General features: G+C 33.2%; 17 protein-coding genes and 2 long non-coding RNA genes across 30 annotated transcripts in view; 6 read left to right on the forward strand and 13 right to left on the reverse strand.

Annotated features, from left to right (window-relative positions):
• Window positions 1–3,314: 3,314 nt before the first annotated feature.
• AT5G06145 lies at window positions 3,315–3,852 on the reverse strand. The gene has a single exon (NR_142894.1). It is a non-coding gene; the product is annotated as an other RNA (long non-coding RNA).
• Window positions 3,817–8,014, forward strand: GL3 (basic helix-loop-helix (bHLH) DNA-binding superfamily protein). 3 transcript variants are annotated; one of them, NM_001344396.1, is made up of 8 exons: window positions 3,817–4,026; window positions 4,171–4,305; window positions 4,647–4,928; window positions 5,508–5,604; window positions 5,702–5,773; window positions 6,094–6,927; window positions 7,012–7,446; window positions 7,522–8,014. In NM_001344396.1, coding segments are annotated over exons 1-8 (1,929 nt in total). In that variant the 5' UTR covers window positions 3,817–4,024; the 3' UTR covers window positions 7,594–8,014. The 3 variants fall into 3 exon arrangements, with proteins under 3 accessions (NP_001332705.1, NP_001332706.1, NP_680372.1); NM_001344395.1 differs by having other exon boundaries at window positions 3,817–4,305; NM_148067.4 differs by lacking the exon at window positions 3,817–4,026 and having other exon boundaries at window positions 4,182–4,305; window positions 7,522–7,814.
• Window positions 8,015–8,657: 643 nt separating this feature from the next.
• AT5G41320 (stress response NST1-like protein) lies at window positions 8,658–10,716 on the forward strand (the record flags this gene model as incomplete). Of its 2 annotated transcripts, NM_001344397.1 has the most annotated exons (2): window positions 8,658–8,702; window positions 9,098–10,716. In NM_001344397.1, the coding sequence occupies one exon, from the start codon at window positions 9,169–9,171 to the stop codon at window positions 10,714–10,716; it is 1,548 nt and encodes a 515-aa protein (NP_001318722.1). The 2 variants fall into 2 exon arrangements, with proteins under 2 accessions (NP_001318722.1, NP_198948.1); NM_123497.1 differs by lacking the exon at window positions 8,658–8,702 and having other exon boundaries at window positions 9,169–10,716.
• Window positions 8,958–10,008, reverse strand: AT5G06155. 3 transcript variants are annotated; one of them, NR_142897.1, is made up of 3 exons: window positions 9,776–10,007; window positions 9,347–9,646; window positions 9,114–9,274 (listed from the first exon to the last, which is right to left on the reverse strand). It is a non-coding gene; the product is annotated as an other RNA (long non-coding RNA). The 3 variants fall into 3 exon arrangements; NR_142895.1 differs by having other exon boundaries at window positions 8,958–9,646; window positions 9,776–10,006; NR_142896.1 differs by having other exon boundaries at window positions 9,052–10,008.
• On the reverse strand, window positions 10,066–12,743 carry AT5G41330 (BTB/POZ domain with WD40/YVTN repeat-like protein; the record flags this gene model as incomplete). 2 transcript variants are annotated; one of them, NM_123498.2, is made up of 2 exons in its annotated part: window positions 10,866–12,630; window positions 10,066–10,720 (listed from the first exon to the last, which is right to left on the reverse strand). In NM_123498.2, exon 1 carries the CDS (start codon window positions 12,553–12,555, stop codon window positions 11,179–11,181), a length of 1,377 nt encoding a protein of 458 aa, NP_198949.1. In that variant the 5' UTR covers window positions 12,556–12,630. The 2 variants fall into 2 exon arrangements, with proteins under 2 accessions (NP_198949.1, NP_001332628.1); NM_001344398.1 differs by lacking the exon at window positions 10,066–10,720 and having other exon boundaries at window positions 11,179–12,630.
• A 46-nt stretch (window positions 12,744–12,789) lies between these two features.
• Window positions 12,790–14,916, reverse strand: UBC4 (ubiquitin conjugating enzyme 4). Of its 2 annotated transcripts, NM_123499.5 has the most exons (6): window positions 14,640–14,916; window positions 14,461–14,540; window positions 13,963–14,077; window positions 13,824–13,876; window positions 13,598–13,726; window positions 12,790–13,165 (listed from the first exon to the last, which is right to left on the reverse strand). In NM_123499.5, the coding sequence occupies exons 1-6, from the start codon at window positions 14,681–14,683 to the stop codon at window positions 13,023–13,025; spliced, it is 564 nt and encodes a 187-aa protein (NP_568589.1). In that variant the 5' UTR covers window positions 14,684–14,916; the 3' UTR covers window positions 12,790–13,022. The 2 variants fall into 2 exon arrangements, with proteins under 2 accessions (NP_568589.1, NP_001331159.1); NM_001344399.1 differs by having other exon boundaries at window positions 13,963–14,540.
• A 1,272-nt stretch (window positions 14,917–16,188) lies between these two features.
• AT5G41350 (RING/U-box superfamily protein) lies at window positions 16,189–18,712 on the reverse strand. 3 transcript variants are annotated; one of them, NM_123500.6, is made up of 5 exons: window positions 18,584–18,712; window positions 17,751–17,891; window positions 17,151–17,580; window positions 16,932–17,041; window positions 16,189–16,782 (listed from the first exon to the last, which is right to left on the reverse strand). In NM_123500.6, exons 2-5 carry the CDS (start codon window positions 17,817–17,819, stop codon window positions 16,753–16,755), a joined length of 639 nt encoding a protein of 212 aa, NP_568590.1. In that variant the 5' UTR covers window positions 17,820–17,891; window positions 18,584–18,712; the 3' UTR covers window positions 16,189–16,752. The 3 variants fall into 3 exon arrangements, with proteins under 3 accessions (NP_568590.1, NP_001332530.1, NP_001332529.1); NM_001344400.1 differs by having other exon boundaries at window positions 18,113–18,699; NM_001344401.1 differs by lacking the exon at window positions 18,584–18,712 and having other exon boundaries at window positions 17,751–17,938.
• A 347-nt stretch (window positions 18,713–19,059) lies between these two features.
• XPB2 (homolog of Xeroderma pigmentosum complementation group B 2) lies at window positions 19,060–24,054 on the forward strand. Of its 2 annotated transcripts, NM_001344402.1 has the most exons (18): window positions 19,060–19,310; window positions 19,410–19,453; window positions 19,541–19,613; window positions 19,694–19,862; window positions 19,945–20,167; window positions 20,270–20,326; window positions 20,634–20,777; window positions 20,886–20,966; window positions 21,063–21,150; window positions 21,362–21,699; window positions 21,885–21,960; window positions 22,048–22,241; window positions 22,537–22,700; window positions 22,788–22,860; window positions 22,963–23,076; window positions 23,179–23,259; window positions 23,477–23,780; window positions 23,912–24,019. In NM_001344402.1, exons 1-18 carry the CDS (start codon window positions 19,301–19,303, stop codon window positions 23,962–23,964), a joined length of 2,286 nt encoding a protein of 761 aa, NP_001331083.1. In that variant the 5' UTR covers window positions 19,060–19,300; the 3' UTR covers window positions 23,965–24,019. The 2 variants fall into 2 exon arrangements, with proteins under 2 accessions (NP_001331083.1, NP_568591.1); NM_123501.3 differs by having other exon boundaries at window positions 19,067–19,310; window positions 23,477–24,054.
• A 1,791-nt stretch (window positions 24,055–25,845) lies between these two features.
• Window positions 25,846–30,765, forward strand: XPB1 (DNA repair helicase XPB1-like protein). Its single transcript, NM_123502.3, has 17 exons — window positions 25,846–26,073; window positions 26,161–26,204; window positions 26,301–26,373; window positions 26,456–26,624; window positions 26,707–26,929; window positions 27,034–27,090; window positions 27,422–27,565; window positions 27,675–27,755; window positions 27,852–27,939; window positions 28,113–28,450; window positions 28,608–28,683; window positions 28,770–28,963; window positions 29,237–29,400; window positions 29,487–29,559; window positions 29,655–29,768; window positions 29,864–29,944; window positions 30,145–30,765. The coding sequence occupies exons 1-17, from the start codon at window positions 26,064–26,066 to the stop codon at window positions 30,517–30,519; spliced, it is 2,304 nt and encodes a 767-aa protein (NP_568592.1). The 5' UTR covers window positions 25,846–26,063; the 3' UTR covers window positions 30,520–30,765.
• Window positions 30,766–36,004: 5,239 nt separating this feature from the next.
• AT5G41380 (CCT motif family protein) lies at window positions 36,005–38,459 on the reverse strand. Its single transcript, NM_123503.2, has 4 exons — window positions 37,732–38,459; window positions 37,493–37,651; window positions 37,280–37,393; window positions 36,005–36,957 (listed from the first exon to the last, which is right to left on the reverse strand). Exons 1-4 carry the CDS (start codon window positions 38,278–38,280, stop codon window positions 36,856–36,858), a joined length of 924 nt encoding a protein of 307 aa, NP_198954.2. The 5' UTR covers window positions 38,281–38,459; the 3' UTR covers window positions 36,005–36,855.
• A 1,570-nt stretch (window positions 38,460–40,029) lies between these two features.
• Window positions 40,030–42,210, forward strand: AT5G41390 (PLAC8 family protein). 2 transcript variants are annotated; one of them, NM_123504.2, is made up of 7 exons: window positions 40,030–40,405; window positions 40,515–40,536; window positions 40,857–40,913; window positions 41,004–41,085; window positions 41,228–41,323; window positions 41,423–41,547; window positions 41,671–42,210. In NM_123504.2, the coding sequence occupies exons 1-7, from the start codon at window positions 40,303–40,305 to the stop codon at window positions 41,978–41,980; spliced, it is 795 nt and encodes a 264-aa protein (NP_198955.2). In that variant the 5' UTR covers window positions 40,030–40,302; the 3' UTR covers window positions 41,981–42,210. The 2 variants fall into 2 exon arrangements, with proteins under 2 accessions (NP_198955.2, NP_001119349.1); NM_001125877.1 differs by lacking the exons at window positions 40,030–40,405; window positions 40,515–40,536 and having other exon boundaries at window positions 40,825–40,913.
• A 1,891-nt stretch (window positions 42,211–44,101) lies between these two features.
• On the reverse strand, window positions 44,102–45,002 carry AT5G41400 (RING/U-box superfamily protein). The gene has a single exon (NM_123505.4). It carries the CDS (start codon window positions 44,839–44,841, stop codon window positions 44,311–44,313), a length of 531 nt encoding a protein of 176 aa, NP_198956.1. The 5' UTR covers window positions 44,842–45,002; the 3' UTR covers window positions 44,102–44,310.
• A 1,749-nt stretch (window positions 45,003–46,751) lies between these two features.
• AT5G41401 (uncharacterized protein) lies at window positions 46,752–46,916 on the reverse strand (the record flags this gene model as incomplete). The annotated part of the gene is made up of 1 exon (NM_001125878.1): window positions 46,752–46,916. The coding sequence occupies one exon, from the start codon at window positions 46,914–46,916 to the stop codon at window positions 46,752–46,754; it is 165 nt and encodes a 54-aa protein (NP_001119350.1).
• A 7,746-nt stretch (window positions 46,917–54,662) lies between these two features.
• BEL1 (POX (plant homeobox) family protein) lies at window positions 54,663–58,804 on the forward strand. Its single transcript, NM_123506.3, has 4 exons — window positions 54,663–56,008; window positions 56,611–57,002; window positions 57,828–57,888; window positions 57,973–58,804. The coding sequence occupies exons 1-4, from the start codon at window positions 55,151–55,153 to the stop codon at window positions 58,495–58,497; spliced, it is 1,836 nt and encodes a 611-aa protein (NP_198957.1). The 5' UTR covers window positions 54,663–55,150; the 3' UTR covers window positions 58,498–58,804.
• A 1,041-nt stretch (window positions 58,805–59,845) lies between these two features.
• On the reverse strand, window positions 59,846–60,090 carry AT5G41420 (uncharacterized protein; the record flags this gene model as incomplete). Its single annotated transcript, NM_001125879.2, has 1 exon — window positions 59,846–60,090. The coding sequence occupies exon 1, from the start codon at window positions 60,041–60,043 to the stop codon at window positions 59,846–59,848; it is 198 nt and encodes a 65-aa protein (NP_001119351.1). The 5' UTR covers window positions 60,044–60,090.
• Window positions 60,091–60,845: 755 nt separating this feature from the next.
• On the reverse strand, window positions 60,846–61,331 carry AT5G41430 (RING/U-box superfamily protein; the record flags this gene model as incomplete). Its single annotated transcript, NM_123507.1, has 1 exon — window positions 60,846–61,331. One exon carries the CDS (start codon window positions 61,329–61,331, stop codon window positions 60,846–60,848), a length of 486 nt encoding a protein of 161 aa, NP_198958.1.
• A 630-nt stretch (window positions 61,332–61,961) lies between these two features.
• On the reverse strand, window positions 61,962–62,336 carry AT5G41440 (RING/U-box superfamily protein; the record flags this gene model as incomplete). Its single annotated transcript, NM_123508.1, has 1 exon — window positions 61,962–62,336. The coding sequence occupies one exon, from the start codon at window positions 62,334–62,336 to the stop codon at window positions 61,962–61,964; it is 375 nt and encodes a 124-aa protein (NP_198959.1).
• Window positions 62,337–63,326: 990 nt separating this feature from the next.
• On the reverse strand, window positions 63,327–63,821 carry AT5G41450 (RING/U-box superfamily protein; the record flags this gene model as incomplete). The annotated part of the gene is made up of 1 exon (NM_123509.1): window positions 63,327–63,821. The coding sequence occupies one exon, from the start codon at window positions 63,819–63,821 to the stop codon at window positions 63,327–63,329; it is 495 nt and encodes a 164-aa protein (NP_198960.1).
• Window positions 63,822–64,116: 295 nt separating this feature from the next.
• AT5G41460 (transferring glycosyl group transferase (DUF604)) overlaps window positions 64,117–65,729 on the reverse strand; it is a 2,992-nt gene continuing 1,379 nt past the window's right edge. Inside the window, exons 2-4 of the mRNA NM_123510.4 lie at window positions 64,987–65,285; window positions 64,646–64,889; window positions 64,117–64,552 (exon numbers count right to left, since the gene is read on the reverse strand). Of these exons, the coding sequence (NP_198961.1) occupies window positions 64,451–64,552; window positions 64,646–64,889; window positions 64,987–65,285 (645 nt within the window). The 3' untranslated portion in view covers window positions 64,117–64,450. The remainder of the gene's footprint in view (window positions 64,553–64,645; window positions 64,890–64,986; window positions 65,286–65,729) is intronic.

A 65,729-nucleotide genomic window follows, 5' to 3' on the forward strand; every position in this document is an offset into this window, starting at 1 on the left:
AGTTTTAATATGTTCAGCTCTCGATTCCTTGATATTACTCCTTTTTATGCTTCTCTAGACACTAGACTATCATATCAATATGAGTTATTTGGTTTGATAGCAATAGTAAACATGAATTTTGGACAAATGCATGTCATTGGGTTTTAAAAAGTTGAGGAATAAAGTTTTTTATTGGGTCCAACTTACCCTTCTCATAGAAAAATGACAAATGGTTATTTGTTAGCTTGAGATTGTTTATACCTATATTTTCTTTGTATAAAAAGAAACATGTTTCTGATTTTCCACACAAATGAAGAATTAGTTAAATGATTTATTTTTTAAAAATAAAAGATGATTTATTATTTACCTAGACAAAGCAGAATACAACGGGTGTAATTAATACATTTAATTTGTATATCATTAATTATAAAAATATGATTAGCATATAGTTTATTTTACATGTTTAAGTTATTACACCATACAAAGAAAATAGATTTTTGTATTAATTTATAGAGTTAAAAAGTGATTTTTTCTTAGCAATCATTCAATTAATAAGAACGTTTAAATTCTTCAATTAACAGCTACTTTGTTTGCTTTTTGAAATATTGAATTGTTTTGTTCGCAATCAAAATCACTTTTAACCATTATTCACAAGGTTTTATCTGCAATAATATAATTAATAAAAAAATAATATTACAGTTGCAAATTGTTATTTTCTTAAAATGGAGCTGATCATTTTTTCCTAGTTGTTATATGCTACAAATTGTTATTGTATAGTAAAATATCTATAAATTAATATTAGAACTAAAAAGTTTCTATTTAAAAATTAGATTTTTTAGTTAGTAACATTCTTCTAGAACTAATTACAAATAAGAAGACAATACCAAAACTTTTCGATGCAGTAAAAATATTAGGAACAAACTCTAACAAAAATCAATGCAGATTCAAAAAATGAAATAAATATATATATATATATATATATATATATCATATTCCACTAAATTTTCTTGTATGTAATATATATATATATATATATATGATAAATTTATATAAGTATTAATTTATCAAAATAATGGAATTATATGTCTATATATAACTAAACTAAAATAATATATTAATGTTTTATCGAATTAATTGCATCAATTTTGTACACTAATCTAATTTAAGACTATAAATATTTATAGTAATTATTAATTTATCGAATATTAATTTATAAAATATTTTGTTTTTAAAAATATTATTTTATTGATTGCTAAGAGAAAAGAAAAATATAGAGATTGAGGAAACTTAAACGAAGATTGTACAAATTTATAGTGTAGTATTTAAATAACTTCACAATGGTAGATACAAATAGGTAGCTAAATTTTACTTTAATATTAGTAGAGTCTAAGTAAAATAATGCTATAAAAAGCAGGATAAAACAAAAGAGGATACGGGCTTAATGATATAATTAAATAAACGAGGTCTAATGTTCATTATGATTCTCATGGAGACGCAACAAGTAATAACGACAATTTTGGGAAATGACAAAATTATATAGTTGATGGCTTAATTAACGTCGCCAGTGACAATATTGACTCTTGGTCTCTTCTTTATTAATTGTTTCATTAAGCCAAATTAAGTATAATTTTTTGAATTCCCATCCAAATTCATGTGATTCTCTACCTCCTAAGATCCACCATGATCTTTGAATCAAATCATAAACAAGAAGCAAATCAAAAGCCCATTATTTACATAGTTTGACTTCCATTGACTTAGATGAACTATCTTACCTTTTTCTGAACCTTGAGAATTGAGATACATATAAGATGATGATAATATGCCTTATGAGGTGGAAAGTGGAACCACTTATGTTTCATTGTTAAACCAATATAGTATATCCAAATTAAAATATTATTTTCTCAGCTATATCCATATGTCATTTAGTATATGGGAAAACATACAGTTTTTTAACATAGAAGAGAGGATACAAACCAGTTAATAGCAAAATAGTGTCATGCTTCCATTGTCCTATACATAGCATTGAATCTCTCACATCTTCTCGTACATGCCCAAAAGTTTATGATTTTAATGGCCGTGTTTACAACATTATTTCTTCTGTGCCGTCTATGTCAAGAAAATAACAACATAGTATATACCCTATATATATATATATATTACTTCTTTTTTTAATTAGTTCCGTTTATATATATGAAAGAGGTCTTACAGAGGAGCCTTAATGCTCAGATACAATCAAATAAGATAAACATATAGAGACGAGTGTTCTAGTAAGATCAGTAAAGATGTGGTCTAATTTTGTTGGAAATTAGCAAACCATAGCGAAAGATAGGAGTCAGGAGATGGAGTTGTTGAAGTGAAGATGACGTCTTGATCCAAACCAGCAAGGCTTCATCGGATTAGGAGTTGAATTCCCCATTTAACTTGAGTTAGTATTCTGATTGAAAATAACAATATATATTAGTGTTACATAAGTTTGGATCAGACAAATTTTATATTGTTGTATCGAAAGCTATACCAAATTTCCTAAATATTACCCTCAAACATCAACACATCCGATTAATTTACCGAAACCTCCGATCAACAGCACTACGAATGTTTAGACTTTGATCTTGTAGGGGACCGAACGTGTATATATATTTTAATGTTTTCTGACGTCAACGTCTCTCTCTTTTCTAGATGTCAGAAAAGGAAAATAATAAGTACTAATGGTCCATTTAGCAGGGTTTTATTTAAAGTTATATTTTAAATAGTTGCATAAATACTTCGAAAATATAGGTTTAATAGTATAAGAGAATTTTGAAATATAATAATATTGTAAGTATATGACTATAGGGAGAATCAACGTCGAAAATGTCCATAACATTTTTATTCATTTTAAAGATGTGATTGCAAAAATTAAGATTGTGTCTGTACGTATTGGGGGAACTCCTCGAGGCCAAACATTAATTTCGTGTCTTTCTTTGTGTTTCCCAATTTTAGTAAAGACTGTTCTTATATTATCTCTTTCCTCCTCAATTTATCTATTATTGTGTTTGTGACTATAATTTAGATTCATAGCGATTAGCTTCGTTTTGACACCAAGTAAAAAGCTGATGATTTTACTATTATTATATATGTTAATCATATACTCTGATTTGAGACATTATACTTTTGGTCGTTTTGTGTACTTTTGGAAAATTCATAAAACGATGTTACTCACCGACAATAATATATTTCGATCACTCAAATAGTAATAAGACTGATTAGATTATACAAAATGAAAGAAATCATACGATGCTGGTTAGATTGGACTTGGATCACATGCTAATGGTATTCTAGTCAACATTGCTTCAAAGATCTAATAGTCAAGGAAACAAATTTTTTTTTTTTGGTATCAGTGGGGATATTAAGTGAGGGAAACATTTTTTTTCAAGAATAGATGGGTGAAAAGTTCAGCCTTGACGTGATAACATTTTAACTTTAAAATCAGTGTTGGAAGAGACACACAATGATTCAATATTCCCAAAAAAAAGAGATCTCTAGAACCACAAAGAGACTGAATAGAGAATTTATTGAAGACAAGACCACAACAATGGACATTGTAGTTCATTGTCTTAAAAAAAGGTTGTTCTTCCCAAATGAGGAACTAATCAATCAACTTCAAGATAAAAAGAGGAACAATCAATCAACATCAGCGTTTTGCTTTTTTCCTCTACTTTTGTATCCTTTTTTTTTCTCATAAATCATTAAAAAATTATAAGTACTTTTTATTTTCGTCATAAATGTCTTGTGTTTTGTTCTGTACACAACAAAGATGATATCGTCATATTCAAAGAAAAAAAGGATTCGTAGACAGTTCTTCTAGTCTTTCGAGTTCAAGCTCAAACAACAACAAAATTAATATTCAAAACAACATTAATAAAAAAAAAGTATGGAGTGACCAAAGAAAAAAAAAACTCTCAAACATTTCTCTGTTTGTTCCGGCGAAAACGGCAACTGTTTCATCAAATGACAAACACAAAAACCTTAACATCTAGTTTGTATCCTCTCTGATACTTCAAAAAAAATGTAAAGAGTTACAAGTTTCCCTTTTTCTTTCTTTTTTAGGCTATAAATTTAACATAGTATCTTATTTCTTTCTAAATCAGGACAAAAAGTTTGATTTTTTTCTTTTCTTTTCTTTTTCCCTGTGTGTGGTTTCATGGGATATAGGGATGAAGAAACAATGGCTACCGGACAAAACAGAACAACTGTGCCAGAGAATCTGAAGAAACACCTCGCAGTTTCAGTTCGAAACATTCAATGGAGTTATGGTATCTTTTGGTCTGTCTCTGCTTCTCAGTCTGGGTAAGTTTCTTAAATCATATTCATTGAACACTAGATATTGGAGATTTTGAAAGATATTGATGAAGTAAATTTCTTGATTTTAATTGGAAAATTAGATAAAACTTATGTGTTCACTTCAAATCAAAACTAGTGTTTAGTTCTACAACTCAAGACAAGGTTCTCTAGGTTTTTCTTGATTCCATTGATTTTTTCTTATAAACTCATATAAGGTTTCTTGATCTTCTTTAAAAGTTCAATTTTTTTTCTCTTCTTCTTGAAGTTCTTGATTAGTTCAAGAAAATGTTTTGTTTGTTTTCTTTATTCGATTTGATATTTGTTTTTGTTTTTCTATATATAAAAAGAGTTTTAGAATGGGGAGATGGATACTATAATGGAGATATCAAAACGAGGAAGACGATTCAAGCTTCGGAGATCAAAGCTGATCAGCTTGGTCTACGGAGGAGCGAGCAGCTTAGCGAGCTTTACGAGTCTCTCTCCGTCGCTGAATCTTCTTCTTCAGGCGTTGCTGCCGGATCTCAAGTCACCAGACGAGCTTCCGCCGCCGCACTTTCACCGGAAGATCTCGCCGACACCGAGTGGTACTATTTGGTTTGTATGTCTTTCGTCTTCAACATTGGTGAAGGGTAATTCCGTCTTTTCCTCTATCAGCATTGACATTTATTATGTGTCATGATCGTGTTGATCTTTGCCAGTTTTAAACAACGTGCCAAAATATACTTTTAATACTAGTAGGTCCAAGGATTTCGACTTTTATGGTTCAGTTTAGGTTTGTTAGATTTCAGGGTTCTGCAGGAAAAAAGTATGAGCTAGAACCAATTTTTTAGTTTCAGTTTGGTTTCAAAATTTAATGTCCGGATTTGGTCGGTTTCAGATTACAAAAGAAAAAGTTAAAACATAATTAATTTTAAATAATAATGTGTATATATATGCATTAGTATGTTTAACTCTATTCTACATCTAATAAATTTTATTAATTCGGTTTGGTTGCAGTATATTTGTGTTCGATTCGAGTTTAGTTCGGTTTATTTATCATCACAAAAGTTTGTTTCTGTCCGGATTAATTAAAAAATTCGTTTCATTTTGGTCTTTATGAACACGGCTAATTAACTTTCAATAATTATGAATATGTTAGGAAGAAAAAATGTGGAAAAATTAAGCTTAGAATGCATTGCTGCTTTCTAAATGAACCTGTCTTTTTGCAGAATGCCTGGACGGACGTTTGCAAACGGTGAACCGATATGGTTGTGCAACGCTCATACGGCGGATAGTAAAGTGTTTAGCCGTTCTCTTCTAGCAAAAGTAAGTTGTAGTATTGATGTAGTTGCTATGTAACACTTTTTTGCGATTTGAAAACACTAAAATCGTTCGTTTTTGTTTGCGTTTTGTGGTGGTTTAGAGTGCTGCGGTTAAGACAGTGGTTTGCTTCCCGTTCCTTGGAGGAGTCGTTGAGATTGGTACCACAGAACATGTAAGCCAATATTTGTGTTTTCTGCTTCCAATGTTTTAGAATAATTATTATGAAAATCCTTTATTAAGAAAAAAAGAATAATTATAAAATTACCACAATGTATTCTAACATTTCAATTTGACCCTTCAATCTGTCGAATAACGGTATAGACACCAAGAACACACAAACTAATATTTTAGTAGTCTCGATTTTTAAAGATTTCCACGGTTTGGTTATGACAAAACGCGAAAATACGGCTTTTGTACTTTTTACTAGCTCGTTGGTATAGTTATAATTGAAAACTTTTTCAAGGCTTTTTCTTGGTGTGTTTCGTCTCGTAGATTACGGAAGACATGAATGTAATACAATGCGTGAAGACATCATTCCTCGAAGCCCCTGATCCGTACGCTACAATATTACCAGCAAGATCCGATTATCACATCGACAACGTTCTTGATCCGCAACAGATTCTAGGCGACGAGATTTACGCGCCTATGTTCAGTACGGAGCCTTTTCCAACAGCTTCTCCGAGCAGAACTACCAACGGTTTCGATCAAGAACATGAACAAGTAGCAGATGATCATGATTCTTTCATGACCGAAAGAATCACTGGAGGAGCTTCTCAGGTGCAAAGCTGGCAGCTCATGGACGACGAGCTTAGTAACTGCGTTCACCAGTCGCTAAATTCCAGCGATTGCGTCTCTCAAACGTTTGTTGAAGGGGCGGCTGGACGGGTTGCTTACGGTGCAAGAAAGAGTAGAGTTCAAAGACTAGGGCAAATTCAAGAGCAACAGAGAAATGTGAAGACATTGTCATTTGATCCAAGAAACGACGACGTTCATTACCAAAGTGTGATCTCAACGATTTTTAAGACCAACCATCAGTTAATTCTCGGACCGCAGTTTCGAAACTGCGATAAACAGTCAAGCTTCACTAGGTGGAAGAAATCATCGTCATCATCATCAGGAACCGCCACGGTCACGGCACCATCACAAGGAATGTTAAAGAAAATTATTTTCGATGTTCCGCGAGTGCACCAGAAAGAGAAGTTAATGTTGGACTCACCAGAAGCCAGAGATGAAACTGGGAACCATGCGGTTTTAGAGAAGAAGCGCCGCGAGAAATTGAACGAACGGTTCATGACCTTGAGAAAAATCATTCCGTCAATCAACAAGGTATATTTATATAATCGATTCTTCAAAATTTCAAATCCATATATATCGCGAGGTAACTAATCTTATGTTTAACATTTTCGATAGATCGATAAAGTATCGATTCTTGACGATACGATAGAGTATCTTCAAGAACTCGAGAGACGGGTTCAAGAACTAGAATCTTGCAGAGAATCAACCGATACAGAGACTCGTGGGACGATGACGATGAAGAGGAAGAAACCATGCGACGCAGGAGAAAGAACATCAGCTAATTGCGCAAATAATGAAACAGGAAATGGGAAGAAGGTGTCGGTTAACAATGTTGGTGAAGCCGAGCCAGCAGATACCGGTTTTACTGGTTTAACCGATAATTTAAGGATCGGTTCGTTTGGTAATGAGGTGGTTATTGAGCTTAGATGTGCTTGGAGAGAAGGAGTATTGCTTGAGATAATGGATGTGATTAGTGATCTCCATTTGGATTCTCATTCGGTTCAATCCTCGACCGGAGACGGTTTGCTCTGCTTAACCGTCAATTGCAAGGTATACTCTCTAACCTACTTTTGGCTTAACCAGGATTTGGTTAACCTAGATTGACATGAAATGTGTTGGTTTCAGCACAAGGGGTCAAAAATAGCGACACCAGGAATGATCAAAGAAGCACTTCAAAGGGTTGCATGGATCTGTTGAAGACTACTTAGTTAAAATTGACAGCAAAGAAAAAACATTCCCGGTTTGGTTTCTATTCTTTGGTTTTCTTCTAACCGGGTTTTAGGAATTAATGTTATGTTTATCATTTGTTTTTTGTTTTTTTTTTGTGTCTTTTTTTCCGTTGCTTAACGTAGGTGAAGAGGAACATACACTATGCGTATTTTGTTTGAGGTAGATTATTTTAAGGGTATTAGTAATAGTAATAGCCAGTTTAGATGATTTTGTGTTCTTTTGTTGTTTAAGCACAAGGTTGATGTGAAATTACGGGGAAAAAAACATTAATGTGTAAATGAAAATTAGTGGTCAAAAAGCTTCACACGAAACGGGAGAAGATTCTGCATTTTGGCATTTTCATGGATAACAAAGAGGTAAAGTTTATGATAAGAAATCCAGATTAATTTCCTTAACTGGGTCATAAATGATTTCATTGAAATAACATAGTGAAAATCAACAAAAATAAATGCTGTAATATCTTATTTTTACAAATTTAGAGGTGTTGACCAAATTACTTTCTAATTTGCTTTATGTAATTTTACCTATCTAGTCATGTCTTATTATGTTTTACTTACCAACTCATGTTATTCTTTTCGTTTAATATCAAGGATATTTCAAACCCAAACTGAAAATAATCTTCATATATTAATGGAAAACCAGAGTACTCTTATCTTATCATTTAAAATCTTTGTGTTGACAAAAAAATCTTAAACAATAGTATAAAAACATGAATCTTATTCCTTTAAATTCTAAGGTGAATTCTAATTTACTTTCTAATTTGTGTAAAAATATAAAATATAGAAAAATGGGTAAACTTGATTATCAAGAAAAAGATCCAAATTGGAAAGCTAAAATATTGTTATTTAGAAGGTAGAACCAAAATTAATGACTAAAAATATTTTTCTTTGAATAAAATATACCTCATATGGAAAATATTTTTTCAGACAAAAACATAACTCCTTTCCTTTTTAACAGCAAAACCGAAAACATAAATTCAAAGATACATGTCGATTTTACACACAAAGTGTGCGATCAGACAAGACTCAAGGGAGAGATCGAGAATGGTGAAGATGGCCTGAAAATTCTTCTCTCCGGTAAGAACTTGCATTTACATGTTTTTATATATATCTCGGATATTTTTCTTAACTATGTGTGTACTTCTTAGTTCTCGAAAATGTAGTTTACAATAGTTTCTCTTTTGAATTAAGTCGAGATAATCGCAATACTACTCGGGTTTTACTAGATGCATTCTCTATTTACCTGTGTTACAGAGATGAATCCTTAATCTTGTATTTATGGATATGCTTTAAACAGTTTTCCAATTAATATTGGTTTATATTTGTTATCTCCTCGCCTAATATTCCATTGTTTAGAAGAACACTCCCATCTTTTTACAAAGTTGATGATGTGCTGATCCGTAATCCATTTCGATCTACAACAGACTTGTGTTGTTTATAGTTATCCATGTTGTGTTTTTTTATTCTTGCAGCTGTATGAAAAATCTTTGAAAGAAAGGTGCAATCTGTAAGAACAGAGTGAAATTAGACTGAATCTTTAAGAATGGGAGATGAGCCAAGATTCAGTGAGAAATGGGATTTCAGAAGGAAAGAGAACGACTTTGAAGATTCTTCAAGCGATGATCCAGATTCAAACTCGACCCAGCATCCTATCATTCATAACCCAAATCTTGAGTCGAATCAGATTGATAATGGAACAAAAACTGTGACTAGAGAACAACCTGTGAAAACCCGGAAGAGGAGGAGCAAGAAAGATGAGACTAAGCCTGAGAAAGTTAAGCAAGTAAGGAAAAGGAAACCGAAAACTGTTTGTGTGGAGGACAATAAGAAGAAAGATGAAACAGTTATGGGGACGGACGGTGTTGGAACGTTTATGGAGACGTTGCTTGATGAGCTTACGGCTTCTAGAGAGCGTTTAATGGATTGGGTGAAGACTGAATTGTGTGGAGCACCCAATGAAAATGTAGCTTCCCGTCCGCCTCCTAATAAGAGAGGAGTTGCTGCGGTAGCAGCAAAGAGACCTGTGAAGAAGAGGATGACAAAGAAGAAGAAGGAAGAGGAGGAGAAGATGAAGAAGAAGGAAGAAGAGGAGACGAAGGAGAGTGAAAAACAGAGCAAACCGGGTGAGAGTGGTCTAGAGATGTATATACCTGAAGAGAAAAGTTCAGAGATTGCTCACAACGGTCGAGATCGTGAATGTAATGCTGGGTCGTTGGATAGGTTAATAGCGAGCGGTCAAGAGATGAACACACCTAAAGAGAAAAGTCCAGAGATTGCACAAAACGGTGGAAGTTTTGATTGTAATGGTGGACCGTTGGATAGGTTTCTTCATAGCGGTCAAAGTGGTTTAGGCAGAAACTACTTTCAGCAACAACAAGAGAGTCAAGAAGCGCTTGTTGCGCAAACTGAGATGGATAATTCGAAGAACGAGACCGTGAAGGGTCAGAAAAGTATTGTTTTGGCCATTCAAGCTCCAAATCTGAGTAAGAAACTAAAGAAGACAAGCGAAGCTAATACCAACAAGAACAGATCATCAATAGTGGAGATAACAGGACCTGAAATGCAGAAAGATCATAACTTTGGGACACCTTTTGCGTCACAACTGTCATCATCATCGTTGCAGAGTTTTCCGGTACATTCTTCGTTGTTTCCAAAACTGTCTTCATCATCACTATTGCAGAGTTTTCCAGTACCTTCTTCGTTGTTTCCTTCTTCAAGCCAAGGGATTACTCCTTCAGCAAGTAACACCAACTTTCAAATGAGACAACCAGTAGCTCAGACTCCTGATCTTTCTGAATTTCAGACAGGAGTCACAGGAGGACAAGGATTTGAGAATTCTCTGTTGCACAACAATGGTTACTTTTCTGGTTTTCCGGCAGCTTTTCAGTCTAATCTGATGGCAGGTGGTTATAATTTTCCAGCACAACTGAATTCTGCGACTTCTTCACAGCAGAGAGACGACAACAATATGTTCGGAGGTCTGATGATGGCAGGTGGAGCCATAAGATTTTCCGGTAACAGATTTCCTGAAGCTGAAGTAAGCAACTGTAATAACGGCCTCTCCGATTACAGAACTAGCCCTGGTAGATAAAGGCCTGTTCCAGAGACAACAGCAACAGTGTGATCTATTTGTTCCTTAATTAGATCGAAAAATTTGACCAGATTTTCTTCCAATAAAATACAAATGTCTCTATCCTCGCTAATTTTAGTGGAATTATAGATGTGTCTTTTGTAACTCACCGTTTGAACCCGAAAGGTGTTTCCGCAATTTGATATTTTGCCAAGCATCGTCATTTGCTTCTCTCTGCAGTACTTGTATAAGGTCATGTCGTTAGAATGCAAACATCCTTCACAGCCTCGTCTGACGAACGATGTAAGTCCTTTTTATAAGATTATCAGAGATAAGAAATTCATGGTTGGAATAGCTTCATCAAGTATTGGGATTAAGATCATTCATTCTTCTTTAACACAATGTAAGTCGCTAACTAGTTTTTGTTGGATTCGGCTTTAAGCAACTCGTGATCACCTCGAACCAAAGCTTAATACTTGCTCATTAGATAGATATTCCACGACTAGGACTTTGCCAAACCTGAACAGACTGCTGATCCTTTCGGGTCACAAACATTCTATTTCCTCCAAACGCCAATCCTGTTATCTTGTTTTCTCCTGAATCCGCTAATTTTCCCAACGAATTCTTCCTAAAAACCCTCTCTTCCAATACATCCCGGCTTGCATTCCCCACCAAACCCGTGATCACTTCAGACCAAAGCTCTATCCCACTTCCTTTACTACTGCAAAACACATGATTCCCATAGCTCTCTATCTTAGACCCAACTCCTCTTCTTTCATTCAAGTTTCTCTTCTTCTCTTCCCCAAGACAAACCCATGGATCCTTAGTTCCTAAACTCCTCAAATCGGCGTAGAAAACTTCCCCTGAAGTCACACCGACCTTGAACACCGCCGAGAGATTATCCGAGACAGTAACATCAGAGAAACAATCTTGTGCCTCCTTAATCTCCCAAACCATATTCCTTGACCTAACATCCCAAAACCTTATGTGACCATTGACACCAGAAGGACTAGTATGAGAACCAGAAACCATCAACAAATTACAACTCTGAATCCATTTCAACTTAGTCGATGGAATCGCAGAATCAATATCAGCGCCATAGATCTCACAATGATCAATCTCAGACACAGGTAACAAGCTAGAAAGGTCATACACCATAATCGAATTCGAGTTCCTTCTACTAGATTCAAAGCTAGTGAACAAAAACTCATGAGAAGAACCTATGGCTTGAACCGTTGAGCTAGACCTAGTAACGTTTTCCCAATTCAGAGTCGTACGAACGAATCCGCCGTTATCGAGATCGATGATTTGCAAACCAGGGAAATCGGTAGCTCCGGCAGCTAAAACTCCCGGAGATATCTCTAGAAGCGAATCCACGGCGGAGAAATTAGTCAACACAGTCGACTTTTGCCTCAACGACCAATCAAACGAAGTGATTTTGCTACCGTGCGCCACGTGGAGACCTCCGCCGATTACAGTCGGTGAGATACTCGACGGAGAATCTCGACCGTTCAATTGAAGAATCCTAGATCTACGGAGATCGAACGGCTCGAACTGCGACGAATTCGAGAGAGAATCGATTAAGAAAGACTCGATTCCATAGTATCTAGATTCATCGATGAGATCACGAACATCGAAGGCGCGTGATCTAGCAGGTAGGTTTCCGGTACGGAGGATATAGAGAAGAACGGAGAACAAATCGGGATCACGATCGACGAAACGAGTTGTCTCAGTAGCGAGTTGAGATAGGAGAGAATCGGTTCCGGCTAGGCTTAAGGTTTGCTTCGTTGTTTGAAAGATTCGGCCTCCGACGTTGATGGAGACAACGTTCGATTCATGAGGGATCGTCGGAAAATTCATACGAGCAAATCAGAAGACGTTCTTCGCTTTTTTTTTTTTTTTTTTTGGCAGAGGATGATAAGACGGATAAACAGTGAAACTTCAGAGAAGAGGAACAGTTTTTACTTGTACAAGGCTAACACGGCCACTGAAGTGGATGAGATCATCAAATCAAAACGAACAATGCGTTTAGTAAATTTTGGCTATTGAGACGGATATGTACAATGCGTTTATAATCTAAACGATGCATATAGCCTTCAAGAAAAGAAATTACCGAATCAATAACCGGTATAAACCGGTAAGAGAGACTTATTTGAAATTGAAAAGACTAACAATTCGGTTCGGTCTAATAATGTACACAAACGTCCGGTCCGATAAATTAAACAGGTGAACAAAGCACAAAGGGAGAAATAGATTTCACAGTTGAGTTATAAGCAGAGATAATTCATGATCATATACAATAAAACAAGTCCCCTACCAAAGCTGGTTCAAGGATCTGGTTTGCCAGCAATTGCAACATCATCATCATCATCATCCTCATTATCTGAGCCGTATTCCTCTTCACTTAGTTCTTCATCGCTAGACTTATCTTCTGAACCTTCCCCTGGCTTTGCATACTTCTCACAGTATTCTGAAACCGCAAACCCAACAAAGCCGAGCAAAATAACCATCACACTTCCTCAAAATATCCCCAAAAACCGTAATATCCCCATAACATTATCAAGACCTTGTAAATGCCTAAGTCTTTAAAATGATCAGAAACTTTTATCTTCATCATGAGATTCTAATGAATAAATCACTTGCAGATCATTACATTAGCTCCAAGATTTACGAAAGTTCAGTTCACACATAAACCAAACAAAAGCTCTAATTCATTAAAACGAAAAATGACTGAGAGGAACTCTTAGTGTTAAGAATGGTAATCTCGAACGCACACATTAAGAACAGGTCCAAGCAAATATGTGTACCTCACATCAAGCAAATAAAAGAAAAAGAGAAAGAAACTAACAGATTTGTCAGAATCTTGATATATCTCTTAACATGAGAATCTGAGTCGACTTACCTTTAACTCGTTGCTCATAAGCAGGACGATCACGCATCATTAACGCAGCAGCTTCTCCATTCAATGGATCTGATGGGTTTGGATACAGAAGAAGCTGAGGAAGAAATGTCTCAAACACATTCACAAGGTCTGAAAAAAAGAAGAACCAAAAACATAAAGTTAAATCACAACAGCAATCATTTGATCCCAAATATTCAAAATAAACCACATTTGATATCGCCCTTACCGAACATAGGACTCCAAGTTTGGTTAATCACATCTAAACAAACAGAACCCGACCTGCATAAACAAAGGAGACCAAAGATGAAAAAGATTGAAATAAATTGATCCAAAACATCTAGTGGATTGAATTTAAAAAGACTTACAGTTCATCAACATTAGGATGATAAATTTTAGTAATGAAACCAACAGATGGAGATTTATAAGGATAAGCATCTGGAAGCTCAACTCTTATCTTCCACACACCTCCTTGATAGAGACCTATCACCAACACACACATTAAACCCACAAATAATAGTTTAACAACAGTTCTTCACAACTAACACCCGAGTATCCCAACCGAACTTCGCCGAAGCGCCTAACTAATCCCGTGGTGAGCAAACTCGCAAGCCCACCACGAGTAAGTAAACCACACACAGTGTGTAAACATGGTGGAATCGAACCGCCGTAGATCCGAATCCACCACAAATAACGGATTGCAATTTTGACACTAATATGAACAAAATCTAAGAAAACCAGGAAGAATTACAAATACCCTTATCATCATTTTCACAAGTAACAGAATCAAAATAGCACACTAGTGACTGATTTAGAGACAACAATCAACGAAACTGGGGATTATTCTCAGACAAGATCAATCTTACTGTCTTTGGGACCATTGAATTCAACATAGAATTCTTGCATGCCATCGTTGATCGTTTCCACTTTATAATCGCTCATCATCCTGCAATATAAAATCAAATCAAATCAATCATAGAAACAAAAAACTCAAATCAAAAGTAACAAATGAAACCGACAGAGAAAAAAATTAGAAAGTTATTACAGCTTCATCATATCCATTTCTCTGCGTTTGCTTGGCGAAGACATTTTTTTTCTCTGTCGGTTCGCTTATGTTTCTCTGATTTTCTGGGTTTTTTTTTTGGTTTTTGTTCTTCTTCCGGATTCGAGTGGAGATGAAGAAAAATGTGTGAGAGAAAAAGGAAAGATTTTCGTTTATTGATTTTTTATTTATATATTTTCACGTACATCGATGATGGGAGTGAACCACCGAAGGAGATCGTATCTCTAAATATATATCCTTTGTTAGAAATAAGAATCTCACTCCCTTCACTAGTAATAAATTTTGTGATTTTGTTTTGCTTTTTCAATTACTTTCTCCCTAAAAATTTTTAATTATTTTCTCCCAAAGTTAGATCATATTTTTGTTATTTCTTTTAAATCTATAAAGTTTTATAGTAATTATTATTAAATTTTAGAAAAGGTTTTTAATCACATAGTTAAACTATATTTATAGTCTAATAATAAATGACATTGAAACAATGAATCAATTGAACGTAAAATAAATATTTTTCGAACACGTAGATATTTTCGGAATATATTTTATAAAACTTGAATCTGTAAAGTATTTAGTTCAAAAAAATAATTTTTAAGAAATTTTTAAAAAACGTTTAATATACTATTTATGATGATTCATTAAAATCAGTAACTATTTGTATACCTCATTATTTATTAGTATAATCTATTTAACTAAGAATATTAAACTCTCATTATTACTTCCCTAATTTTTCCTCTTTTTTGTTTCTTTTTCTTTTGTATTTGAGATTGTAATGGCTTAAGATAACATATTTGAATAGTCAAATAGTAAATTTTCAGTCAAAATATTACTCGATATAAGTACCTAAAGTATCTCTAAGTATTAGTGTTTATAATTCTTAAGAATATGTTAATTAGTGTTTTTTACAGCAATTACTTTACTTGGTGTTATGTTTTGTATACAAATTAGTAACTAGAACCCTAAGAATATTTTTATACAAATTACTTTACTTGGTGATTTTTTTTGCACATTTTATTCGTTGTTCGCTTATGTTTATCTGATTTTATTATTTTTAAAGTTTTCAATTTTGTTAAATTTAATTTTTCATTTAAACCAATGGCGTGACAAAAAAACCTCTATTTTATACTGTTTTACACAGTAATGGTCACTCAAAACGCTTTTCTGGCGCGTTGAAGTTGTTGGTCGACAAAAATAGTTGGATGGTCATGCCCGATTACAGTCTAAAAACATGAATCTGTATAAGTATTTAACTAGAAAAAACAAATTAGACAGGAAATTTTTTAAAAAATAAAAATATTTGTCCAATATACCATTAGCATGATTCACTATAATTAGCAACTATTCATCTGTCACTTACTCACTTGTGACAAATATTATTTATTAAACAAAGCAATGACTAATATTGCATCTACATGTAACAATATCATTTACTAGATAAGTCTCATTTAATTTGACGTACTCATGTAAGTAAGATGTACGACAATACGACATCACATATTCAACTAATGAGACAACTAAACAAACCAAGTTTCGAAAATGTGAAGAACTAAGAAATCTAAAACATAAACACTACAAACTAGTAAGTATAAACAATTTTCATATTACATATCACAGAACAACATAAAGAAAATAAATAAGCACTAAACCAAACTAAAATCGAACCGTAATAAACCCAATCCATACATAACAAACTCTCAATTTCAGTTTGATTAATATTTTTCTTAAACTCAAGAAAAAACTGAATCAAACCCAAATTGAAACCCCAGCTTTAAAACACTCCTAAAATAACCTATAAACAAGAATTACCAAAATTAAAACATCTAGAAGAAAAATTATCAGTTTTGTCTCGTTTTTTATTCACAGAAGTGAATCTAAAGCACAAACTCTAATTCTTAATCTCCGTTTTTTTGTAGACGATTTGAAACGTCTGTACACAAACATATGTATATCAACACTGACATGTTTCGTAAATCCAACTTTGTGATCAGCTATTAGTGTATTCTTACCCATTTTTTCTTTTTAAGTTTTTCTCTTGTTCTCCAATTTCTTTCTTCTGATACAGAGAGAATTGAGCCTTCTAAGATGCGGCATTTGCGGGTTGCTAGTCAAGAGTAGAGTCAAATACCATTTCCTGCAGAACAAACGGATCCTCTCAGACATATCCCGGGAATTAAAATGAATTTGTAAACAAGCTAAATTGGAACTACTCATTATTTACGGTTTACTTAGAGATTAGAGTTTTTCGACATACACCAAAGAGAAGTGAATAAAAGAATGTACCTTGTTGCAGACGGGGCAGGTTTCACTTCTCTCCATCCATTCTAGAATGCATGCAAGGTGAAAATGGTGATCACATTTGGCTACAAGTTTCGGGTTCTCGATATCATATTCTGAATCAAAAGCACAGACAATATAATAAATAACCCATTCTCGCAGTCATGTAAGGTACGATTATGTTTATATGTTTTTGAGATGTGGGAAAGGCAAACAAGCTTTTACCTTCCAAACATATGGGACAATCCTCCTCTTCCTCTATTGGTATAAAAACAGCTTTTGATAGCTTCGGGTCTATTTCTTCAGTAGATTCAAGATCAATCTCTGTTTGGATTTTGCTATCTGTCTCTTTATGTGAGCATGTAGTTGGAACCCCGAGAGTAATACCATCAACTGTTTCTTGAGCAGACTCGGTATTAGCAGAGTCCACCGAAACCTCTCTTATATCAACACAAGTAGCCTCTTCACCACTAGCTGGTGTTTGAGGAATCCCTATAGGCACATCGAAAGGGGTAGGCAGTGGCGGTGGTATATAAGCATCAGGAGATGATGTCTCTAAGTTTGTGTCTACTACTACAACACCAGTAGAGATTGCAGAGGAAGTCCTGTTATGAGCGGAAGATAAAGGCACACGCTCTTCTGTTGCCCTTGGGTACTGCAAAATACAAGTCATAAAACAAGTTATATTCCCATATGAATCTCGAAGCCCGTTGGGGCTTTTAACTCATTTAGTGTCCTGAAGCACATCAAGATTGATTTATTTGCAGCCTATCAAAGCAAGGACACCCAAAAAAAACGAGGAAGTGGGAGAAGTATCAGACTAACGTAGTAGTACGCAGGTCCATTATCTACATCAGCTCTTCGTGAAGAAGAACAACAACAGCAACCTCCCATCTCTTCTTCTCTTTTTTTTTTTTTCTGTTTTACAAAAACTACAAAACCCGAAGACTCTTCATCTATGCTAACCTACAAGATATGTGAAGAAACAAATTACATTCTGAGATCAGTAGGAGAATATTTATCATCTATATGCAAGAAACTCAAACAAGCTTTATCGTTTTCGATATCAGTTTGAGCTGTCTACTAAAGTCTGATCAGACTCATCATGCTAGTAGCAACAATAAAACAATTCAGCTACTAACAGTTCAAATTCACTCTCAATAATCAAAGATACAATAAACATCAACCATTAAAATCGAGACAACAGTGTTGCGACTACAAGCCTATGTGAATCTCCTACAATTCTCATTCTCTTTAGCACCATCTACACACAATTGCAATAAATTCAAATCAGTTTTACACTAAACCCCAAAAACTTAAAACAATTCTACTCAGAATTTAACTCCAACACAAACAATGAATCCACAAAAAGAACCAAAGCTCCATTAAGAGCAAGCTAATCCGTAAAACCCTAAACCGAAACTTATAAAAGCAACAATAAACATCAGAATTCTCAGAATCTAGCATAAACACATAGGAGAAATACGGATCAAAACAGTAAAAAAAAAACCCACAGAATTTCACACAAAAATCAAGCTCAAAACCTAAAGAAAAGCGATCACTAGCAAGAACAAACACCAAAGAAGAACCGATCATCTTCTCGAGATTGAATCAGAGAAGAGGAATTAAAAATCTCAAAATCATAGAGAGAATTTTACTTTTTGTTCTTGGGGGAAGCTTTTTTTGTTTTGTCTTCGTCTTTCTCTGCTTCTGTGCTTTTTGCGGTGCTGTGTTTATCGTGCGCTCTATCAAAATGACTTTCCTAAGAAATTACAAAGACTCTTTTTGGGCTCAATATTATATTTACTTACCTGATTTATTAAATTCATTAATACAATTATTAATTAGCTGATTAATTATTTTATTTTTTCCGTTACAATGTATTTTTCAAAATTTCAATAATGAAATTACATAACTGAAAATCGGCTGAAAAGTGTCGACCAAAAAATTATAAATTGGGAAGTACCATTTTCAGTAAAATTATTACTATTTTTTTTCCGGCAAATAATTTATCGATGTTTAAAAAAGAAACATGGGCTCAAACTTAAGAATAAAGCCCATTTAAAGAATCCTATTAAAAGCCCATATTTGATCTGTTACTGCAGCCTTTATATATGAATCGTGTTCTTACGTTTCTGCTTAACAATTTCCTTCCTCCGCTTCAAACGAGTCACCGACTCGACACAGGAATCCGAATTCGCCGGAGACGCAGCTTGCTTCGTTGAATAGCTTACAACGGGAAATTACCACGAAGACGGTTGTATATTCCCTCCGTCGTACAATTTAGGTTATGTGCGAATTCACAAATTGAAAATACAAGAGAAACAATCCCTAAAATCGATTTGATTAAGAGGAGCGAAAAGAAGAAAATCAATATGGGAAACGGTAATGGTCTCGAATCTCGATCGTACTGAGTTTTGATTCGTTTATTGAATTATCCGGTGAAAAGAGTATGCTAATACTGGGGAAAATGTTGATGTTTAGATGAAAGAAAACGACCTACAAAGAAGATGAAGTACGGTGGGAAGGTTCGTGTTGATTCTTCTCCACATGACTTTTTTTATTTATTAGGCTCTTCACTTCTAGTTAGTGTAATTGTACTGTAAAAATCTCAGGATGATCAAAAGATGAAGAACATACAAAACGTTGAAGATTACTATGATGATGCTGATGAGGATTCTCGTGATGGTAATATTGATTACTCTCGTATAATTAACATAGATACATTGGGAACAAAATTGAAATAGAATTTATAATGGTTTTTAAAGGTGAAGGAGAGGAGAAGAGGAGAGATTTTACTGATTTGGAGTTGAAGCCGGATCATGGAAATAGGCCTTTGTGGGCTTGTGCTGATGGAAAGATTTTCTTGGAGACATTTTCTCCTCTCTATAAACAAGCTTATGACTTTCTTATCGCCATTGCTGAACCCGTTTGCAGGTTTGATTTTGATTTGATTATTATATCAATGTACAAGTTATGATTTTTGTTGTTGATTTTCATTCATTTGTTACTATTTCAGGCCTGAGTCAATGCACGAGTATAATTTAACCCCACACTCGTTGTATGCTGCTGTTTCCGTTGGTCTTGAGACAGAAACTATCATCTCTGTTTTGAATAAGCTATCTAAGACCAAGCTACCCGGGGAGATCATTGATTTCATCCATGCTTCTACTGCTAATTATGGGAAAGTGAAGTTGGTATTGAAGAAAAATCGGTATTTTATTGAATCACCATTCCCGGAGGTAAGTTCACCAGACTGATCCTCTTTCTCTAGTTATGCGTATGGGATTTTTGTGTAGTTTCTCTGTTGGTTTTGCTCACTCGTTAAATATAAACAATCTTAGGTGTTGAAAAGGCTTCTCAGTGATGATGTCATAAATCGAGCAAGATTTACTTCTGAGGTATGTTGAACTCCTCAATTTAGTGCTTTATGTTTACTATTACTGGATGGAAATACATACCATGATCTGTTGTTCTCAACAGTTTTTGCATCTTTTGATACCAATGCGGCAGAGAGATCTATCCTGATTCTCTTGGGGCTATTGGTTTCGTGTTTAAATTCTAATTTTTTCTTGAACTATTTAATAGATAAATAAACTCATTATCCTTCTTTTTAAACTCCTTGGTTCATTGAATGTGAAATTGATATCTCTTATACCATTGTATTCTCCACAGTATGTTGAACCAACTTATTAACTTTTTTTCTAGCCATATTATGGTGGTGATGGATTTACGATCGGCAAAACAAGTGGTGAACTTGAAGCAGGACCTGGGGAGTTGTTGAATGAAGCAGAATTGGCAGCAGCAGCAGAAGAGAAAGAAACTCACTCATTTGAGATAGACCCTGCACTGGTAAATTTCCCCTAATGCTTCTGAAATAAATCGTGTTGATGACTTTGTTAATGTTATATGATCTTTACTCAACTCACGGTGTCATGTTCTTCTGCTCTTGGTGTGTAGGTGGAGAATGTTAAGCAGCGTTGCTTGCCAAATGCCTTGAATTACCCTATGTTAGAGGAATATGACTTCAGGAACGATAATGTGAGAAATAATTATCACACTTCAGGTCAATTTTTACTTATCAGATGATATGAACTGGATGTTCGTGATTGTTAATAACTTGATGGTGTCTGTCAGGTTAATCCTGATCTTGACATGGAACTGAAGCCCCATGCACAACCAAGGCCATACCAGGAAAAAAGTTTGAGCAAAATGTTTGGAAACGGTAATACGATATAACTGTCTACGCCCGCATTTATTTTCCTTAGTAATTTGTTTACAGCGACTGCTAAATTGATTGTGAACTTCTCTTAGATATATAGATTTGTACTTTCATACACTGTTCTGATCTAGCTTCATTGTGAACTTCTAATAGATAAGTATCTTTGTTATTTCTCCTGAAAGCTTGTGACTGATCTAGACTCCTGATTCTGCAGGACGAGCAAGATCTGGGATTATAGTGTTACCTTGTGGAGCTGGTAAATCTCTAGTTGGTGTTTCTGCAGCGGCTCGTATAAAGAAGAGTTGTCTTTGTTTGGCAACGAATGCTGTCTCGGTGGATCAATGGGCCTACCAATTTAAGTTGTGGTCTACTATAAAAGATGACCAAATATGCCGTTTCACTTCTGATAGTAAAGAACGATTCCGTGGAAATGCTGGTGTTGTTGTGACAACCTATAATATGATTGCCTTTGGTGGTAAACGATCTGAAGAAGCAGAGAAGATTATAGAAGAAATGAGAAACAGAGAGTGGGGGTTGCTGCTTATGGACGAGGTAATCAAATTGTTCTTAGTGTGATGTGCCTTTGAATTGAAGTTAGTGTTTACTGGTAGTTTACATTGCGGAAAAGTTATATGTGGTTCATTTAGAATGTGTATCCACTATCCAGTGTTACTGGGATCTACAAATAACAAGTTTCCATCCAATGCGTGACATTTTAAGAGTTATGTTTTTCATAGGTGCATGTGGTTCCAGCCCATATGTTTAGGAAAGTTATCAGTATTACAAAATCTCACTGCAAGCTAGGACTTACAGGTAAATGAAAAATTCATTTTCACATACCTTTTTATTTGTTATACTTCAGTTGCAGAAGCTAAGTCTCTTTTTTGGTCTTTTGTTCAGCCACCCTTGTGAGAGAAGACGAAAAAATTACAGATTTAAACTTCCTCATTGGCCCGAAACTCTATGAAGCCAATTGGCTAGATTTAGTTAAAGGAGGCTTTATTGCAAATGTTCAGTGTGCTGAAGTATGGTGTCCCATGACCAAAGAGTTTTTTGCAGAATATCTGAAGAAAGAGAACTCGAAAAAAAAACAGGTTAATGCGTCTAAGCTTTCTCCGCATTGATCTTTGTTTTCCTTGGATATTTTTACTGGATAAAGATCTTAAAATAATTGACTATCTTATTTTATGTTTGTTTGTTTTGATACACTAGAGTCCATGAATTTGATGTAGTCTAGAACCTTATAATATGGTAAACATCAATATTATAGGTTATTTGTGTATGTCTTATAATTTGGCAAATGCTTCTAATAGATCACCCTGTAATAGAAACTAGGAAACCCCTTCAATTGTTCTGACATTTACATATCTTGTCTTCTGGTGTCTGCAGGCGCTTTATGTCATGAACCCTAACAAGTTCAGAGCCTGTGAATTTTTGATACGTTTCCATGAACAACAACGTGGGGATAAAATCATCGTCTTTGCAGACAATCTTTTTGCACTTACAGAGTATGCAATGAAACTCCGGAAACCGATGATTTACGGTGCAACCAGGTTCGTTAAAGAACCACCTATTGAGAGCACAATTTTGTATGTTTCACTCAGTTTCCAATCTGATAGTTCTCTTTGTTCAATATGTAGCCATATCGAACGAACAAAAATTCTCGAGGCGTTTAAAACCAGTAAAACCGTGAACACTGTATTCCTGTCAAAGGTATTAGCGTTGTTTCCTTTCCATTGACCTGGGAATATATAGAGACTTGTTCATTCCATTTTCATCAAGTAACTTAGTTTCGGTTTCTTTTATTGACTACAGGTTGGTGATAACTCCATAGATATCCCTGAAGCGAATGTGATCATCCAGATTTCGTCACATGCTGGTTCTAGACGTCAAGAGGCTCAACGTTTGGGTCGTATCCTTAGGGCTAAGGTGTGATTTTAAGTATTATAACTCATCACATTTTGCGTCTCTCCTAGAGTTCCTCTTGGTTGTTGGATCCAACACGTTTTATTTCTCCGTGATCAAAAACAGGGTAAACTTGAAGATAGAATGGCTGGTGGAAAAGAAGAGTACAATGCATTCTTCTACTCGCTTGTTTCTACCGATACACAGGTAAATCACTTTATTGTTGAAGTAGCCATAAAAACTGAAATTCATCAGACCAAATCAGAACCAAAATATAATTCAGTTCTAGTCCGCACTCGTTTCCAAAACACAGAAAAAATTTTGCTTTCCAGAACCCGTGACTTGAATTCCTGAACCGATAAAAATCGAATGACTGATTGAATGGAGAATGACTGATGTAAGGATCGTGAATGTTGAAATGCAGGAAATGTATTATTCAACGAAAAGACAGCAGTTTTTGATCGACCAAGGTTATAGCTTCAAGGTAATAACAAGCCTCCCACCTCCGGACGCGGGTTCAAGCTTGGGCTACCACAGTCAAGAAGAACAGTTGTCTCTTCTCGGAAAGGTGTTGAATGCTGGAGACGATATGGTTGGTTTAGAACAACTTGAAGAAGACACAGATGGAAAGGCTCTAAAGACGCGACGAAGCATGGGATCGATGAGTGCAATGTCCGGTGCAAATGGAAGGGTCTACATGGAATACAACTCAGGTCGTCAAAAATCTGGTAACCAATCCAAGAAACCTAAAGACCCAACCAAACGACACAATATCTTCAAAAAACGTTATGTTTGAGACAAGAGAACTCATATTCGGCTATATGTTTTGAGTTGTAACTTTGGTGCAAATTTGTTTCAGGCACAAAATCAAGAAAACCTAAACGAAGACACCCTACCTTAAAAGACCGTTAACATTTGATATTTGTTTTATTATGTGAATTGATTAATTGATATTAGAAAGTTCTTTCCTTTTTTTTGATATTTGTTTTCTAGCATATCATGATATCGCCTCGAGAATACCTTTGAAAATTATTTTGTTATTGTCAACTGTCATGATATCTCGCTGAACCAACATATAAAACACGATTATAATTTGGTTGACAGATCCTGAACAACAGTAAAACGTACTTAGTTTTCGAGGTTAAAAAATAATTACTTGTCATGATTTCGAATTAAAAATAATAATGGGCTCAATTTGAGATTAAAGAAAGCCCACGCTAAAAGAGGCCTACTAAATGCCCATATTGGATCCGTTATTGTAGCCTTTCTATATATGAATCGAGTTTGCATTTCTGCTATAACGTTCTCTGCATTCACATGATCACATCAACTCAGTAACGGACTCGACATACCCGGACCTGGACCCGACACCGAATCCGAATCATAATGCGACGGAGACGCAGCTCGCTTCTCGGTCTAGCTTACAACGGAAAATATTTACGGTACCGTTTGTTTTCCCTCTGTCGTAGAATTTCTGTCTTCGACACCGGATTGATATAATCGATTGAAAAGACAAGAGATAATGTCTAAAATTGATTCGATGAAGAGAAAAAGATCAATATGGGGAACGATAAAAGTCTCGATCTTACTGATTTTGGTTAATTTTCATATTACCCTGCAAAAAAAAGTATTGTCAATTCTGGGGAATTTTGTTGTTCAGGTGAAAGATGAAGAAGACCCGACTCTGTGTGTTTTTTCTTTTAAGTGTCGTACTGATGAAGAAGATCTGGGTCAATTAGTCATCCGTTATGGCCCAGTTGTTAAGATGTTATCCAAATCGTAAGAAGAAGGCCCGACATGTTTTTGAGACGTTGGTAAGAAGAAGGTCTTGCTTCTTTTGTGCATCCAGATAATGTCTATATGACCAAGGTAAGAGCATCCTCATTGCACATCCTCCAATGAATGTCTTTCATATTAAATAATATTAAATTTAAAGACCCTCTCTCTTTTGACAGGTAAAATGTCTACTATTAAGACACATCCATTTATTATTTTCCACTTTTTTAAGTAGTTTAAAAGTTTAAAGACACCCATAAAAGATATGCAATGAGGATGCTCTAAGGGACCGAGATTATATACTGCTGCAGATGGGGTAATGTAATGCTATTTGTCTTGTGCAGGAGCGTTGGATGTACATTGGTCTCCTCTTGGTTCATACTTTGTGTCACTTGAGAAGGAGAAGAACGTGGCAACTCTTTGGGCATTGAATCGTCTCCCATTCTCAGACCATGTACATTGCACAATTTTTATGAGTATCATAAGCCCAAAAATATTAAATTAATGAATAAAATAACTGATTTGGGTTTAAGTAGTATCACTGGAGTGATTTCTTTGATACCAGTCTCTGATAACGTGGCGGGTTATGATTAGTTGGGAAAACATGTTTTTGTGTGAAAAGAGAGAAATTTTTTTTTTCGATTAGTCGGGAAAACGCATCTTTTCGATTTTGCAATTTTTTTTTTTTAATGATACTAATACGATTTCACCGGTGGAAACAGATTTATTATCAATATTATAAAAAGTTTCAAACAATAAATAAACATTAAAATTAATAGTAAAATATTATTAATGGTACTCTATGAGTACCAACTATGTGCATGCTCTCATGCGCTTTCCTTCCTCATCCTATGGTTTGTCTTTCATCTCCCATTTTGCATATGTAAGAATAATCTTAGAGGCTAAAAGAAAAAAGAATGGGCTCAACGTGAGAATAAGAAAGCCCACATTAAAAGAGGTCTATTAAAGCCCATATTTGATCCGTTATTTATTTGTAGCCTTTTGAATCTTCTACTTTACATTTCCCTTCCTTGACATTAATGATTAAACCAGTGATACCCGAACCCGACACCGAATCCGATTCAAAATCCGCCGGGGACGCAGCTACTCCCTCCGCCAAATAGCTTTCAACGGTAAATTTTCACGGCGCCGGTTGTCTTCCTTCTTTGTTCTTCTCAGGAATCGCTAATTGATAACTTCAATTGGAAGATACAAGACAAAAAAAGAAGATCAATATGGGAAACGGTATTAAGCAGCTCGATCTTACTGATTTTTGCTTAGTTTATCTTGCCAAACAAAAGTATGCCAATACTGTGAAGTTCTGTTGTTCAGGTGAAAGAGGAAGACCTAACAAGAAGATGAAGTATGGTGGCAAGGTTCGTCTTGATTCTTCTCCAGATCAATTTTTTATTTTATCAATTAGGGCTCTTCAGATGGTAGTTAGTGAGTGTAATTGTACTGTCAAATCTCAGGATGATCAAAAGATGAAGAACATCCAAAACGCTGAAGATTACTATGATGATGCTGATGAAGACTCTCGTGATGGTAAGATTGTAGCATACTTATTACTTACAAATGGATACATTTGGAACAAAATTGAATTGAAAAGTTATAATGGTTTTTGAAGGTGAAGGAGAGGAGAAGAAGAGAGATTTTACTAAATTGGAGTTGAAGCCAGATCATGGAAACAGGCCTTTGTGGGCTTGTGCTGATGGAAGGATTTTCTTGGAGACATTTTCTCCTCTCTATAAACAAGCTTATGACTTTCTTATCGCCATTGCTGAACCCGTTTGCAGGTTCGATTTTGATTTGGTGATTATATCAATGTACAAGTTATGATTTTTGTTGTTGATTTTCATTCATTTGTTACTATTTCAGGCCTGAGTCAATGCACGAGTATAATTTAACCCCACACTCGTTGTATGCTGCTGTTTCCGTTGGTCTTGAGACAGAAACTATCATTTCTGTTTTGAATAAACTGTCTAAGACTAAGCTACCCAAGGAGATGATTGAGTTCATCCATGCTTCTACTGCTAATTATGGGAAAGTAAAGCTGGTTTTGAAGAAGAATCGGTATTTTATTGAGTCCCCATTCCCAGAGGTAAGTTCATTAGGCTGATGCTCTGTCTCTGCTCTTGTGTATTTGGATATTGGTTTTCGTTTTTCCATTGCCTTTGCTCAATTGTAAACACAAAACAATCTCAGGTTTTGAAAAGGCTTCTCAGCGACGATGTTATAAACCGAGCTAGATTTTCTTCTGAGGTATGTTGAACTCCTCCATTTAGTTCATTATGTTTGCTTTCAAGATTTTATGCTGGATGGAAATACATACCATTTTTGGTTGTTCTCAACGGTGTTTTGCATCTTTTGTCACCAGTGTGGCAGATATATATATATTTTGATTCTCTCAGGTTCTTGGTTTCATGTTTATATTCCTAACTCCTAAGTTCCTTGGAACGATGTTTCAGTTGGTAAATTAACTCATAATCCTTTTTTCTTAAACTCTTGATTCATTGACTGTTGATTTATTTAATCTAATACCATTGTATTCTCCACAGTATGTCGAACCAACTTAGATTAACTTTTTTGGTAGCCATATTATGGCGGTGATGGATTCTCGGTCGGCAGAACATGCGGTGAACTTGAAGCAGGACCCGGGGAGCTATTGAATGAAGCGGAATTTGCAGCAGCAGCAGAAGAGAAAGAAACTCACTCATTTGAGATTGACCCTGCACAGGTAAATTTCTCCTAATGCTTCTTAAAAGTAATCGAATTGATGAGTTTGGTAAAGTTGTATGATCTTTACTTAACTCGTGGTGTCATGCTCTTTTTCTCTTGGTGTTTAGGTGGAGAATGTGAAGCAGCGTTGCTTACCAAATGCCTTGAATTACCCTATGTTAGAGGAATATGACTTCAGGAACGACAATGTGAGTAACAAATATTACACTTCAGGCCAATTTTTGCTTACCAGATGATATGCACCGCAGGTGTGTGATTGTTAATAACTTGATGGTGTCTCTCAGGTTAATCCCGATCTTGACATGGAACTGAAGCCCCATGCACAACCGAGGCCATACCAGGAAAAAAGTTTGAGCAAAATGTTTGGGAACGGTATAGCTGTCTGCATCCACATTATTTTTCCTTATTGATGGTGAACTTCTCATAGATATGTCCACTTGTACTTCCACGTGACTGATCTAGCTTTATGGTGAACACCTAATAGATAATTATCTTTGTAATTTCTTGAGAAATATTGTGACTGATCTTGAATCTTGGATTTGCAGGGCGAGCAAGATCTGGGATTATAGTGTTGCCTTGTGGTGCTGGTAAATCTCTAGTTGGTGTTTCTGCAGCTGCTCGTATAAAGAAGAGTTGTCTTTGTTTGGCGACGAATGCTGTCTCAGTGGATCAGTGGGCCTTCCAGTTCAAGTTGTGGTCTACTATAAGAGATGACCAAATATGTCGTTTCACTTCTGATAGTAAAGAACGATTCCGTGGAAATGCTGGTGTTGTTGTGACAACCTATAATATGGTTGCCTTTGGTGGTAAACGGTCTGAGGAATCAGAGAAGATTATAGAAGAAATGAGAAACAGAGAGTGGGGGTTACTGCTCATGGATGAGGTAATCAAATTGATGTTAGTGTTTGCTGGTAGTTATTTTGCGGAAAAGTCATATGTTCGTTGAGAAGGTGTATCCAGTGTTGAGCCCATGAATGCGATCTACAAACAATAAGTTTCCATTCTATGCTTGACTTTTCAAGATTTCTGTTTTGTTTTAGGTGCATGTGGTTCCAGCCCATATGTTTAGGAAAGTTATCAGTATCACAAAATCTCACTGCAAGCTAGGACTTACAGGTAATTTAAGGGTTCATTTTCACATACATTTACATATGTATACTTCAGTTGCAGAAGCTAAGTTTCTTTTTTGGACTTTTGTTCAGCCACCCTTGTGAGAGAAGACGAAAGGATTACAGATTTGAACTTCCTCATTGGCCCGAAACTCTATGAAGCCAATTGGCTAGATTTAGTTAAAGGAGGCTTTATTGCAAATGTTCAGTGTGCTGAAGTATGGTGTCCCATGACCAAAGAGTTTTTTGCAGAATATCTAAAGAAAGAGAACTCCAAGAAAAAGCAGGTTCATGAATATATGCTTTTTTGCATTTTCTGAAAATAATATCTGAGATTGTTAGATATCTGATCTTTATGTTAGTTTCATCTGATGCACTAGAGTCCATGAATTTTATGTAGTCTGGAACCTTGAAATATTGTAAGCATCAATATAGGTTCTTTTTTTAGTGTGCTTTTCTAATTTGGAAAATGCTCTAATAGAACCACCATGGAAAGTCTATGGAATTGGAGCTAGTAAACCTTGACAGTTGTTCTGACATGGGTCTTCTGGTATCTGCAGGCACTTTATGTCATGAACCCTAACAAGTTCAGAGCCTGTGAGTTTCTGATTCGTTTCCATGAACAACAACGTGGGGATAAAATCATTGTCTTTGCAGACAATCTTTTTGCGCTTACAGAGTATGCGATGAAACTCCGGAAACCAATGATTTATGGTGCAACCAGGTTCGTTCAAGTTCTATTGATAACACACTTTTTTCGTTTTCACTCAATTTCCAATTTGATAATTCAATTTTTTTTTCAATATGTAGTCATATCGAAAGGACAAAAATTCTCGAGGCGTTTAAAACCAGTAAAGACGTGAACACTGTCTTCCTGTCAAAGGTATAAACATTGTTTCCTTCATTATATAAATTTGTCCTTCCTCCATTCCATGTTCGTTAGGGAACTTAATTTCCGTTTGGTTTATTTGACTACAGGTTGGTGATAACTCCATAGATATCCCTGAAGCTAATGTGATTATCCAGATTTCGTCACATGCTGGTTCTAGACGTCAAGAGGCTCAGCGTTTGGGTCGTATTCTTAGGGCTAAGGTTTGAATTTCGTACTCATCACTTAAGTGTCTCTTTTAGTTTCTCTTGTTGGTTGGATCAAATTTTTTTGATATTTCTCCATATGATGAAAACAGGGTAAACTCGAAGATAGAATGGCCGGTGGAAAAGAAGAGTACAATGCATTCTTCTACTCACTTGTTTCGACAGATACACAGGTAAATCACTAAAGTGAAGTAGGCATAAAAACTGAATTTCCTCAGACCGAACCCGAATTAGAACCAAAATATGATTCAGTTCTTGCCCGACCTCGTTTTCTAAAACCCGAAACATGAAACTTGAACTGATAATACAAACACCCGTACTCGTATCTCCATGTGAATGGCTGATTTAAGGATTGTGAATGTTGAAAATGCAGGAAATGTATTATTCGACGAAAAGACAACAGTTCTTGATAGACCAAGGTTACAGCTTTAAGGTTATAACAAGCCTCCCACCTCCGGACGCGGGTTCAAGCTTGAGCTACCATAGTCAAGAAGAACAGTTGTCTCTTCTTGGAAAGGTGATGAATGCTGGAGACGATCTGGTCGGTTTAGAGCAACTCGAAGAAGACACAGACGGAATGGCTCTACAAAAGGCGAGACGAAGCATGGGATCGATGAGCGTAATGTCCGGTTCAAAAGGAATGGTCTACATGGAATACAACTCAGGCCGTCACAAATCCGGTCAGCAATTCAAGAAACCTAAAGACCCAACCAAACGACACAATCTCTTCAAAAAACGTTACGTGTGAGAGAAACAAAGAGAAGCTTTCAAGAGTTTTCGGCTGTTTGTTTCGAGTTGTATGTAACTTTTGTGCAAATTTGTTGAAATTAACAAATAAATTACTTAAATTAATAAAAAAATGTATGATGTATCATGTATGTAAGTATTTTTTTTATTTTTATTTTTTGTAAGTATTATGACATTGTTTAAATATGTAAGTGTATGTTTCTATTTCGAGGAGGCTACTTTGCAATTGTGGAGGAAGTTGGTAAGATAGTAAGATACCCTCACCAAACACAAACATGCACAACAGCAAAAATGTATAAAGATAAATCGAGATAAAATGAATTATCAATGTTCGTCCCACGTAAGAGGAATATTATTTGTTAATAATTCTTTCTTTTTTTATTCCTATGTATTTATATGTATACCTTTTGTATTTTTATAAGCTAAACCTACAATTAAAGTTCTGTGTAGGTAGCATTTTGACCACTTTTTCAGTTACATTGATTTACTTAATTTTTTGTCTATTTAGTCCTAACGGATTGATATTCTTTATCTATTTCTTTGACAAGCTTCATGATCACAAATCTTCAAATGGCCAACTCCCATTGGTTGCAAATTATAATGCTCTATACTATCATTTGAAGCATCTTATTTCATTAAAGTGTACTCTTATAAAAATCATAAGTGTGGAAAAAAAAACGAAAAAAAAACATAATTATTAGAAATACAAGATATTTGAATCCAAAGTTAATATTAAGATTGTAATAAATGTGGATTATCATAATCTGTATGTTGAATACTTTAGAAATGTGTTGTAAATGAAATTATAGATAAATATTGCATCTAAAATAGAAAAAATATATGGCTTTGAATGAATGCAATGGAAAAAAGCGGACCTGACTTATATTTGGAACAGACAATAAACCGACGCGGCGGACCAAGTTTTTCTTTACGTAATATCGGTCCGTAGTTAGTCCGTCGAAGACTTGTTCTATTTTTTTTCAATCCGCAATACTACGGATTATAGTTTATAAATGATAAATAAAAAACGATATAAACCGCAAACGGATTTATCCGTTCTAACCGCCGTAATTATTCGAACCTTATATACTATTTCTAGTCATGAATTTTAAAATAAAATTTAAAGATTTTTCTGAATTAGAAAAAATAGTCGATATAATTTTCAGTTTTGTTTCTTTGTGTCTCCCTTTATCTCTCGTCAAGTGGAGTACAAAGAGAATAAGTAAATAATTTTCCGTAAAGAAAGACCAGATTTGAGCTCAAATCATCATTGCTTCCTTTAAGATCACACAATTCATAGAAAGTTATATTTTGACACATCACACTCACATATGTCAAAAAAAAAAAACATCACACATGTCCAAAAAAAAAAAAAAAAACATCACACATGAGCCACTCCCTTTTTGTCAACAACAATGTATAACATGCAAAAAAAGTTTCCGAATCCAAAATGCTACATTTTATAGAGCGATTATTAGTAATTTATACGAATATTATGAAATGAAGGTTTCAAAACCTAAAGAGATTAAAAACCAAAGTAGGGAATTTTTTTTCTTTCAAAGTAGGGAACTTCTCGATTGAATAAGAAAACAAAAAACAATACAAAATTTTATGGTTTTCGTAATGTTCACGTTCACTGAAAAGCTTTGATCGTTCCAATTCAAAATTTGCAATAATTTTTTTAGCCTTGCTTGCTCGAATCTTAGAACTGACAAGTATGAATCCTAATATTTAGACTTATTATTATACGGACAATCACACTTTTTACTCTGTTATGAAATGTAATTGATCAAGCTGAATATTTTTGTAAGGGCTTTTGCAATTGATCAATTCTAATATCAAGCTCAAAGCCGTACATTTATACAATTTATCTTTCACCTCAAAAAATAAAGAATAATTCTATAAAGTTTAAAATAATATGCACTATAACCCGTTTTTGCTATTTTCAAGTTTTAAAAAATTTAATCAAAGTCTTCGAGATGAGATGCTTAAGTCAACCTTTACATTTTGAAAAGTCAAATGTACGTGATCGTGAATACATTTATGTATAAGAACTATATTATGTATTATTTTTAATTTTATAATATTATTCTATATTTTAAAAAAATGAAAAGTAAAATTGTAAAAATAGATGATTTTAAGAGTTTTTTTAGATAAAATCATTTAAAAAATATTGTGTTTTTCATTTTCATGATTACCAAATTACAAATAATATATTTTCTCATTTTATTTTGTTCACATGTAATATTTGATGGAGAAAAAAACTATATTAGCACGTACGGTCACAGGAGAAAAACTAACTAATGGAAATATATTGCGGTTGGTCAAAAAGATTAAACTTTGGAATCATGCTTTGGTTAGTTGATTATATATTACCCGATATATAAAAATAAAAAGTATTACTATTTTCCTCCATTAACTATATGGTACACGAAGAAGAATCATTAGTAGATTCTTTAATTTTTTTGTCAACAATTAGTAGATTCCCTTGTACCACTAACTGAAAGTTAAAAAAAAAAAAAAAAAAAAACTTGCTTCATATTAACCTTACCCGGAAAACCAAACTTACAAAAAATAAAAATAAAATCATAAGATCAAGATTTATCACTACATGTCAAATACTCTGCATGTACATTAAGACACGTGAAATATAAGATAAGGAGAAAAAAACGAAATAGAAGCCTTTCGGTTATAAAATTTAATTATATGAAAAGGAATATTTAGCAACTAATAACCTAGCATAAAAGTTGTAAACCGATGATTATGGGAAAACACATGGTAATGACTAATGATGAAATGCCCATTGCCATTGTGTGTGTGTGTGTATTTTTGTTTTTATTTACACTATAGGGCATTTGAAAAAGGCATAGCTAATCATAGCCAAAGAGGTATGGAACATGTTCGACTTTTATCGTTGTTTATACTAATCTCTCTTAAATATTTTTAAGCGACGCATACTACAAATCCAAATGGGATTTATTGATTGTATTAAATTGTGTCATATTTAAGATCCATAATGTATATAATTGACACGAATCCCATGATGTAATGGATATATGTATATATAAATGTTACAATATTCGAAGAATGTTTAATGCTTCATATTCTTCAATTTCTTTTTACTTATTTTTCCATATATTGCTTTGATTGATGAGATTGTACAAGTGTAATTTCCTCTTGTCATGGCATCTCATTTATTCTTTTAAGCTTTAAAGATTAAAAACCTTTGTTTTATCTTGTTTCCTCGATCTTCCACAACATGATTTGTAGAAATATATCTGACTGGAATTATCGAGAAAACTGCCTTTTAACAAACGAATAACTAAGACAAGAAAGGGTAATGAGAATAATTTCCCTTATCTTACCAAAAAGACAGAAATTAATAAATGTGTAAGGCTTTTTTTATTTAATAGCTTACGGGAAAAAAAACATAATTTAAAAATGAAGATTTCAACATTAATAAATTAAAAGGAGGAAAAAAACTAATAGGAACCGATGAACAAGCTAGTGCTATATCTTTAACCCAAAAAAAAAAAAAACTACTGTGTCGATTAGTTCCAAATATTACAATTTTTATATGAATAATGTGGTAACTTAACATGTACCTAAATTCAATTTTTATCTCAATTAATCGAGCCAAACCAAACCACTGTTTTTTTAGAAAGAAACAACTTGAATTATTTTAACTCAAATACTTAATATATAAAAGAAGAGGGCATAATATATTAAATTGATGATTATTAAGCTATTGACATATATATATAGGGGGAACATGCTGCCCAATACTTGAATCTTTTTGAAACTTGAAGTTGCTTTGTGTGATAGGTGATTAGTAATACTATAATTTATTTGTATTATTGTTGTTGTTTTCTAATTTATTATCATGGTTTACTAATGTCCGTTGGATTTGACATCACCTTTCATATTACCAAAATTAGATTATTTATGCTCCTTGGAAGTGCTATTTTTCAGTCCTTTTGAATTTTTTGCTCCACAATGGAAAAGAAACAATTTTAAATACAAGAAAAACACATGTGAGCTTCTCCGTTTCTTCTTCTGTTTTATTTCTCTTTTCCGATTAGAGGGTTTTATTCAGTCAAATTACCAATTATGTTAAAGGCGTATTTCCTGAAGTGTTACTTAATGATAAGAGTTGATTTACTAGAATAATATTATTTAAATTGGGGAAAACTGAATTGTGATTGGCGATAGGAGAAAGGGATATATTATGATATCATAGTTTAACATTTATATTAATTTTGTCAACAAAGTTTACTGGTCTTTTTCTCCAATTTTACAGAGATAAAAGTCGAATTCGAGCACATCAATTACCAACACGCGGGACTGATCAAATCACTCATGCGCACATCTTCCTCAGTATTGCAATAACATTTTGGTTTTTTTTTTTTTTTGGGCAAAAAGAAGTGAGCATTTTTTTCATTCCTTTGGTTTGGGATCATTCATGCACGTTCATTTGTAGCCGCCATTTATCAATATATCGTTCATCATAATTATTCATGCTCTTTATACTAAACATTTATAATTAATATATCGCTCATTTTAATATCATCATATATAAGTCAAACTCGTTTATCATTTGTTTGAAAACGAAAAATAGAAAACAAAAAGAAAAATTCTTTCTAATGCCCTTTTCATGATGCCCCTTTTCAACTCTACCTTTTTGTTTTATCCATTTTTATTTCTACCCTCTTTAATTTTTTAATGACCATTTTACCCTTATTTGGAAATTGTTTTAGGTTAACAAAATGAAATATTAATATTTTTCGCCTCAAATATTCCAAAACAAAATTTCCCGCCAAAATTTTCCCGCCAAAAACTTTCGAAAAAATATTTCCTGCCCAATTTTTGTTTTCAAAAATATTTTTCCCGCCAATTTTTTTTTTAGCGGGAAATAGATTTACAAGGAATTTTAAAAGAGCTTTAAAAGATTTACAAGGGATTTAAAAGGGGTTTTATAAGATTTACAAGGGATTTTAAAAGCGTGATTTACAAGGGATTTTAAAAGCGTGATTTACAAGGGATTTTAAAAGGTTTTTAAAAGATTTACAAGGGATTTTAAAAGGGTTTTAAAAGATTTACAAGAGATTTTAAAGGGATTTAAAAGATTTACAAAGGTCTTTTAAAGATTTTTAAAGGATTTAAAATTGTTTTAAAAGGATTTTAAAATATTTACAAGGGATTTTAAAATAGTTTTACAATATTTACAAGGGATTGTAAATTTTTAAACCCTTTTAAAATTCCTTGTAAATCTTTTAAAAGTCTTTTAAAATCTCTTGTAAATCTTTTAAAATCTTTTTAAAATCTCTTGTAAATCTTTTAAAACCCTTTTAAAATCTTTTGTAAATCTATTTGCCGCCAACAAATATTTATAAGGATTTTTAAAATCATTTTTTTGGCTGAAGAAAAATTTGTTACGAAAAAAAAATTTGGCGAAAATTTTTTTTTTTGGCGGATTTTTTTTTTTTGCGGGAAAAAAGTTTGGCGGAAAATTTTTTTTGGCGGGAAAAAAAAATTTGACGCCAAAAAAATGACGGGAAAAGTTCAATTTTCAATTACATGTTTCTATTAGATGAGGGTAATTTGGTCATTTTGTTCCAGAAAAAGAGTATTTTTAAAAATGGACGACATAAAAGGGTATTGTTACAAAAGGGTAGTGAAAAAAGGGTAGTTTTGCAAATCTTCTAAACAAAAAATGGTTTTCTAATCTACCTATGGAGTATGGACGATCAAACTGTTTTCAAAGTCTAAATATATATATTATATATTGATGAAAACATAAATCAACTAGGGTTTGTGAGCAAACTTTTTTCTCCACAAGAAATTTGATGTCGATTTGTATATTCAGTGGGTCATTTGACTTTAGGTAAATGTAATAATTTCCCTAAACTTTTCGTACACTAATAACATGATCACTGATCAGAGAGAGGATCTTGATCCTCTATGGTTGGGAGAATTAAATAATACTATATATTTTCATGATAAAGAGCATCAAAAATCGAATTTTTAGTCCACTAATCAAAATTCTTGTAAAATTGACATCATATAAAGAATCTTATATCCGGGTCAAGTATTTGAAATTAAATTATTAAATTCACTCACACAAAATAGGTAAAGACAATTGTTAAGTCGTTTTCAATACAGAAAAATAAATAACCAAAAACAATACAGTGTAATTTATTAAAATTTACATTCTTCTAAAATTGATAAATCTGTTTTATTGTTATTGTTTTGATGCAATATATAATACAATTAGTGACCAACTAGAATGATATTTTCTTTCAAAGAAAATAAAAAATATCTTCGTCTTAAGAGTCTTTCACCAGAAAAAGGAAGAGGAAGTTGTGTAGTGCAAGAGAGGTTGTTGCACCACAAAGCTGCTCACAGAAGCTTCCTCTTTCTCATGGAGCCCATCCAATTTCTGCCACCATTATATTAATACATCAGTGATGGATATTTATTAATAATAACACATTTGACAAACTATAATATACTAGTCCTTTTCATTGCAATTAAATTTATTTATTGAAAATACTTTTTCTTTAACCGTGAAGTGAAAGCTCTACGTGAATTTTTTTCATATTGAATTTCGAAGTTTTAGTATCGTATGAAATTTTTTATCGTCTAGAAATGATCAAATTTGAACCCGAGATATGATACGACGATACAAGTTCATCGTTTTCTTTTGTGTTAGTTTGATTAAAAATATTGGAGAAGAAACCTAGCTGTTGAATATGACTTACCCAAAGCTCGGAGTCGTCATCTTCAATGTTGGGGATTTCTACAACTTCGTCATTGCGTGCAAATCTACCACGTATTCGAGGTCTACTGTCCGCCAATGTTTTCCGGCATGCATACTTCATTTCCATCCAAAAAAAAAAGTTTACAATAAAGCCTTCAAAAACTGAAAATGCACTAAAAAAAAAAAATTTGATTATGTAGTACAAAATAGTTACCTTAATAGTTTTGGTAAAGTTTCTCTGGTTTCGTTTAGCTCTGTACTTTGATATTTTCTCTTTACGTTCTTCTGCACTGTAACGTCCCACCTTGAAGTTCTGTTCCTCTGAAAACGGCATCGTTGAGTTTTCAGACGATCTCTGCATTTCCATATTATTCTGAAAACCAAATTAAAACTCAAAACTTTTAGTAAAAAATTACATAAAAGAAAAAACAGAGCAAAGCATAAAACAGAGACCTGCAAATCTCCGGTGCTGTAGACACGTCGCATCTGACTGGAAAAGAAAGCATTTTCCGGGGAGCTCAAGTTATTGTAACTAAGGTTTGAAGAATCCATCATCGGAATGTTGAACGGAACCTGAGTTTGTTTCCCCTCGACCGAATTGCTGCTAAAGCTTCTCTGCATATATCTCCCTGAATTCTCTATGGTACTGTAGCTTCGTGCCATTGTTGCCGCCTGATTATGACCGTCGAAGAACTTCTCTGTTTTGACGGCGTCGGAGATTTGGAAATCTGAGAAATTTGGATATAATCCGGTGGGAATATGCTGAGAGAGACTTAGGGTTCCGAGAAGATCACTTGGAGGTGATGAAGAGAGAATGTGTTGAGGGGTAAAATGGTCAAAAATGTTGAGTGATTCTTCAACAGAGTAAAGTTCATTGTTGCAGAACAAATCTGTAGTTGTTGTTGTGTCTGAAGAAAACATATCTGGACTCGAATTTCTGAACACTGAGGAAGAAGATGAAGACGAACCATCAAAGATATAGAAATCTGTAGAAGAATCCATTTTTTCTTTTAAGTGATGAGTAAAAAAAAAATCAGTTTATGTTCTGTCTCTGTAGTAACACTCTCGTGATGTGAATTTCTGTTTTACCAAAAATGGCAAAAAGTAAAAAAGATTTCCACAAAAGTTTTTTCTTTGGTTTGTGAGTTTCTCTGTTTCAGAACCAAGACATGACAGGTGAAGTTTCTTTTGTCTGGTGGGCAATGTGTATTTATAACGGCGGAAATATTTGAGTTTTATAAATATGTCCTTATACATTATTGATTTTATGGATTTCTTTATAATGTTTTGTATTCTTACATTTTTAACCCAAAATGCTTACGTCCAAATAGTTTAATTTAGAATCTACTTGGTCTCTCTGTCTTTTTGATGTATGATGTGAGCAAAAGCTCCTTTTTGGTTGTTATATTACTATTCAAATCTTACGTTTTAGAATCCAATTCCACCATTGGCATTGTTGTTGAAAATGTACTTTTAGAGTATATAAATATTCGAGAGAATTTCATTTTGCAATCAACATTTTGTTTATTTGCAGCTACTAATTTTTTAAAAATATCCTACACATGGACCCTTCGCCTTATTAAGAGTCTTTCGCGAGAAAGAAGAAGAAGAAGTTGTGTGTATTGCGCGAATGAGACTGTTGCACAACAAAGATGCTCATAAAAGCATCCTCTTCCTCATTAGTTTGGTCACAAAGGTCAATATTCTCTCCATTGTCGAATATGAGAATTTCGCGGTAATATGAATCATTTACTACTACCTGTGAATGGTACATTGGCAATATATATACAAGTTGAAATGTGTTTAAGCCTGACCCTTCAAAGCTTCAAAACCTATGAGATAACCAGACTGCCTACAATGGTAAAGAATCTTTGTTTATTTTTGCATTAGGAATTTCAAATTCGAAGCTGCATTACAGAATTTGGTCCAACTAGGAATACACACGTGTTCTAGTCTGGATTCGTAACACCACTATTCCTTTATATGATGTTTGGGGCACACCATCCTACACAGTTAAAAGTGACCTTTAAACTGAACCTACCAATCATACAATGTATTATAAGTTCAATCATTTGCAATATACCATCGACTTAAAAAAAAGTACCAAATTCTGTTGCCATCAGGCGTTCAAACTCTCTACTGGGTCTTTCTATATATATCGGATACAAACATAACCCTTTGCGTTTTGATAGCTCTCGCAGCATCCACACCATAGGCCAAGAAAAAAAAATTGTGATCGATAAAGTGCATGCAAGCAGAACCTAACAATCATACAGTCTAAATAGCCTAGCTTCATGAGACTAGCTGCAAAATGAAATGTATGAGCTAGCATGAGTACTGAATGCTATATAGTGCACGCACCCTAGCTAAAATGATGATTATAAAAAGTCAGACAACTCCTTAATTAAACATAACGGCAACACACTCTCAACTATGAGCGCTCGCATATGACTCTAGTGCAATGGTTCTTGTATTCGATCTGCATCACATACTAAACAAACTAGTATTTTATAATTAAAAAAAAATAACTACTATTTGATAGTTCTACATAGTTTTTTCTTCAGTATTCTTTTGAAAGGTAGTATTAAATGGAATTTCAAAGGCGTTAGTCCATCGACATTTTGAAATTTTAAAAAGGGTTAAATTGTCAAATAAATATTTATTAGATTATTCTGAAATTTCGGCATCTCCGATGGGTCAAAGAGTTTTCATTGGTTGAATGAAAACTCTAGAAGAGCGAAATTCAAGTCCAGACATTAAATTTTAAAAAAACAAAAACAAAAAAGGAAAGAAAGAGAAAGCGAGTAAAAATAAGTTTGTAAAGTTCGTTTGTTACCAAATCAAGCAAAGAAAGAAAAAAAATGAATGTTTAGCGCGTGTAACGCTTACTTGATTTTGTTACCATTTTTGAATTTTTTTGGGGAATAATTTTCATAGTTTGTTTCTTCTTTGTTCTGTGGGGGTATTTAGCGAATTTCTGGTGACGAGAATTGTGTGGTTTGATCGTGGTAAATTATCAAAGTTATGGCGCGTTCGCAGGATAAGCTTGATAAGATGCAACTCCGGCAAAGTTACCGGAATTTATGGCACTCCGATCTCATGGGCACCGTCTCGGCGGATACTCCATGTAATTATCCCTCGCTATATAAATATTCGAAATTTGCTATTTATTTGGTTATAGAATTGATCAAATAATTAATTCTCATTTGTTTTTCTTATAAATTTGGTTTCTGCAGATTGTTTCTTCTCGTGTTTGTGGTAAGTTGTTCTTATTCCTCACTATCGATTTCATTAAAACTTTTGATATGTGGCTTTCTTGATTCTAGCCCAAGAAATAGAGTTTTAGAGAATCTTATCAATATCTTGTGTTATTAGTGGATCACTGATTTTAAATTTTTGTTGAAATATTTTGTTCGTCTTTTAATGATTTCTATATAATATAGTTCAAATCCGGTGCTATTCAATATCACGTTTAACACGTTTTTGTTATTCAATGGTTACTCCTTGTAGTAGATTAGAACCTTTGTCACTGGATGTTTTTGGTTCACATCTAAATCTGCCTTTGATTCTGATTGTAGTGGACCTTGCGTTTCATACTTACTTCGGAAGAGAGCACTTTATAATGACATGTCAAGGTATTGAAGCCTACCATATGTAGAATTGAACAATGAGATTTGTTTCTTCTGTTTCTCATAAACAATGTTATTGTGTTTTGTTTTGTGAAGGTACACTTGTTGTGGTGGTTACATGCCTTGTAGTGGTAAGTGTGGAGAAAGCAAATGCCCTCAATTTTGTCTTGCCACCGAGGTACAAAATAAAGCCTTTGATGTTCATGTCGATAAACAAAATGAGATAACTTGTGATAGAATCTTTCTCCTAAAAATCTTTATTTGATTTTGTTAAGATTTCACTTTTTTTTTATGATCTTGTGGTTTTGACATTTCTTTAGGTGTGTCTCTGTTTCGGGAACTCTGTGGCATCTACTCGTTTTATGTTGCAAGATGAATTCAACATCCATACAACAAAATGCGACAATTGCATAATTGTACTCCCTACTTTCCCTCTTTGTTATCACTTATTCACTTTCGTCTTATACATGTTTGTGTGCGTCAACATTTTCCCATCTTCTTTCGTTGTTTTGTAGGGATTTATGTTCTGCCTCAACCAAATCGCTTGCATTTTCTCTCTTGTCGCTTGCATTGTTGGAAGTGATGAACTCTCTGAAGCGTCTCAGCTTCTTTCTTGCTTGGCGGATATGGTCTATTGCACGTATGTATTATCCCTTTCTCAATTTCCATGTCGCTGACATGCTTTCACTACATCAAATTTAGCCAAATGGCTCATACCAAATGTTTATTATTGCTGATTCTGTATTTTCCTCTTGATTTTCAGGGTTTGTGCGTGTATGCAGACACAACACAAGATTGAGATGGACAAAAGAGATGGTTTGATTAGTCCTCAACCAATGTCAGTGCCACCAGCTCAGCAAATGTCTCGCATTGATCAACCGGTCCCTCCCTATGCCGGTTACCCTCCAGCCACTGGTTATCCCCAGCATTACTATCCACAGCCTGGCCATGGTTACCCTCCTGCTCCAGGCTATCCACCTCCCGGTCACGGTTACCCTCCTGCACCGGGCTATCCGCCAGCTCCGGGCTATCCATCGGGATATCCACCAGCACCAGGATATCCTTCAAAGTAATAAGAACGTTAACCAAAATCTCAATCTTCGAATCAAAGTTGTAATATCATCCTTGGTATGTTCTAATTACTTTGCAAGTATATTATCCGGTTTGTTGTCTCATCTATTTTCTGTTTTTTCTCTTAGATATGAACCATTAACTCTAGAATACCATATAATGTATATTAGTTGTGACCTTGGTGTATGATATCTATCTATGTTTAAATTTATACGTTCCAGTTATGATTCTCTATTTCCAAAGATTTGTTGGTCTACCAAACCGGTTAAGGTATTACCGATTGTCAACTTGTGCAAACAATGGTACGTTCCACCGTGGATCCATTGGAGGATGAGCTCTTGATTAATCAAAAATAAATAATGACAATTTGTGACACTAAAAATATAGTTAGTGCTAAGTATTCGAGCATCTTTTTTTCTTGGCTTTAGCCTTTCTAGTCAAAGAGGGTCAGATCCCCACCATATATTAGTTAATTTTTCCGGATATATTAAAACTTGAAACAGAGATTTCCTATTTTTGTTTGAAATACATCTTTTTTGCCAATATTAATTGCCTCAAATTATTGCAAATTAATCTTTAAAGTTAAACAATATTTTTATTAAACTTTATGTAAATAGTAACATATCTACGAAACAATACTCTTTTCTACTATTTCTTCAAAACACTAAAAAAGTATTGTTTGGTAGATATGTTAAAAATTACTATATAAAATAAATTCATTTATTATCATACCCGACTTTCTAAAAGTTTCAAAAATTGGTATGAGTTCCGATATAAGATTCTTTCGTATATCTACGTAAATTTTTATTATATTTATAAAATGGTATTTTCAATTGGTATTCTCTAAAAAAGTAAAACGACAAAGTAATAGTTAGTGTTATTCTAAGAAGAAGAAGAAAAAAAGAAAGTCATTAACCTACTTGGTGTTACAAGTAAGTAACTTTTTTTTTGGTTCGCATATATACTCCATCATTTGGTTACACCTTTTTTCTCCTTCTTTCAGTTTTTATAAGTCTAGTATTCTAGTCTATAACTCTACAATATTATCATTTATAAATAGACGCAATTATCAGTTTTTTTGGAAAAAGGTCTTTGTTACTTTGATGGTGTAATAGTAACCGAAAGCTTAAAATGATTAGAAGCGTGTGGGGCTTTTCCTAATTGGGGGGTTTGAAAAATAGGCACAAGCGCAGACAATCCTACGGACGCCACGTGGCAACAGCTGAGCATATTCCACTTAAGGAGAAGTCTTCTTTGCTTAACGTTTGGACCTCTCACTGTGGACTCTCCCAGTTCTTATTTCTTTTTCCTCCAACAATTCTAATTCGCTAAGACTATGTGGTCTTGAAAATTAAAAATAATATGATGATCTTCAAAATCATATCTAATCATACCTAATTTGCATCATGATAAGATCATGAAACTATACCATCAATTTTTTTATTCAAAAACTTCTCGAAGCTAAAAAAAAGAAGAGTAAACCATATAACTAATCTTAAAAAGAAATGATAGAGAACGAATAAGATGGCTAGATTATGGACTAAGCTGAGAATCAATTGAATGATCCAATATGTTGTTGTTTGTGAAATGAGAACAGAGGAAAAAGAGAAGTATGAGAGGCGAAAGAATTATGCTTTCGAGGACGGGAACAAAAAAAAAAACCAACACAATCAGAGATGTTCTAGTCAAGTGTTCGTCGAATGTTACGTGGCAGCATGAATGTCCCGTGTGTATGCATAAAATGATGTATAAATTAGGTATGTGCACGTATTCTATGTGACAGAAATTGTATCCAATATTTAATAATCATCTACGAGTAACTTAAATGGTCAAATGCAAAGACCTCAACGTAAAGAAAATACTCAACTGAAATAGTTAATTTTTACCAATTTGTTAGACCGGCCTTTCCACATACTGTGGCTCAGTGAATTGATCTTTATCGCAAAAAACTGCAAGAACCATTTTAGGATAAGTAAAGGGGTAAGTAAAATATTAATATCAGGTCGACAAGGTTCCATGAAAGGTTAGACCAAAAAGTATGACTAATTGACTATCTTGTCAGGATAGCCAAGTAAAAAATAATTATTTCACTCCCTCCAAAGCTGGAGTAAAAAGAGTCTATAAATAGTAAAATTAAGATTTCCATTCATTTCTTTTTTTTCCTCAACGGATAATACAAATTTCATTCTTCTAATTTACTAAGCATCACCACCTATAATTTTATATTTACATATATCAACCACTCAGCTAAAGATTAAACAAAAAAAAAAAAAAAAGATAGAAATTAATTTTCTCATTAGTAGAAACTAATTCCACCCAAACAAGAAAGATTCTAATTTGATTCTGCGAGAAGTTCAGATTCAGACCAAACTCGTTGGTTAAAAGCAACTTGTAACTCATCAGAAATAAACGGCGTTCTACAAAGTGGACACGTCATCTGATTATAACCCATCATCCAACGGTCTAAACAGCTCCGGTGAAATATGTGTTGACAATTCGTCAGCCGTCGGATCTCGTCATCGTTCTCGAACTCGTGGAGGCACACCGCGCAGCAATCGGATCCGGATCCGAATCCGGGTCGAGTTAGCTCCGAGAATCTGATGACGGGCAAGATTTCTCCAGCTAGCCTCGCCGCCACTGGGAAGAAAAATGAGCTTTCTTGGTGATGATGCGCCGCCGTGGACATATACGGTGGTTCCAGCCATGACGATGACGATGAAACCGGGTCGGATTCGAGAAAGTCGGGTAGACCCAATATCCGAAAACCCGTGTCTATGAGTGTTCGTATTAAGCCTAAGAGAGAGAGTAAGTGAAGGAAGATTCTTGGGAGGAGGAGCTCAGTGTACCCCACCGGATAACCCATGGCTTCGCCGCTAGAAAGAGAAAGCTAAAGAGATAGAGAGAGAGCGCGTAAGGAGTTGGGAACGAGAGAAAAAGGCAGAGATGAGTAGGATATATATACTCAGTGATATATGAATATGTACATACTTACATAATTAATTAGTAAATATTATTATGCTTTTTAATAATATAAATACAAATAATGCAAAACCCGTGTGTATCACTTGGTTACTTGACTTTCGTTAACCTTCACACCAAACTTACTCTGCAGTAAGTTTAATCTAACTATTGAAGTAATTTTTGTTAATATAACAAAATATATGTTTTGAAACTTTGGACTTTTAAAAAATGTTTTAAAATTTAGTATTATTGAACTAGTGATTTGAAAAAGTATTCTAAAATCTATTGTTATTGGAAATATTTTTAAAAATTATTTTTTTAGCGATTTCAGAATATTAAGAGAATTTTCTTAGTAAGAAACACAAAAATATAAATCTTATGGTTTTAAATGGGATTGAGGGGGAGGGATTTTATAACAATCATAATAACTTTCCTAAATTCACTTAAAATTATATAATATATATATATATATTATATCAATAAAACTCAAATCATTTAAAATATAGAATTGAATACATCTCTTATATATGTCTATAGATAAGCTTTGTGTTCGTAGTGTTAGATTCATATGATATTTTTTATGTAGATTATACATCAATTGTTAGAGTTGGACACACCAATTAAAGAATTAATCTTTCTTATCTTTCTTTTAAGAAGAATATATCTTTGTGTATATGCCAAACTAATTAAACTCGTAATAAAATTAAACTAATGCTGTCAAAAAAAAAAAAAAAAACTAACAAAAACATTTGGAGGAAAAAGCAAAGATAATAATAAAAGGTATAAAATTCAAGAAAATGTACAGAAGAAAACATGAAGGTGGGGACAAACTGATTTAAATGGTTTATTGACAAAAGAAAAAGAGAGATTTAAATGGTTTTAGATGGTTCCACGAATCAAAGTTACAGTAGCATAAATTTTGGAAAATTATAAGAAAACATAACAAAAAAAAAGATGGAGCCGACAACGGTTTTGTTTTTAGGCTTCATTTTAAGTGCAATTTCAACATCATATTTGTATTTGTCCCTCATATTTTTATAATTATAATACCAACTTATATTTACATTTTCTGGATTTACACATGTCTAAATAAATTAGCGACTATACAAGACTTTAGATTATGAATCTGTGGTATTCAAATTTTCTTTAATATAGAACATTAATGTTATTACACATTATTGATGTATATGTGTGTAGCCGCACACGACAAATAAATGTGACGTGAAGACAGATTGTTTGGTTCACTTCAATTCAGTTTCTATACGTCTATTGATTTGACTACATTTTATTTCAATTAAAGAAACTAAAATTGATTTTGAAACGATAATACAAGAACAACAGTATTATTAAAGAGTAAAGAATGGTTAGAATTTATTATTAGAGGGAAAAAGAGTGGACTTTTTTTTACTCAAGGTGTGTGCCAAAAAAAAAAGACAGAGGAAATTTTAATAAAAATTCTTTTTGAAAATTTGGAAAATAAATAATAATTTAAAGGGCTAAATATAAATTTACGAAAGATATAATCAACATATTCTAATATATCAACGATAATCACTTCTCTATTTACATAAAAGTTATAAGAGACTCACTTTTTTTATAGAACAATAATTATATTGCTTCTTATTCACTAATTCATTATTAATATTATTCTGGACCTACATGATCGGTCCTAACCCATCAGTCTCACTAACGAAGGTATGAGTTAAATTCCTAAGGTGAGAATTAGCAGTCATAAGAATTTGTTATTAGGCTATGAGCCTTTCTCTATTAATTCATTACTTAAGGAAAGAAAAAGAAAAAAAAAACTTGATTTTATTTTAATATAGTGAAACAATAATAATAAAGAGCTACTAGAGAGAGAAAGGGAGTGGTAGTCAAGTCATATGGGGACCTGAATAAAATGTCTGAAAGTGCCAAAGCAGCATAGACCCACACTCTCTCCATCTTCTCCTCCTCCAACATTTCACATTCCCACATTTACACTTTCTTGTATCTATGCACATTTACTTAGCATATCATTTAAGTATGTAATTGATACTGTACATATATATACCCTACATATATAAATATATGCTTAATAGCGAATGATGTAACCGGTAAGCTCCTAGAGTAATTAAAGAGGGAATATCGGTAAGAAATTTTTAGAAAGAAAAAGTATCAGTTAATTTTATCCCTAGCTCTTTAAGTCGTTAACCCCTAGAACATGTGAAAAAAATATATACTTTTAGCGAAGTTTTTGGTAAAAAAGCTGCGGTATGTTTTTCATAATTGGTCAAATTAATGACCACAAATCTATTTATAATCAACACAATTGCCATCTATTTGACATTTCTAGATATTCTTGTTGTTTTCTCTTCCTCTTACATGATTTTTCGAACTATTTTGACATTTATTTGTTAAACAGTTCTCTTGGTTTAGAAGATTAATTAGCAGTACATAAATATATGATCCATTGATCGTATTAAATTAGTAATAAGTAACCCAAATATTGTTGCTTGATCAACAAGTGCGAAGACAGCTATTACTACAATAGCTGAACCAGGGAATCTATATGTCTCTCCTTCTAGTAGGCAAACTAACGTGGCCTTACTTTTTTCCCATGTTTATAATATTACTTTAAAATATATATATATATATATATATATATATATATATATATAGTTTTTTTGTCAACAAATATATACTTCCATGATCTCTTTATTTTGGCTTTTCATATCACCAATAAGTTACAGAAATATATGATACAAAATAAGTGAAATTTTGAGGTCCATTTGTAGGTTTTCACTAATTTTATTTGTTTATTTTGTTTATATAGGTAATAATATGCTTATTTGTTTAGTAAACTAATTTAATAACTAGCTAAGTAAGTAAAGTATATGATATAGGGATGTCTAATTTATAAAAAAGAATTAAATGGAATAAAAACTGAAACTATTTAATTTATATCCGTTACGTACATTTAAATACATACAAAAATAAGATCATAATTTTTTTGTATGGTTCTTAAACAAGATTGAACAACTTAATTAATCTTTATAATATTTGAGAGTCTGAGACTATGATATTCCGTCTTAAATATGGAGAAATTTGATATTGAGGTACATATAAAAACCGTAAGACTTTATCTAGACTTAGATTAGGTGAGAATATTATAAATACAAATTCGCATCACCGTTAAGAAAGGTGGAATAATTTGCATTCAGTGGTGGAGCTAAGGCCTAAGAAGACAAGTATCCTCGTCGACTCACAGGAATCCAGTTCACAACTTCACATCCAATTCTCTCTTTGACACTATTGTACCAACATAAGCGGGGAGGCTAAAGGATGAGGTTGCACCCTTGACACTTTCAGCGGGCAGCCTACTTCATTACGAGTTTACGACTTGATGTCAAACCAAGTAAGACTGACCAAGCATTTCAATGGCCAACAACTACTATGCACACCTCTCCATCAAAGGAGATGTTCCATCTATACAAAACATGTCAACCCACTACTATAGTCCAGTCTTATCGTCGGCGCCAGTACAATATTATCGAATGAAATTAAAAAATTTGTTACCATTTTCGAATGTTATAAACTTATAAAAAAACGAATATGAGAAATTCAATGGTTTCGACAAAGAAAAATGTTAGTTATCAAAACTAAAAGAAAAAAAATTGGGTTTAAATCTCATCATTTTCATAACATTTTAAGTATTAAAAACCCAGAAAAAAAAACAAAAAAACTTTGAGTGCCTTACAAAGTTTTTGGAACCTAATCCTGCTTATATGGCTTATGCTCTGGGCCGACCTGATCGTCGCATGAAGAAGCACGTAGAATAAACAAGAAAGTGAACGAGGAAAATATGTGTTTTAAAAAGCAAGTACTTGGGTTTAGTGCGATTTCGTTTCTTGGGTTGCAGTGTTTTCCAATCCTAAAATGAAAATAGGCCTAGGCAAACTCTATTGGGCTTGCACTATAAAAAATACTTGGGTTTGTCTTTGTCTCTCTGGTTTAGAACCAAAACGTCAAAATCTTAGCTTGATTTGTTTTTGTTTTTTACCTTTCTTGGTTTGCTGATTCAAAAAGTGGATTACATTGGCCTAAAATCTTAAATGTCTTTTTACATGCTAAATGTGGTGTATAAGATAGTACTAGCATGTTAAACCCAACCTCATGCCTTCTTAACTCTTTGTTATGTGACGCACTTGAACCAATAGATTTAGACGAACCATGTACTGTAGTACAGTCACACAATATATGGCCGAAAAATAGCTTTTGTAATGATTGATTCAAATGTTATTTGTCGGTACTACAATTGGGAGTTATTTATATTAATTGGGCCACTAAGATCAAGGCCCTGCCCTAAAGTTCAATAAGATTGGGTTTCAGACACCAAAAATATATATATGAATATTTTAAGGCCAATAACCCAATATTGTAAAGAGTTACATTTTTGTAAATGAAATGGTAAATCTGTTGCCCTAATTTTCCTTAAGTTAAAATCTTTGTTTTGGGTAGGATTCGTACTTTTGGTTTAGAATTTAGAATTGTTTAAGTTTAGATAGCAATGTTACGAAAAGCAACAAGAAAAGAAGTATATTAATTCAATAAACTATTAAAGAAGGAGCTACCACGAGATTTGTTTTCCATGCAAAATAATTATTCTTTTGATAACAGATTACGGGATACCTAGTAATCAATTACGTGATCGTAGAATAGTTTATGTTGGAAAAGTCTTTGACGCTGACAAAAACTCTTAAAATATGTACAAGCAATAATAACTTTGCAAATAACTAAATTAGCCACATAAAAAATTAAAACAAATTAAGCCATATTATATAATATATTAATATGATTGCTGTCATGCATACGTGCAAAAAGATACATATAGTGAAAATACTAAACATATTCACTTGAGAAAACACCTACTGAAGTAGTTTATTTATACAATGCTATACGACACGTCGTCTTACAATGATCCGTTGATACGTGTTAATTTAAATCAGACTAATTAGAAAATTTTCCTTGTTATTCCTCCGAATTAATTAATATTCACACTATCTTCAAGAATTCAAACACAACCTCTTGCAAGTTATGTTATGCATGTTAATTATTAATTGTCACTAAGTACTTTTTTCATATCTAATTTTTTTCTATATTTATCTCATAATTTGTTGTTTTACTTGCCTGTTCGTTCAAATATTTGAACCGTTATCTAGAAAAAAGAACTCAATAATGACAATGCATGCGTATTTCGATAAAGTTCACCTTATGATTTGTTTCTTATCTTTTTGGTGAAATATAATTGCTTGACCTCGAACATGAATTCAACTTCAATTCTTCGATTTTGTTTTCAACAATTGGTTAAGCACTCAAACTATACATTATTAACTTAATTAACTCAGTTCCCTATTTATTAGATAGTTATGGGAAAATAGTTTTCGAAGTATTCACATTGAGGGACCAAAAACAACTGGTCCCCGAAGCAATAATTAGGAAACAACTTTGGTTAAGGGGCAAACATATATACCTCTCTCTCTCTCTCTCTCTTCGATTCATCAATCATATATGAAAAGAAATTGATATAAAAATAATATATATGCGTGGATATGTAAAGTTGGACCACACTATGAACATGTCTGCAAGAATGTATAAAGAGGGGAGAGTGAGATCATGAGTCTGAGAAGCAGTTTCTAGTTTCAAGTTTCAAGAACCCTTAAAAACCCTAAAGCTCAAAACTGTGTACTGTCTCCGACATTTATCAGATCTATCAGATTTTTCCCTTTTTTCCACACTTATGATCTCATTGTTTTTTTCTCCTTGTATTCTTTTAACGGTTATGATTGATTTGTTTTATTTTATGTGCCACCTTAGATTATCATGGATGCTCCTTTTACATGTTAGAAACATTTTGAATATATGTTGATGACAATAAATATTTTTCTCTAATCTGTTTGCTCTTATAAATGCTTTAATACATAGTGAAGCAATAGCGCTAGATCATACCTCTAAAGTTTATATCGTAGATTTACAAATACTAAGACATTTTCTTTTCACTTTTCCGCTTAAGTGATTTATGTGATACAATTTCATCATCAATAACTCTAAGAGTAGCAATAACATTAAGTTCACTTATTTTGCAAAATCTAGGGATAACAGTTTATATATTTATCTCAAAGATAAAATGTTTTATCTTTCTTATTTAACAAATATCATACGGATATATATATACATTTATCATACGGTGTTAATATAAATCTGATAACACAAAAGATACTTTATTTTTTAAATCACATATGAAAAACTATACCACTTATTTACTTAGAATTTTATCGCGACGTAGAAAAATATTAGGTCTGCTAACCTGCGCACCTGCTGCGATCATTCTCTTAAATAAAAAAGGTTGTCGACAAAAATAAAATAAAAAAGGTCTGAAGTGATGACGTCAATCATCAGTGGAGGGTATTTTCGGGATATCAAAAGATTGAAAAAAGGATTCTTTGTGGAATTTGGTATGAAACGGCGGAAAGAGCTTCCGTTTCGGTTGGACCACTTCCCCTTTTAAATGTATGTAATCGCCAAGATGTTTTCACCCACTCACAACATGTCGCGTGTTTGTTACGTGACTAAACCAATTAATTGGGTTTAGTTCTGGTGTTTATACATATTGCGCATGGCTGATTTTATCAATTAATGGAGTACCAAATTGTGGATGCTTCATTTTGAACTAAAATTACCAAATTTTTATAGTGAAATATATGTCAATAAGTTTTGAGAAATCATTGTTATTTTTTTTGTCATAAATCTGAATAGTTATTTTCTTTTGGTTTTGTAATGAATTTATAACATATTAGTATTACTTAAAATTGTCCTATTAATTATCTGAGAAGGTCAGTATTAGAATATAGATGCTTTATTCAATTGAGTTGTTTTTCTTAGACATTGGCGCGTGGAAGAGGATATATAAAGTTCATATAAATGTGAATATGTAAGAATTGGAGAAGAAAATAAAATGGTCCCAAAGAGAGACGAAAATAAATGCATTTTTTTGGGTGGAATGAATATAAAGAAAGAAAGACATTAGAAAGAAAAAAGAAGCAAAAAAAATGGAGGACCACTTAATCACCTCTCATGCACAGTCCCTTAGTTTGGGAACAATTCTTGACAACAATTATAAATACTCCAATTCTGAAAACTAATAGTTTGTTATTAACGTATAATCTCAAAGTTTTGGATATTCTTATCCTGTACTTCCTTGATAGTTTCAGTTAACAGTTTGTAATTAACACATGTATTTAATTTGGAAACAAAAAAATGAATGTATAGATGATTTTTTTTTTGAATTGTTGGTAAATATATGAACTTGACGTATATAGCAATAGTATACTATATTTAAGCAACTGAATGTGAATATTCTATAACACAAGTAATATCAATTTTTTGTGATATTGTTGGTTATAAGTTATATTCGAATTTGTCATTTATAAGAAAACTCACTGGTTTATCCATCCAATGAAAAGAAGAAAGCTTTTTGGGTGACTCTAATAAATATTAGCGGTTAAATAACTACAAACACAGTGTTGTTTTTGTCTCTTCTATGTATCTTTTTATGTCCTCTTTTACAACTTGGCTTTGATGTTAACTAATCAAAGATTATCCTACTTAAAAACTATTTAATTAAATAATTTTTAATTTCTTTAAAATTAATTAATTTCTTGATATGTTTTTGTAACGCCAATTAATTATACGTTTTTCATAATGTGGTGTTTGACTTATGGTTTGAATGTTAAGATGTCGTATATATCTAAATTCTAAAGAAAGAAATTTGCAAATTTTGTAATAAACACTATTTTTACAACAATTAATAATACATGTGCCAAGCAGAAGAACGACTATATTAGTTTTCTATGTCAACATTTAAGAAACATTTATTTAAAATTTGAATATTTGATTTTGTATGTCAGCAATGTTTAAGAAAACTTTGATTTTTTGTTTTCCTTCTTTTGCGTACATATTAAATGGAATTTAATAGAAAACCATTAAATCTTGATATAATTAACTTCTTCGCCCTTGCAGTTACTAACAAGGAGACTTTTGTTTTGGTACTTTCTCGATTAGTTTAGTGACCGACCAACAACGTATTTTAAAACTCAAAACACAATCTCTTTCACGTACTGTGCGAAGTGCAAGTCGAATAATGACATCAGTCCATTTGTGTTGTATTACACGGGACTACGATCTCTATTCTACTATATATAATTACTATTAATTAAAATGTTTATATAGTTATGATATGGTTGATAGTAATTTAATAGTAATTGTTAAACAGTAGAGAAGTGACACTGAGACATATCTGAGAAAAGCCTGAACTCAACTCCTACTTCTGGTTTGATTTCTTGGGATTCGTTCTCTTTCATTTACTTACCTCTCCATCTATACACCAACATATATATATATATATTGGTATGTTAATTCTCCAAAAAAAAAAAAAACTATTTTAGGAGCAAAACTTTTTCACAGTTATTCATTTTTTAAGTTAACTTAACTTCTCTTCTTTGTTTGAAAATTCATTTATCATCAAATAATTCTGTTATAAATTAGACCTGATAATAATTCTTTAACAAAGAAAATATATTTTAGGAGCAAAATAGGCAGAGCCGCAGAGGCATACATGTATTATATATAACGATTATTTATGTATAGAAAGGGACACCTTTTGTACAAAATACTAGTTAAATTTGTACATTCACGTGACTGGTTGGCTAAATTTAGAATATTATTATTTTCAATTAAAAATCATCGTCAATGTTCAAATATTGCTTGAGATACGCTATGCTTCATAAAAATGTTTAAAAAGTAGTTCCAAAAAATATTTTCACCAAAAAAAAAAGTAGTTCCAAAAATATTCATTTAATAACAAAATTTGCCTACATAAGCTTAGCAAACGACACTAACACCAAAATTGATATCATTTTCTTAGATAACATATTGTATACATATCTACATACATACTAAATACATATACACGTAGATTACACGTATGGATTCAGCAATAAAAATCAAAATACTAAATACATATATACATATATATATATATATATGAACATTTAAATACTAAATTATGTTTAATAAATAATTAAATCAACGTAGAGATATGTCATATGAAGATGGCTTGTATAATTAGTTTGTGTACCGGGCAAAGGATCTCTAATTTTTGTTTTCTTTAGTTCAGTTTAATTATTTGTTATCTATCCAATCAATTTTTTTTCTAAACTGTTTGGACCAATGTACGTACGTACCATCCTTTTTGATTTTTTTTGTAAACTAAATTTTCGAATTAGCAGGTTCTTAATAATTGAACGAAGAAAATAAAGAATAGAGGTAGACACCTGTAGTATTTTCTTGGTCAGACCAATAATTTATAATTCAACGTCAAAGAAGAAGAAAAATATAAACCATTATTTCATTATGACTTACGTATACCAAAATACACAAATTAAATGTATAATTGTGAGGCATTTTATATGCGGGAAAAAATAAAATAAAAAGAATATTAATATTTCTTTTGAAAATTGTAAAGCATTTTGACCCACTTGTGATATATATATATATATAGATATATATAGAGAGAGAGATTAAAACATTGATGGCTAGCTATAGAGTCTATGGCAGGGTCATGATCACCTGTCTTCTGATCTCTGAAGAGATACCAATCTGATTTTTTCTCTTCCTAGGTTTAATTTTATTTTACCATTTTATAATTCTTTATTTTTGCCTGTAGTACAATTTACAGACCCATACTAAAAGAAAAATTAAATTTTGTCAAAGTACAAAACAAAGAGAGAGGTGAAGCCACACAATCTCTTTTCTTCTCTCTCTCTCTGTTATATCTCTTCTGTTTAATTCTTTTATTCTTCTTCGTCTATCTTCTCCTATAATCTCTTCTCTCTCCCTCTTCACCTAAAGAATAAGAAGAAAAATAATTCACATCTTTATGCAAACTACTTTCTTGTAGGGTTTTAGGAGCTATCTCTATTGTCTTGGTTCTGATACAAAGTTTTGTAATTTTCATGGTATGAGAAGATTTGCCTTTCTATTTTGTTTATTGGTTCTTTTTAACTTTTTCTTGGAGATGGGTTCTTGTAGATCTTAATGAAACTTCTGTTTTTGTCCCAAAAAGAGTTTTCTTTTTTCTTCTCTTCTTTTTGGGTTTTCAATTCTTGAGAGACATGGCAAGAGATCAGTTCTATGGTCACAATAACCATCATCATCAAGAGCAACAACATCAAATGATTAATCAGATCCAAGGGTTTGATGAGACAAACCAAAACCCAACCGATCATCATCATTACAATCATCAGATCTTTGGCTCAAACTCCAACATGGGTATGATGATAGACTTCTCTAAGCAACAACAGATTAGGATGACAAGTGGTTCGGATCATCATCATCATCATCATCAGACAAGTGGTGGTACTGATCAGAATCAGCTTCTGGAAGATTCTTCATCTGCCATGAGACTATGCAATGTTAATAATGATTTCCCAAGTGAAGTAAATGATGAGAGACCACCACAAAGACCAAGCCAAGGTCTTTCCCTTTCTCTCTCCTCTTCAAATCCTACAAGCATCAGTCTCCAATCTTTCGAACTCAGACCCCAACAACAACAACAACAAGGGTATTCCGGTAATAAATCAACACAACATCAGAATCTCCAACACACGCAGATGATGATGATGATGATGAATAGTCACCACCAAAACAACAACAATAACAATCATCAGCATCATAATCATCATCAGTTTCAGATTGGGAGTTCCAAGTATTTGAGTCCAGCTCAAGAGCTACTGAGTGAGTTTTGCAGTCTTGGAGTAAAGGAAAGCGATGAAGAAGTGATGATGATGAAGCATAAGAAGAAGCAAAAGGGTAAACAACAAGAAGAGTGGGACACAAGTCACCACAGCAACAATGATCAACATGACCAATCTGCGACTACTTCTTCAAAGAAACATGTTCCACCACTTCACTCTCTTGAGTTCATGGAACTTCAGAAAAGAAAAGCCAAGTTGCTCTCCATGCTCGAAGAGGTATATATATTTTCAAGAAATTATTTCATTACTACTATCAAAACTTACATGAGTTTCTTAGAAAATCTAATCCTTTTTTATTTGGTTTCAACTTATTCCTAAAAATGTAAAATACCCACAAGTCTTTTACAAATCTTTTTTTTTTTCCTTTCATTTGGTTTCAACTTATTCCTAAATATGTAAGATACCCATAAATCTTGTATTTTTTCGATTCTTGATTAGGTCCATATATTTCTTAAAGTTACAAATTTCTTTTAGATATTAAGATAAAAAGATTCTTTTTTGTCTTCATTCTTTCATGTATTCTCGTCGAAAACAAGTTCGATCGTATCAACTACGAAAAGATCAACCCTTTTAATTCCTTTACTCATTATTTCTTTTTTTCTATAGAACCAAAATATAATTTTGTTTTCTTTGCTTTGAGCTAATTTGGAGACTCTAGTGGTCCTCCATATTTATAGCAATCAGTTTCATCATCATAAGCCATAACGAGTTGTTTCTTTTTCGTGTATTTACTCATTCTAAGAATCTACATTTACACGATTGTGATTGAAATCTTTGTGAATGGTGTGGGGTAACGTTTTTTTGCGGTTTTTTGGCAGCTTAAAAGAAGATATGGACATTACCGAGAGCAAATGAGAGTTGCGGCGGCAGCCTTTGAAGCGGCGGTTGGACTAGGAGGGGCAGAGATATACACTGCGTTAGCGTCAAGGGCAATGTCAAGACACTTTCGGTGTTTAAAAGACGGACTTGTGGGACAGATTCAAGCAACAAGTCAAGCTTTGGGAGAGAGAGAAGAGGATAATCGTGCGGTTTCTATTGCAGCACGTGGAGAAACTCCACGGTTGAGATTGCTCGATCAAGCTTTGCGGCAACAGAAATCGTATCGCCAAATGACTCTTGTTGACGCTCATCCTTGGCGTCCACAACGCGGCTTGCCTGAACGCGCAGTCACAACGTTGAGAGCTTGGCTCTTTGAACACTTTCTTCACCCGTAAGTTATTTCATATACATCCTCTTAATATATTTACACATACCTAAAAGTTACTAATTGTGTCTTTCTGAAGTGATCAATGAAGGTAGAATCACAAGTTAATTGGGTATATTTATGGAGCTATATAAAACCTCTTTAACGATTTTATTTCATTGATAGTACGTTGATAAATAGTATGATAGGTTTTTTTTGTTTGTTACATGAATATTTTTGAACATATAAAAGTAAAAAAATATGTACATTTTATATAGAGAGATTGAGATTGACTTGACAAGCATAGGATACAATCTACCTTAATCTGTTAATTGCATATAGCTTTTTTATTTTCCTTTTTCTTTCATTTGCACTATTGGTGTGAAAGTGAGTGTACAAACATATACATATACACATGTATATATATGTATACGAACATATAAAATTAAATAAAATAAATTTAACTGGTGGATGAAAGACAGAAATAGAGAAAGGTACAAAGTGGATTGAGAGAGAGAATCAATGTTCTTTACCTAACACTAACAAAAGAGAGAAACTATACATAACTCCTTGCTTTTTTCTCCATGTTTTTATTTTGTTCTTTTTCTTCTACTTTTTATTTATTTAATTTACAGAAGTTATATGTTTATCATCATATGTAACACTTGTCTCCATCAATTCCCAAACACTGCTCAAACAATGAAACATCTTGTTAGTTTTCACCAAACCCTTTACCTTTGCTTCCATTTTATTTGCATCATTCTTCAATCATTTATATCCTTTTTTTTAATTACATATCCATTTGTCTTATATTTTTCCATTAAAGTAAAATTTTCTTATTTTTGTTTTCAGATATCCGAGCGATGTTGATAAGCATATATTGGCCCGACAAACTGGTTTATCAAGAAGTCAGGTAAAGAATAACTCCACTAATTCTTGATATATTCCAAAATTTATTATCCTATTTACTAAAGTTATAATAAACCAAAATTGTTAGGTATCAAATTGGTTTATTAATGCAAGAGTTAGGCTATGGAAACCAATGATTGAAGAAATGTACTGTGAAGAAACAAGAAGTGAACAAATGGAGATTACAAACCCGATGATGATCGATACTAAACCGGACCCGGACCAGTTGATCCGTGTCGAACCGGAATCTTTATCCTCAATAGTGACAAACCCTACATCCAAATCCGGTCACAACTCAACCCATGGAACGATGTCGTTAGGGTCAACGTTTGACTTTTCCTTGTACGGTAACCAAGCTGTGACATACGCTGGTGAAGGAGGGCCACGTGGTGACGTTTCCTTGACGCTTGGGTTACAACGTAACGATGGTAACGGTGGTGTGAGTTTAGCGTTGTCTCCAGTGACGGCTCAAGGTGGCCAACTTTTCTACGGTAGAGACCACATTGAAGAAGGACCGGTTCAATATTCAGCGTCGATGTTAGATGATGATCAAGTTCAGAATTTGCCTTATAGGAATTTGATGGGAGCTCAATTACTTCATGATATTGTTTGAGATTAAAAGATTAGGACCAAAGTTATCGATACATATTTTCCAAAACCGATTCGGTTATGTAACGGTTTAGTTAGATAAAAACCAAATTAGATATTTATATATACCGTTGTCTGATTGGATTGGAGGATTGGTGGACAAGGAGATATTATTAATGTATGAGTTAGTTGGTTCGTCAATATCACTTGTAGGATATTTTCATTTTGTTTTTTAAAATATATTATTGAGAGGTTTTTTTCTCAATCTAATACTTTTTTCTTAATGTAAATCATATATATTTTTGTTTAAGGAAATATTATCAAGTGTCTTTTCAAATCTGTTTTCATATTCTAGGACCATCTCAAACTATTTGGAAACATTCAATCCCTTAAAATTTTGTTTTTCTTATAAATTTGGTTTCAAAATTTCGAAAAGTAAATGGATATATAGTTTTTTTTAAAGTATGTTGAGTGTCTGTACATGACAATCGTTTACGTATATACTTGATACAAATTATAAAATTGAATGTGTGTAACTGTGTATAATATACACATAAATAGATATCACACAAACATGGACGAGTGAAATTTGTGTAGTTGGCATGCATTATACGGATTTGGAATCGAATAGATACGACTTCAGTAACGAAAATCACTAGACCATCATATTTATATAAAGACATAATTAGAGAGAGTGTATGGTCTTTGTGTTATTAATGACAAAACCTAATAAAATAAAGTTGACGACAAACATAATAAAGAAAGAACAAACTGACTATTGGACCATCTCGGTCGATCGATAACGTTCACGTGTACACTCCCGTATACATATAAAGTTATGTACACATGAATAATGAATTCAAGCAAGTTTCAAGAGTGACTGAATTAACAATTTGACACAAAATACAGATAGACTTGTATCCTATAGTCTTATTCAAACATCTACAGTCTCTTAAACACGAGATTAAGTGTTGATAAGAACAAAAATTATCGATAAGAGTAAGACATACGTCTCTTTCCAAAATGCAATATATATACATTGACATTGTTTAAGAAACTTTTCTGTCTAATTTAAACTAAATCTAAGAAACATATTTCTAAATCTAAGACTGTATAATTTGTATATATATTTACTCGTCGCGGTCAATAATTCAAATATATAAATGTCAAAATTTCAAACATTAATGAATTATGGTTCATGTGTCACATTTGGGCTCCTTCAAGCCAAAAGAAACCTTTACTAAATTTCTCTTTAGGATATGTCGAAAAAGTCTTATAATATGGATTCTCAAAGATAATATACCAAAATCGTGTTATTAAATATCTATGCAAAGGAATTCTAGGGAAATTAAGGAAGTGATGTAGACTAATTCCTATGCGGTTATTGTTCTAAGCCATGATCTATCATGTGTGGAGGAAAAAGAATGGGAGACGATACCACCAAGGCCATCACCCAATCCTCTCACACGAACCATTGATAAATCAATCAGAAATAGCATCAGCTCACAAAGAGACTCCGACCTTAGCGGTGGTTCTCTACAAGAGGAGTACCTTACTCTTTTCAGCTTCATTTGGTTTGTTTCAACCGCAACTGCGTTGTTTTTTTTTTGGGTTTTTTGTTTGGTGTATAATTTTTATTTGTGTTGATATATAAATTTTAAATTTTAATTTCAATCTCCCAAAACAAAATTCGTGATTGCAACACATCGAACGGATTAAATAACATAACCAGTGGTTTGGGATGATTTTAATTTTTCTACAAATATACCCATGTTGGAATGTTGAATTGGTGATATTAATCCAATTTTCCGATTAATCGCTAGAACTATACCGAGCGGTCAATTAACGTCTAGCGGTTCTTTTAACAACGGGTAAAATTCACGATTCCGATTTTAAAACAATGATTCCAACTTGCGTATGAGACGACCTACAAGAATTTTAGATTGAGATCGAGTCATGTACTCCACGAAGCTAACGAGTAACGAGTCAAGAGACTGAGAAGTACTTCTCTGTTTAAAAACTTTAGGTTAAGTCGTATATTTTTTTTTGTTTAAGTGAAAAGTTTAAGATTATTAATTAGTAGAAAATATTTGAAAATGAAGTTGGACCTGAAAGATAAACACCAAATTTTCTTATCCTAATCCCTTCAAAAAATTATAAACAACAATTAAAACCAAAAGAAGCTAATAACCCAAACGGATCAAAGTCCAAAAATACCAACGTAATGCCCGAAGATAATGCTGCATCAGATTTAAAACCGTCCACATAAATCCAATTTATTGATTCAATAGTTTGCTAAATAAAATAAAATTTGGAAACTAAAACAGTTATAAAATAAATCGACTCAATGGGATTAAAAAAAAAAAAAACCGGTCAAAAACATCGACAATTTGGGCAGCTTCGATTCTGTTTCAGCCAAGAATCAATACAAGAACGATGGAAAACATGTCTACACTTCTTTATACGGATAATCTCATGGCCATCTTCTAACTCTTCAAGACAAATTGAACAACCAATCTCATCAAATCCTTCTTTTTCAATATCTTTAAACTCCATTTCCTCGATCGATGCCCTATAACCGATTTTAAATTCTAGTTGAGAATGAAGCGGCATTAGATGTCCGGTTTCATTGTCTTGCTGAGGCTGAGGCTGAGGCTGAGGCAGAGGCAGAGGCAGAGGCACAGGCAGAGGAGGAAGTGAGGGATGAGAGTTTTGATGTGTCTCAAGAGCTAGTTCCGTAGGAGGTTGAATATACTTGTTGCAAGAGTCAGAGATGATATATAAGGTGAACAAGACTATTAAAATGGCCCCTGTAACGACTATTGAAGACACATCCAGCGAGGGCATAGATTCTATCATCCTAATATTACTTTTACACCAGAGAGATCAAATTTGGAGTTGTAGCTGAAGCAAACTGATTCGTATCCATGATGAGAATCATTATCAACTTTCATTTATATTTATCTTCCTTTTTTTTTGGGTACATTTTTTAATATCTAGAGATGAATCTTTATTACGAGATAAACACATATTTTAGATATGCATGTTAGTTTACTATATATTATGTAAATATTCGTTTTGTCTATATTGTTGCTTTTTAATTGTTAACATAATAACAATTGGCTCTTCGCTGTCAACCAAAAAAAAAAATGGCTATGACTCTGAGTGGGGGACGGTTTTGATTGTGTGCGAGCAAAAGTAATTTTTATGATTTGTTTTTTTCCAATTTCGAGGGGTTATAATACTTTCAAATGATAGAAACTAGAGGAAGAAAATAAACACATATGTTGAATAATAGATCACATGACTTGCTAAAAACTTTTAACATGTGGGTCTGAGACAATTTAGCGTTAATTTTAATTTGATCATACTAAAAAAAAAGACCTTAGTTATAGTTTTGTATATACTTTAATTATATAAAAATTTTGAAACAATTTTTGATGAGTAGATACAAAATTCAACTATAGTCAGTCTCTCCTCTATTTGATATCAATCAACAGAACAACGACAAATAGGACAATTTCGATTCGCATCAATCCAAGAAAGCATACAAAAGCGATGAAAAACATGCCTACACTTCTTTATGCACATAAGCTCGTGGCCAATCTTGAACTCTTCTAGACAAATTGAACAGCAACCCTCATCTCCTTCTTCGACATCTTCAACCTTTATGATCGTCTCGACCGTGGTTTTATTGATCGCTGGAATATGTCCAGTTTCAATGTCTTGTTGAGGAGGAGGAGGAGGAGGGGGAGGAGGAGGAGTTCTGCAGCACAATAGAACGATGAATACGATTACCCAAAAGCCTACTATGGTGTAGTAAACGATATATCCGGTCCCTATGATCATTATCACTGGCAGCATCAAACTCGATTTTGAGATTTAAAAGCTGTTTTGTATTTATAATGAGAGAATCCCTCAGACATTAGCATAAGTATTTATATTCCTTCGTTTGCGCTAAAATCCTAATCATATATATGAGATATCTAAAATAATAATTTAAACGTAAACAAATAACAAAATAATTAAAATATACTTTCTCCAAACACATATACAATCAAACGCTTTACGTTCTACATTGGAAACTCTATAAATTAATAATGTTGGGACCATAAAATTTTATTAATTTATAGTGATATTAATTTATCCTATAGATTAATAAATATTATTTTATTGGATAAATTAATATTTATCAATTCATAGAAATATTTAAGCAAAATACAACACTATTTTCTTTCGAAATAGAATAAATGTCAATAGACTACTCGAATATCTAGGTGCAAATGAAGCATACTCAAAAATTCAGAGTTTTTAGAAGAATTGTGATTTCTGTCTATAATGTTGGTGAAGAATTTGAAGACGATAATGTGAAACTTTCTGAAATAGCGACACGTAAAGAAGCAATTATCGCGTCTAGAACTCTTCACAACTTTTGGATGCATATCGAAAAGACAACACCAAGACTTTTTAATGCAATAAAAAAAATTAGCAATGAACTTCAAAAAGATTCAAACTTTAAGAAAAGACAATATAACTAAAGTCATATTATATTAGATTATCTTTAAAAGTATCCTTAAGATTAGTAATTATTAATTTATGATATTATTGGGACCATATTTTGACATAGAGATTTAAAAAAAATTATTATCTTATCGATTTTGGTTAATTTTTACATTGACCCGACTTGGGACCGACATATTTTATTAATTTATCATGTTTATTAATTTATCGAATATTAATTTACAGAGTTTCTATTGTATATCTTTTGGCAATATTACGTGATCACAACACATAGTTTGCCAAAACAATTATGAAATAATTCGAAAATTGATATAGAGGATAAAAAAATAAACCCTACTCACCCTCTTTCCTCTTTCTTGCAGTAAGGGAGCATCGACAATTCGGGCAGGTTAGATTCTGATTGAGCCAAGGATCAATACAAAAACGATGAAAAACATGTCTACACATATTTATACGAATTATCTCATGGCCATCTTCAAACTCTTCAAGACATATTGGACAAAAAATCTTATTGGATCCTTCTTTTATATCTTTAAACTCTAAAATTGTCGTTTCATGGATCCATGTCATATATCCGACTGCAATGTTTTGTTGAGGCTGAGGCAGCGTTACATGTCCAGTCTCAATGTCTTGTTGAAGCTGATCAGGTGGTGGATGAGAATTTTGGTGTGTCTCACGAGCTATTTCCGTAGGAGGTTGCTGACTAAGATCTATGCAAAGTTTATAAATAAAGATTACTGTAATGGCAATTGGAAATACCATATATATAAATAAAAACAATACTGTCGAAAAAAAATCCAGATTATCTGACGGTGGAGACTCCATCATCGTTATATTACTTTCTTACGAGAGAGATCAAATTTGGAGCTTCAGTTGAAGCAATTGCTTCGATCCATATTTTGAGATAATCATTATCAAATTTTATTTAAATTCAATTTTTTCTTACCTTTTTGTAAAAATCTAGAGTTAAGTCTTTCTTTATTACGAGATATCATATACACATATTGTAGATATATTAGTTTACTTTTGTAAATCTAGAGTTGATGTGAATATTACTTTTGTCTATATTGGTGGTACTTTTTCATTAATTAGGTTTAGATTTTAAACCATAAGAAATCTCTGGATAATATATAGAAACAGGATCATGATTTGATGGTCAGAAATTACAATAATCAAAACTAGGAGTAGACAGGGACACAAATGGGCCTCATACGGCCATAAAGGAGCCTCAAACAATGAAATGGGCTTAGACGTCACTGTATCCCTTTGATGGATTTTTGTTTTCTGGATTTAGTAATTTGGGAGCCCGAGCTAGAGTACTAAACATTAAACTTGACAACAAAATCACATTATGGTAATTGTTTATTTATTTAATAAATTTTCCATCATTTAAATAGGTGGTAATTTGACTAATCTGCTGTATAATTGAATCAGAACAAAATTTACCATGAATATTATTACACGACTTCAACCACTTCACCTTCTTTGCAAACTGCAACACTAATCTCCAAAGTATTGTTCTTCTTTGATTTCACCCTACAACAATTTCTTCTAGGAGACTGCAGCGCCCAAAAACAAAATTTGAAATCATATTTCAACAATTATTATTTCAAGCATTAAAAATAAAATGACTATATAACATGTTGACTTACCCTGTCCCAAAGATGAGGGTCCGGTTTCTTGTAAACAATGACTGTCTTAATGTCGCTGGGATTAGCCATCTTCCACCGACACTCGGGATGAGCCACGCGGTGGATTTCATAACGGCTCACTGTCATATTTGTCACCCGATGAACTCTGGTTGATGTCATATAGAACACAAACGGTTTCTGGCACGGATGACGACTCACGGGTCGGGTGTTGAAAGCGTATGCCGTGTAATCCGCCCGTCGATACCTAACGGAAAAAAAATACAATGTAAAACAAAATGACCATATATTTATACATTTTGGGGTTTACTTATGTACTTTACTAATGTTTTGATATAGATTACCAATTTAAGAAAGTTCTCGACGGCATTTCAATCTCTCGAGCCGAAAAGATTCCGCGGAAAATCTGAACCGCGAATCCCCAAGAGACGGAAACAGTCCATTTGCGGCGTTTGTCATAGCATATCGACTGTTGCATAAGTCCAGCAGAGTCTAGCTTTGCCGGGACTTGTAGATGCTTCAAGGCATCAACACGTGTCATGTTTGGGAAAATCGGTTCGACCACGTCGAGGTGATGAAGCGTAACCAGTGGAGCCACCGGGTGAGCCGCTAGTAATCCAAAGAGATTGCCATACACATCGTACTGAAATACACAAAAGACAGCACCAATTAATATGGAACGGTTCAAAATTTAATTTGAGAAGAGTTACCAAACCGACCGGTTATTGGTAGGTACCGACGATTGGTTCTGTAATCAATGAACAAATCACCAACAAACAAGGAGAGTGTCACGTGAGACGCACGCGCCGTTAAATGCGTGACAACTCTTTAAAGAAACGGCCTGACACCGTGACGACGTGTACCTTACTCCGGCAACAATATAACGTACGGCAACATTGTGGTCCAGTGACGTGGCATTGTATCATAATTGAATTTTATAATGCAATGGATTTTTAACCAAAAGCGTGTAACTTTTTATTATCAAAAAACCCGGGGAACAATTTAATTTATAATCTCGATAAACTCATTGAATACACATTAACTAAAAAGCATTAAATACAATGATCAAATAAAATCTAGTTGTAGT

This window comes from Arabidopsis thaliana, chromosome 5 (assembly GCF_000001735.4).
Source record: "Arabidopsis thaliana chromosome 5, partial sequence".
In the NCBI taxonomy this organism is placed as follows: Eukaryota; Viridiplantae; Streptophyta; class Magnoliopsida; order Brassicales; family Brassicaceae; genus Arabidopsis; species Arabidopsis thaliana.

Coding starts and splice junctions, on each gene's coding strand:
- GL3 (NM_001344395.1), top strand. CDS start 4,160: ATGGGATATAGGGATGAAGAAACAATGGCTACCGGACAAAACAGAACA. Junction 4,306..4,646: donor GTCTCTGCTTCTCAGTCTGG/GTAAGTTTCTTA, acceptor ATATATAAAAAG/AGTTTTAGAATGGGGAGATG. Junction 4,929..5,507: donor GTCTTCAACATTGGTGAAGG/GTAATTCCGTCT, acceptor GTCTTTTTGCAG/AATGCCTGGACGGACGTTTG.
- UBC4 (NM_123499.5), bottom strand. CDS start 14,683: ATGTCTTCGCCAAGCAAACGCAGAGAAATGGATATGATGAAGCT. Junction 13,877..13,962: donor CATCCTAATGTTGATGAACT/GTAAGTCTTTTT, acceptor TTGTTTATGCAG/GTCGGGTTCTGTTTGTTTAG. Junction 13,727..13,823: donor AACTTGGAGTCCTATGTTCG/GTAAGGGCGATA, acceptor TCTTTTTTTCAG/ACCTTGTGAATGTGTTTGAG.
- AT5G41350 (NM_001344400.1), bottom strand. Junction 17,581..17,750: donor ATGGACCTGCGTACTACTAC/GTTAGTCTGATA, acceptor TGTATTTTGCAG/TACCCAAGGGCAACAGAAGA. Junction 16,783..16,931: donor CCTGCCCCGTCTGCAACAAG/GTACATTCTTTT, acceptor TTTGTTCTGCAG/GAAATGGTATTTGACTCTAC.
- XPB2 (NM_123501.3), top strand. Junction 19,614..19,693: donor TGATGAGGATTCTCGTGATG/GTAATATTGATT, acceptor TGGTTTTTAAAG/GTGAAGGAGAGGAGAAGAGG. Junction 22,701..22,787: donor ATGATTTACGGTGCAACCAG/GTTCGTTAAAGA, acceptor TTCAATATGTAG/CCATATCGAACGAACAAAAA.
- XPB1 (NM_123502.3), top strand. Junction 26,930..27,033: donor TTGAGTCCCCATTCCCAGAG/GTAAGTTCATTA, acceptor AAACAATCTCAG/GTTTTGAAAAGGCTTCTCAG. Junction 28,684..28,769: donor CTGCAAGCTAGGACTTACAG/GTAATTTAAGGG, acceptor ACTTTTGTTCAG/CCACCCTTGTGAGAGAAGAC.
- AT5G41380 (NM_123503.2), bottom strand. CDS start 38,280: ATGGATTCTTCTACAGATTTCTATATCTTTGATGGTTCGTCTTCATCT. Junction 37,652..37,731: donor ACAGCACCGGAGATTTGCAG/GTCTCTGTTTTA, acceptor TTTGGTTTTCAG/AATAATATGGAAATGCAGAG. Junction 36,958..37,279: donor ATGACGACTCCGAGCTTTGG/GTAAGTCATATT, acceptor TAATGGTGGCAG/AAATTGGATGGGCTCCATGA.
- AT5G41390 (NM_123504.2), top strand. CDS start 40,303: ATGGCGCGTTCGCAGGATAAGCTTGATAAGATGCAACTCCGGCAAAGT. Junction 40,406..40,514: donor CGTCTCGGCGGATACTCCAT/GTAATTATCCCT, acceptor TGGTTTCTGCAG/ATTGTTTCTTCTCGTGTTTG. Junction 41,548..41,670: donor GCGGATATGGTCTATTGCAC/GTATGTATTATC, acceptor CTTGATTTTCAG/GGTTTGTGCGTGTATGCAGA.
- AT5G41400 (NM_123505.4), bottom strand. CDS start 44,841: ATGGGTTATCCGGTGGGGTACACTGAGCTCCTCCTCCCAAGAATCTTC.
- BEL1 (NM_123506.3), top strand. CDS start 55,151: ATGGCAAGAGATCAGTTCTATGGTCACAATAACCATCATCATCAAGAG. Junction 56,009..56,610: donor TGCTCTCCATGCTCGAAGAG/GTATATATATTT, acceptor GTTTTTTGGCAG/CTTAAAAGAAGATATGGACA. Junction 57,003..57,827: donor TTTGAACACTTTCTTCACCC/GTAAGTTATTTC, acceptor TTTTGTTTTCAG/ATATCCGAGCGATGTTGATA.